We start from the raw sequence: 69,909 nt of genomic DNA, 5'->3' as shown, positions 1-69,909 counted from the left end.
ATATATGTAATATAAAATTTTACATTTTATATTATACAGTATATTACAATTATAAAATTGCTATTTTAACCATTTTTAAGTGTATAATTCAACAGCATTAAATATATTCCCAAGATTGTGCAACCATCACCACTATCTATTTCCAACACTTCTTCATCCCTCCAAACAGAAATTCTGTACCCATTAAGCAATAACTCCCAATGCCCCCTCCCACCAGCCCCTGGTAGCCTCTGTTCTACTTTCTATCCTTGTGAATTTACCTTTTCTGGACATTTCATATAAATGGAATCATACAATACGTGGCCTTTTGTGTCTGGCTGCTTTCACTCAGCACAATGTTTTCAAGGTTCATCCATGTTGTACCATGTGTCAGTGCTTCATTCCTTTTCATGGCTGAATAATATTCCATTGTATGGATCTACCACATTTTACTTATACATTCCTCTGCGATGGACACCCTCCTTCGTTTTTTTTTTTTTTTTTTTGATGAGGAAGATTGTCCCTGAGCTAACATCTGTGCCAATCTTCCTCTATTTTGTATGTGGGTTGCTGCCACAGCGTGGCTGCTGATGAGTGGTGTAGGTCTGCGCCCAGGATCCAAACCCACAAACCCTGGGCCACCAAAGCGGAGTACACAAACTTAACCAAGACCAGACACCAGGCCGGCCCCCGGACACCCTCCTTCTTGATTCTCTCACTTCTTATTATCGGGACACCCTCATAAAGTCAGGTTACAGCCTCTTGGGCCCAAATTGGCTCAACATAATTTTTCCCTTTTAAAATTATTTTTTTGAGGCCAGCCCGGTGACGTAGCAGTTAAGTTTGCATGTTCCACTTCGGCGCCCTGGGGTTTACCGGTTCGGATCCTGGGCGCGGACCTACACGCCGCTCATCAAGCCACACTGAGGTGGCGTCCCACACAGAAGAGCTACAACTCTACAACTATGATACACAGCTACGTACTGGGGCTTTGGGGAGAAAAAAGAAAAAATAAAAGAGGAAGATTGGCAACAGATGTTAGCACAGGGCCACTCTTCCTCAAAAAAAAAAAAAAAAGACAGCAGCTTTCCTGCTCCAGTGATTTAAAATTATTTGTTGTTATTTTCATTCAACCTCCACTTTTTGAGCAATGGCTACGTGTCAGGACCCAGCAAGGAAGATACATTCACTGTTCCCACTTTACAGATGAGGAAACCGAGGCTTCTTAAACTGCTCGTCCAAGGTCCCAAAGCTGATAAATTACAGAGCCAGGATTTGAACTTTGGATTCAAATTGAGCAGGACTGAGCCGCCGGCCCATGCGATGGGTGCTGTTATGGTCCACACTTCACAGACCGGGAAGCGGACTTTGCTGCCTCCGGGCATGACACTTGTGCTCCATGCTGGCAACCACTCTACAAAGAATGAGCCACCTTAAAAGACTCGCCCAGGGGTTCCCCTACGCAGCTGGCATTCCCCGCGCATCTGGGAACGTCCAAGCCCTGAAAGCCTCTGATTCCTCGGTTTTCCCTTTCAGCTGAAGCCCCGAAGCCCACCCCATTGTTTCAATAGAGGTAATGCCCTTTGATGAGCACCCCCTCCAAGGCTCTGCTTCCCCCACCAAGGGACAGAGGAGTAATGCCCAGTGTGCTGACTCGCCTCATCCACACAGCTGCCCAGGGGGTGGTGCCGTCATTGACCCATTTCATAGATGAAGAAACCGAGGCTGAGAAGTGAACCAACTTGCCCAAGATCACCCAGGAGAACTGAACTCCGATCGGGTCCACGGAGGCCTCGGTGGCTCGGGAAGTTGCAATGGGCAGAAAAAGTAAGGAGTCCCGATCCGCCCAGGCTGGTTCCACCCCTCACCTGAAGCACCACCTGCGATCCGGCGTGCCATCTGAGCTCTTGCCCACAGTCACCATTTCGCCGGAGCGGAAGGCCTTCCTCAGGAAGACTGGGAAGGAGCGCTCAATGTCCAGGATGGTGGTGGCCCACTGCGGGGAGGCGGGGGGGGCGGGCCATGAGTGAGGGGTCCCCAGCCAGCACCTACTGCCCTAACAGCAGAAACAGCGCGACAGGCCGGGGTGGGCAGAGAACTAGGCTCTCCACCTCCCACCGCCCCTGCAAACAGTCTTGTAAACTCACACACCCACAGGGGCCTGGCAGGAGAACAAACTAGTGAAGCAGAGTCAGATGCAGGGAGGCCGCAGCCCAGGCCCCCGATACATGCCCAGCAGTCCCCACTCGGTGCTGGGAGTCACCAGGGAGGGGTGGGGACTGGGGCAAACCTGGGAGCACCTGCCCTCTCATCCACCCGAGCGCTGCCAGGCAGGAATGTGGGCCCGCCTTGCCAGGCTTCCAACTTTTCAAGAAAGACCATAAATGTGGAATTTTACAAGAAATCTCTTAATTTTAAAATTTTGCATTAAATGTTTTAAAAATATGGTAAAGCAGAAAAAATAAATCTGCTGGTCAAATCCAGTCCACGGGCTGCCAGTTTGCCTCTTATGAGTTATGCCCAATGGGGAAACTGAGGCCCAGGGAAGTAAGCGGTATGGATCAAGGTTAAGAGCAGGTCCAGAGGTTTCCCTGAGACCCAGACCTGGGAGGACGACCTTGGGGTTTTTTCTCAGCGCACCATTCCCCTGAAACGTGGGTGCTGCGTTCCTGCGCCTTGTGACGGCACTGCTTATCGTGAACCATCAGGCTCGAGACCTGCACGTGGCCCAGGTGGGTGGTGAGCCCCAGGGCCTCCGCTTCCTAGGATTGCACAGAAACCTTTAGGAAGCAAAGGCAGCAGCTCCCCTGTGCCCCCAGGCCCACGTCCACATGGGCTTCTCCTCTACGACCGAGCACACTCAGGAAGCTACGCCTGGGCTGGTGAGAGCCCATCTGATGGGAATGCTGGGGTCGCCTGCACCCACACCAGCCTCGTCTCTGGGCCACGGTGGGGCAATGCTGACCCTCTCTGAGCATTTCCTGTGCCAACAGAGCCCACTCGGTGGGGCCGGGTGAAGCCGACTGTGTCCCGTGAGCCGGCCCACAGGTGAATCAGACCGCTGCTGGCGGTCAGGCAAGAAGCCACCTGGAAACGCACCAGGCAGCTCTGGGAAGTAGGCAGCAGCCTTCGATGCCCGTTTTACAGACAGGGAAGTGGAGGCAGAAAGAGCTGCAGTGGCTCGCACAGAGCGGAAGGCCGAGGGGGGCGGTGGGCCGGGTCTCCGCATCTTGGAAGGAGAAGGACGGCCAGCGGGGTGGGGATGGGGGTCCCGGTCCGCACCTGCAGCTTCCAGATGTGCTTGCTCTCCTTGGAGACCTGGCCCACCGTCTCTCCCATGAGGGCGATGAGCATGTTGAGGAGCAGCACGAAGGTCAGGATGATGTAGGTGACGAGCAGGATGATGAAGACCACGGGGTACTTGGTGCTGCTCAGCATCTCCAGGTCGCCCATGCCGATGGTCAGCTTGAAGAGGTCCAGGAGGAAGGTGCTGAAGGTGTCGCTGTCGCGGCACGAGGGGTAGGTGGGCACCGTGCAGTTGGTGTGGTCCTCGCTGCACACCTTCATGTTGGCGCAGGGGTTCAGGAGGGAGACCAGGGCTGTGGGAGGTGACACTCGCTGAGTGCGGGGACCCAGGCTGGGAGGTGGGGAGCATCATTCCCATTTGATGGAGGGGAAAGCCGAGGCTTGGCGAGGGGAGAGCAGCAGCCCACGGTTACCCAGCAGGTAAGCCAAGCCTGAGGTCGAACCCGGGTCCTGCTGAATCCAAAGCCTTTGCTCTGTCCACAGACTTGCTAACAGGAAGAGGTCCCCAGGATCTAGTCCAGCGGTCCTCAACCTGGCCAATTTTCCCCCCAGGGGACATTTGCCAACGTCTAGACATCTTTGGTTGTCACAACTGGAGGGGGTTGCTGCTGACACCTCGCGGGTGGAGGCCAGGGATGCTGCTTAACATCCCGCCACGCACAGGACAGCCCCCACCACAAAGAATTCTTTGGCCCCAAATATCAATTGCGCCAAAGCTGGGAAACCCTAACCCAGCCCATCATTCTTAGAGGTCGTGGGAACCTGGGACCCAGCGTTCCTGGGGCAGACTCTCTCTCATGCTCCTGTTTCCCTGCCCACAGCAGCTCAGAGAGGAAGGGTGGAAGCTGGAACCAGGTACCAGTCCTGACTGTCCTAGAAACTGTGCTCACTACGCCCTCGCCCCCTCCAGATATCTCAAACTGATCATGGCGCTCATCCCTTCCCGCTAAGCCCAGATGAAGCTTCAGAGTCCTTCTCAACACAGTTTAGCAGCAACAACCTGCCTCTGAACCAGCCAGGGCGGGGAGCATGAGGAGGCTGAGCCCCTTCAATAGTGGGGCATAGAAATGTCATAGTGCCTTCAACCCAAGATTACAGTGAGCAGGTTTCAACTCATATGCCAATGCTATTCAGTCGTGTACTGGCTGCTGGAACATGTGCTGAGAAGGATTCTGAGACCTTGTCTGGAATCATCAGAAAAATTGTTCTGCAATCCATTAGCAATGTCTGCTATGGGCACAAAAGTGGGGAACAGCAGCATGTGTGTCATGTTTGTGTTATGTCAGCCCCAGACGGGGGACCTAGTGGCCCCCAGCAAGAGAAGCCCTGGGACCAAGCCGACCACTGAGTTGCTACTTTAACCCCTAAGCTTCTGCCTCAGTTTCTATAATTAGGACTACAGTAGGGCTGGACCCCTGACCTGAATCCCAAACCACTGTGGAGCCCTTGACACTGTCCAGTTCTTCCCAGTCCTCTCCCTGTACCCTGTCCCTCTCTCCCCAGCCATGTCTATGGTTTCACTTCCCCATGCAGAGACTCAGCACCATCTGGGTTAAAATAGCACTGCCATCAGACGCCTGTGTCCATGCTGGTCCCCAGACCGACCTCCGCAGACGTGGGTGTGGCCTGGGGAAGCCCGAGTTAGCCACTCCCTTTTGGACACTGGGCACTGGATGGCAGATCACCCATCCCTTGGGGACCAGCCCAGTGGCTTGGTCAGTGTCCCCGTCCCTGGTCCTTCCCCCATGGCCTGTGCCACTGACATCCATGGCCTCACGACACCATGGAGAAAGCTTACTGGAGGGAGCCAGTCCTGAGCTTTAAAAAAGAGCTGGGCTAGTAGAGTCGTTACTAAAATTCACCCTTCCCTGTATCCATGCCCCACAACGTGGCCTTGCAGCACCCTCCATCAAAGGGCAGCGTCTATTTCCCCACCCTTTGAATTAGGCTGGCCTGGAGACTGGCTCTGGCCAATAGAGTGAGGCAGGAGTGATGCTGTGTCAGGCCGCGACCTTGAACACTTCCGCTCGCATCCTGGAAACGCTCAGGCCTCCATGTGAACAAGCCCAAGTGTGCCGACTGGAGGGTGAGTGATCAGGGGGTAAGAGGGCAAAATCACCCCACCGAGGCCATCCTAGCTAGACTAGCCAGCCGGCAGCTGCCCCCAGACACAGGAGCCCGGCGAGATCAGCCAATCTGGCCGGGTCAGCACAACTACCCGGCTGACCCGTAGGCCTTGAGCAATAACAAATGGTGGTGGTTTTAAGCCAATAAGTTTGGGTGGCTACTTCTGCACCAATAGCTAATATGCCAGTTGTACCATTTCCTAGCTTTTGAACTTGGGTAAATTATTTAACCTTTCTAAATCTCGGTTTCCTTGTCTGTAAAAGGGATCATAAAGGCACTTACCGTACAGATTGTTGGGAGGATTAAATGAGACGAGGACGGGAAAGGACTCAGCCCCAAGCCTGGCTCACAGTGACAACTCGACAAACGCTGGTCATTTTCCTCCACACACCAGGGCTGCTGGTCCAGTCCTTGCACCGCCCCCGCCAGCACCCCACCTGCCCCCCTCTCCCGGGCACCCCAAACTCACCTGAAGCGTAGCCGATCATGAAGAGCAAATAGACCAGCAGGAAGCGGAAAAGATCTTTGAAGAGGATCTAAAGACCCCGGCGGGATTATGGAGGCAAAGTTGACACAGGGTTTTTGCTTTCCCAACTCCTCCATCCCGAATCTTTCCAGCTCCACCCTGTCCCTCCCTGATGTCCAGGCCCTGCTGCGACCTCCACAGTGACCCCCGTCCTCAGGTCCGAGGGCACCATCTGCACACGTAAGATGTGCGTGTGGGGTGTGTGGCTTCCTGCAAGGACACAGTCCAGTGGGTCCCCTGCCCCATACCTTCTGGATCATGATGCTATAGGTCCCCGTCAGCTTCAGCCCGCGGGTAAAGTAAAGGGCGTTCATCCAGCCCAGGACCAAGGCAAAGACCATGACGGCCAGGTAGGCCTCAATCCCTGCCAGGTAGAGGGCTGCCGAGACGATCACCAGCACAGAGTAGATGAAGCTACAGGGCAGCAGAGACAGGAGAGGAGGCAGAGGGGACGATGAGGCCCTGGAGGGGGAGACATGCCCCCAAGCCCTCCAGGGTTCCAGGACATCCCAGTGCCTTCTAGACCCCCAGAAGGGAAACAAAGTGGATTCACTGGGTCCCCAGCATTCCGTGAACCAAAACTCTCAATTAATTGGCAATTACTGTGTGTGTCATGGCCCTGAGGCCCTACAAGATCCCAAAGTGATGCCCTTTGGAATTGCTGGAGAAAGATTCAGTGGTGTTTGGTGGAGATTTTGTGGCTAAGTGAATTTCATTGTTCTCCAACTCTAAGGGAAAGGAAAAAGATGTAGCACCCATGCAGTAACTCATCCTGTGCCCTAGGCAGACATCATTAATCAAGCACAGCACTCTTCCCCACTAAACACAGCCACAGCCTCAAGATTCTTCTCAACAGGGCACTCCAGGCAGACATTAGCAATCAATCACCAGCAGAAGCGGTTAAATTATTTCTATCTATGGTGTGTATGGTAACTTTCTAGCAACCAGAATCTTGCTTTAGCCAGAAGACTCTATTGTTTGACATTGGCCTTGTCCTGACTTCGGGCTATAGCTGTCCGGGGCTGGGTGAGTTCACTCCTCATAGAGTCATACCCCCGCCCCCTAATCTGGAGGATGTCCCAATGCAACCCCACCTTCCTCACCCAGACGCTGCCAGCCCGGGGACCTGTACTCACTAGAGTAGCTGGAAGGAGCCATCGATGAAGAGAGAATTCACTCCAGGGCATTTCTTCATGAACAAGTCTTTGATCTGGAAGCGGGGAGGAGGCACATGAGGGGGTGCACCAGGGGCGCAGAGGGGGAAAGAGGAAGGGAGAGAAGAGAGGGAGGCAGAGCGGTACAGAGAAAAGACGATGGACTCTTCTGTTGGGAGAGGAGGAAAAACAGAGACGGAGCTGAAGGAGGTGGAGGAAGGACGTGGAAGGGGGGACGTAAAAGAAGGAAGGAGAGGAGAAGGAAGAGAGGAGGAGAGGGGAGCTAAAGGAGGTGGAGGGAGAGGAGGAGGAGGCCGGGCAGGGTGGTGGGGTTGGGGGCCGAGCACTCACGTTGGTGAAAAAGAACAGGACCCCAGTGAAGAGCGTGATGATCTCGCCGGCCAGCCTCAGGTAGTCCACCGTGGTGCGGTAAGGGTATGGCGGCTGGGGCAGGGGGCACACAGGTCCTCACCCAGCCCCTCCGACATCTGGCCCCAGATCCAGATGTTCCCCACACCCCAAACATCTAGACCCTGTGGAGCCTCCTCCCCTACGCTCGTCCCCCTGGGTGTTGGGGGGGCACCTCCCGGTCCTGTTCCTAAGCTTCTCCAGTCCCTCGCACAGGAGGCCCAGGAGGACCCGGCTGTGCCCCAGTTCCTGCCCGGCTCCGGCCACTCACAGTGCCCTCCAGCGGCTGGTAGTAGGCAGTGAGCGTAAAGATGACCATGGCGCACAGGTAGGAGACCACGTTGATGTAGAAGGAGACGGCCCCGAACTTGCGCCACTTGTCTCGCAGGAGTTCATTGATGGGTTCCACGGCCAGCATCTCGTGGCGGTTCTGTGGGAGGCAGGGTGGTCGGGGGCCACCTTCCCAACGTGTGGCATCCGGACAGGCTGACTCCAATACGCCTTCCCTCTCCCTCTGCCCCTAGAGCGCTTTCTCCTCCTAATCCAGTCCTCAGCGACACACAAGGATTCACAGGGAACTGGACGGGGATTCAGAATCAGCCCCAAACTCTGGGTCAGCATTTGAGTCTGCCCGATTCTGCCCCAACTTACCTTTCCAGCCTATTCTAGAGTGGGAGACTCCTTAAAGAACATCTATTCTCATGGTCCCCAAACTCCAATCTGTGGATGGTACCGAGCTGCTGGCAGCAAAATCACCCATGCAGCTTGCTAAAAATATAAATCCCTACGCTCCAGCCTCAGAAATTCTGACTCAGGAAGTGGGATTGGGAAATTTAGCCCAAGGACGAAAAACACTTGACTCAGCACAATTTACCAATTCTGAACCCAGGGCAGACATCAATAATGGAGCCCTGCACAATAGTTCTCTACACAATTCCCTAGGCAGACACTACCAATCAATCAGAGTTTGCACCAGAAATGTGAAACCTCCAGCCACCCCTAATCTAAATCAAAGCAGTCACTAATTTCAAAGATGAGGAAAGTGAGCTCCAGCAAGGGAAGGCATCTGTCCAGGCTCACAGAGCTGGGCTGGAAGGGAGACCGCCTGCAGCCAGGCCCCAGCATCTTCTGCCCCATTTGTATAGCATCCTGTCCCTTTAATGACTTGAGTTTATCTTTATAACAGTGGATTTGTGCAATAATGTAGCCAGAAAGATGCTATTGCAGTGTTATTCCTGACAGTTAAATGCAGACACAAACCCAAATGACCAAAAATAGAGGAACGGTTAATTAGAATGTGGCACATTTACACGCAGCAATGATATTGCAGGAGAATATTCAACGGTGCAGAACCATGTTCGCAAAAACTGCTAAGTGAAGAAAAGAGCTTTCGAAACTTCATATAACGACTACTAACGATAATAGCTGACACGTAATGTTTACTCTGTGCCAGGCTGTTCTAAAATGAACTCATTTGCTCTTCCCAACAACCCTATGGGACATGCTCTATCCTTACCTCCATGTCACAAAAGATGGAGGGGAGACTCAGAGAGGTTGGGTGACTTGTCCTGAGTCACACAGCAGGTAAGTTACAGAGCCAGGATCCCGACCCGGTCCTGCCTGCCCCTGAAGCCTGACCCTTACAGTCCCCCAATTTCCCCCAGTGCCAGACGCCGTTCTGGGCGCTTAATACACACTCTCTTTTGCACTTAGCCCACAGATCCACCGCTTTGGGCCCCAGAGGCCTGGGCTCCCCCTCCTAGACCCAGGGCCCCTCCCTGCTCTCAGCTGCACCCCCCCCCGTTCCCTGGGTCCCCTCCCTGCCCTGGCACCCACCTCGATCTTGCTGTTGTACACCAGGATCTCCAGCACGGAGGCCTCTTCCCCGCACGTGTCCAGGGAGGAGAGGTCGTAGAGCGAGGAGTACACTGGCCCGTAGGCCCAGTCCTTGAATTTGCGGGACAGGTGCCTCGTGTCCTCATCTGTCACCTCCCGACGGATGATGTGCTGGAAGATCTGCACGGGAGGAGGGGCAGTCAGCGGCTCCCGGGGGGAGGCCCACTGCTCGGCCCCTCTCATTGGAGGGGCCCGGAGCAGGGTGCAGCCCCGCAAATGGTGCCTCCCCGGAGAGCGGGATGGAGAGGAGGGAAATATTGACTGCGTGCCGGACCCTTTCCTGTTTAACTGTTACTCTTACCGTCTTGGTTTACAGATGAGCAATGGAAGCTCAAGAAGGCTGTTCCCTGGGGCCACACAGCTGAGCCAGACTGAACCAGGCCAGCCTTGAAAATTTCAACTGTAATAAGTCTCTTCTTTATGTAATTAAACCAGCAATTAGTCAATCTTATTAATATGTTAATTCTAGTAATAATTATCATACTCGGTCCTGCCCATACCACTCCTACTGTCTTTGCTTAGACACTGAGGAACAGAGAAGGGGTGGGAATTGCCTGAGGCCACACAGGTTAGCAGGGCAAAGCCAGCATTGAAAGCCAGGCCTTTTCCACTGCCTCAGGACTCTGGTATAAACTGCAATTTTAGTAATTTTTGCTATATTTTCAATAGAGCAATAATAATCCCCACTGTTTCTTGAGGACTTACTACCCATCCCGGGTTCTTTGCTTGAAGTGGATCATCTCATTTAGTTGTCAGAACCACACGATACCATGGGGCGCTATTATTATCCCCATTTTACAGATGGGGAAACTGAGGCACAGACAGGCGAGGGGAGAGGCCTGAGGTGACAGGCTGGGAGATGGCAGACCAGGCCTTGGACTCACGTGCTCCCAACTCTAGAGCACTCCAGTTTTGGTTCTCAGCCAGGGCGATGTGCCCCCTAGGGGACGACTGGGCAATGTCTGGAGATATTTTTGGTGTCCCACGTGCTGGGGGGTCCCACTGGCATCTAGTGGGTGGAGGCCAGGATGCCGCTAAACATCCTACAACACACAGGACAGCCCCCACCCCAGAACCACCAGCCCCAAACATCAATAGTGGCCAGGCTGAGAAATCTTGTTCTAGACCCTGTGCTGTGAGGCCCAGACAGGGGAAGGAACTGCTGCAGGCCCACTCAGCAGGTTAGGGGCTGAGTCAGGACCCCATATAGTGGAGTATATGGCAGTAGGGCAGGGCTGGAACCTTGGGACTCAGTTTTATATCAGTGGCTTGTCCTGGCTGGTGGGAGTGGAGGGAGGTGAGCATCCAGTGGGGTGGGATGAGGAGAGAGGCTCTGGGATGAAGTTGAGTAGCTTGGCTGAACACTAGGGAGCCATAGCAGGTTCTTGAGCTGGGACATCTGCACCCTGGGGTTGGTATGATGGGAGGTGGGTGTGCATATTAATAATAACGAACGCCAGCAGTGGCCCCTCTGTGTGTGTGTGTGTGTGTGTGTGTGTGTGTGTGTGTGTGTGTGCAGAGGGAGGGCCGGCTGTGCCCCCGGCCTCGTGCTCACCCCAATCTTGCCCGTCTTGGCGGCCATCATGAGGGGCGAGAGGCCGTCGTTGTTGAGCACGGCCTCCAGGTTGCTGTCGGGGAAGAGGCGGGCACACTTGAGCAGCAGCAGGTCGTACATCTTGGTGACGAACTTGGTGTTCTCGCGGGTGTTGTCGGCGATGGCTACCAGCGCGTGCAGCACGGTGTTGCCGCGCGAGTCCTGCCGCCGCATGTCTGCCTTCTTGTGGGGGTTCTCCGTCAGGTAGTTGACGATGTGCGGCTGGTTGGTGCAGGCAGCCAGCGACAGGGGCAGCTCACCTGCAGGCCGGGGGAGGGGGCTCAGCACAGGGCCCGGGGGCTCTGCCTGCGGACGCCCGGGGGACAGACAGCGCGCCGTTGGACGCAGTGCCAGCGGTCACGTGAACGTGTCCCGTGGCGATCACACGTTTCTGTGGTGGTGCCGGGGAGATGGGTGTGGCTCTCGGGGCACAGCCATCGATCTGGAGGCTATGAGGGATCCTGTAAGGACTGTGTCCCTGAACCCCAAATCACAGGTGCCTTTAAGCAGGGGTGAAACTCAAAATCTTTCCCTGGTCCGACTGGGACACGGCAGTGCACCATTGGTCCCGGCAATCTGACCGCTCGTCCCAGTTTACGTCAGATTAAAGGATGCACTCGACCAGGTGTGGGGCTGACACCCCCTCACAGCCCTAGGGTGCTCACGATCCCCATTGTACAGATTGGGAAGCCGAGGCTCAGGGAAGTGGGGTCATGCTCCGTCCCTCAAGGGCAGGACCTCAGTGACTAAGATCAACGCGTGGCCTGGGTACAGGGCGCCGTCTGGGCCCGTGGCCAGCATGGCCCTGGGCGTTTGGGGAGGGGTCAGGGCTGTGGACAGCACCGTGCACCCCCCAGCCCCCAGCCCCTCCTCTGTGTGTCCCCAGCCCCACCAGGCGCCTCCTCACCAAAGTAGAAGTAGCCTCCCTCGTCCTTGGGCTGGAAGAAGCGCCCCCGGGCCTGGGCGTGGACGTCAGCTCCTTGGGCCACAAGGAGCTCCACGTAGTGTTTGCAGCGGCGCTCGATGGCGATGTGCAGGGCGGTCTGACCTGCGGAGGGGGTGAGGACAGTCACCCGGGGCTCCGGCAGGGCAGAGACCCAACCAGGCTTGAGGGGGCGGGTGCAGAATGTGGAAACCGAGTGGAGGCTGCAGCGGAGGCCAGAGCCGTGGCCGCCTCCACCCACGGGCAGCAGGTGGACCTGCAGACAGTCCCCAGACGGAGAATCTCGGAAGCCTGAAGTCCTGGATCTGCTGCATCATGGAAGCAGAATTTTAAGCTCAAAGGATATCCAACTTGTAGCATCCCCAATCTGGGAACTTTTCAGACTCACACGAGGCTTCAGTCGTGGAGGAAACATCAGCATCACGGTCTCACAGAACTTTGGACTCGGGATATAAGATCCACAGACTGAATCTGCATAGCCAGGAATCTGATCGGTCAAGTCTGGTTTGCAGATCTCAGAATTTAGACCCGCGGGCTGGGACTCGGGACCCCTCTGCCTCTCAGAGCTGTTGGCTCACAGAACTATTATCATCAAGCCTTAGAGCATCCAGGAGCACACCATCTGAGGTCCAGAATTCCAAGTTCACGGATCATTAGGCTCACTGCCTCCGGGGATCTTGGAACCTCTGATTCTGCAACTCAGAATATCCAAGTTGGAAGGGGTAGTTATCCTCCCTCATTGGTTCATTCGTTCATTCATCAGTTGGTTCCTGGGGACAGCTGGCACTTGGGGCCCAGACCGAAGCCCTCGAGGGCGAGATAGAGGATGGTGCCCCCCGCCCCCGCATCCCCTCCCCCGCCCCCGCCGGCCCAGGCCCACCTCGGTAGTAGATGTCCCGGAAGGGCGAGTTGATGAACTCGCGCATGTTGCCAGTGCGCTCGGCGATGTCCAGCAGGACGGGGATCGTGTCGTTGCGGCCGTTGCTCAGGTTCAGCAGAGCCTTGGGCAGGCAGGTCTTCCCTGTGGACGGCTCTGCGGGCACAGACGTGCAGGATGAGGGGCGCTCGGCCCGTGGCCCAAGCTGCTGGGCGGCGGGCGACAGGGCACTGGGCAGGGAGCCAGAGGGCCTGGCTGTGTCCCGCCTCCTCTCTGAGCCCATTCTCTGTCTGCCTCCATGGTACTGAGAGGGTCACATGAACTCAGACGGGCAGTTCTTTAAAATGTGGGAAGCTGCAGTCTACAGAGAGATTGGTATCTACCAAAGCATATTTGGAGAGAATTTAAAAAATCAAATATGGGTTAACAAAGCCAACCATGTTTACGGCAAGATTTCTCAGAGCCTTTAATAGGCTAACAGAGACTATGAACTTCTAAAAGCCAGACACAGCAGACAGCCTTTGCCCACCTGTTTGAACATCGATCCTTTTCCCATGAAGCAATTAAACTAGTGCCCCTAGAGGGGAGCAGAGGGGGTACAGTGTTCCCCAAAGCATGGACTCCCTGCCACGGTGGACGTGAATTACCTTAGGAGGGGCGGGGGAGGACTTGGGGGTTCCGTGGATGCAGCAATAATAACACTGAAGGCCTGCCGTGAGCAAGGGTTCATCCCTTCATCAAATCTCTCTCATGAAGTCCATCTCCGTTTGGTACTAATGGGTCCCTGACGCTGCCCGCTAACACTTGCTAATGTTCCTTTGCAATTTTCTTTCCCTTGTATTAATGTTTATGGTTCCATGAGTTGATTTATATCTTAAAAGAGAAAGTCAGTGAAAGGAGAACTCCCCTGTGAATTAGGGACAGGGCAAAATCGTGCTGTGGCACCGGGAATGGCCCGATGCAGGTGTGGGACTGAGAGTGAGAGATGCAGGGTAGAATTGGGGGTGGGAGGTGCAGGAGTGGGGTCAGGGGTGGGAGATGCAGGAGTGGGGTGGGGAGTGAGGGATGCAGGAGTCGAGTCGGGGCAGGAGATGCAGCTGTGGGCTGAGGTGCCAGCTCTGGAACCAGGCACCTTGGGGCTCTAATCCTGTCTTTGCCCCCAATTTCTGTGCAATCTTTTCTCTGCTTCACTTTCCTTTCTAGCTAAATTGAGCCCACAAAGGGAAATCGATGAGCCCATAGATGTTAGTGATGAGCCCCGCGCCAGGCGGACAGGAGCCCGCAAGAGATAACACCGTCACAGTTACAATTCCAAGGGAGCTGCTTTAGGATCCTCTCTCTGGATGCCAGGAATCAGTGGCAAGAACTTGAAAGATTCGGGGAGACCGGAATTCCAGCCCCAGCCCCCCGAGAGTGAGGTGACTTGGACAAGCCTCGTCCTAGGCTGCCTCCCGCTGCACCCCTGTCGCCCAGCCCAGAGTAGACACCAGGTAACTATTTCTTGAACGAATAACGGACTCCAGTTCCCCATCTGCATAAGGGGGAGGGGAGCTGCCCCAATGCCGGCCAAGGCCCCTGGGGATTCTGTCCACTCTCAGCTCTCCCAGCCTGCATATGTCCTCTTCTCAGAGGATGGTGTCCCCAGCCAGCTAAAAACCTTTGTGTCACCTTTGTGCTTGTCTTCCTTTCTCCCCTACATCCACCCTCCAGCAGGTCCTATGGATTTTACCTATTTCTCCAATCTCTCCACCACTCTCCATCTCTGCTGTCACCACCCTGGCCTAGCCACCATCTCTCTTGCATGCCCGAGACACCTGCCTGGTTTTCCCAGCCTCTCTGATTTCCTTCAATCCACTTTCCACCTCGCAGCTGGAGTAGTCACCTCAGAGCACAACCCTGATCATGGTGAGCCACAGGGCCTTTGCACATGCTGTCCCTACACCCCTTCCCTGGTCCTTCCTCCTCTTTTCACCTGGTTAACTGCAATCCATTCAGACCCAGCTCAAGTGTCAACTCCTCCAGGAAGCTCTCCCAGACTTTCCTGACGAGGTCAACTCTTCCGATACAGTCTCTTGTTGACACACATTACAGTTTGCAACTGTGCATTTATTTCTGTGATTGCTTGATCAATGTCGGTCTCACCAGGAGACTGTGAGAAACCTGAGGACAGGGTCACGGCTGCTTCGCTCACCATCGTTTGCCCCACGCCGAGCACAGCTCCTGACACTTGGTAGGTACCCAATAACCATTTGTTGGGTTAATAAACATTCCGTAAAGGGATGAGCTGGGCACCACAGGAAATTCCAAACCACAGGTGGTTTGTGTGGGCCGTGGTACTAGACCCTGAATTTGGGGTTCGGCACCCCTAGACCCAGGCTATAGCAGGGTGGGGCTGCTGCCAGCCTGGGTCCTGGGATGAGATGCCAAGAACACAGTCCTCCCAGAAGTGGGGAGGGACACGCCGTTCCAGGACTCGACCACCAGGTGGCGAAGTGGCTCTACCCATGGGGGCTGCTGGAGCTGGGGGCCCTAAGCTAATGCCAAAGTGGAGGCTGTCAGAGGTGGGGTGGGGATCGCGTGGGGGGCGGGGGGGCGGTGGTCACAGACTCCCCTGAGAATCAGGTGAGCTCATGAGCCTCTGGCTAGAAAAACATGCAGGGGTGGATCCAGGTTTTGTGGGACCCGAGACTTACACAATTTGGGGGTCCTGTTTATGAAACAACAATTATGAATTCAAAATTAGGACCAGGGCCTTAGAGGGGCCAGAGCAAGCGAGGGGCCCGGAAGCTTAAAGAATGGGTCTCCCAGTAAATCTCTCTCTACACATGCGCTGTTCTCTACAACTTCAGGGAGCCCCCAAGCCTATCTTAGCCTCCCTCACCCGCGCTCATGCACAGAGACCTACTCTCCTGGGGGTTCTCAGCCTAGGCTAAGAACCCCCCATTTTTCGGTCCTGACCTCAGGAGAAGCTGGAATCCTTGGCAAGTCCAGCCTGGCGCCGCTCTGCTCCGCTAAAGACACAGGCACCAGTCCCCCACTTCACAGGAGTTCGCTCCACTCCAAGGCTCCCCACTTATGAACAGGGGGCCAGGCTTAAATGTGGGTTACCTCCAAGCAAGATTATTCTCACCGTCACGGAGCCCCTCCGAGGGCAGAGAGGAGCCCCACCCTCCCACAACTCTAAACCTGTACCCCAAACGAGGCCACATCGTCTGGCCGTGCACCGTGAGTGGATATTTTTTCTAAATCCAGTAATTCTCTTCTGACACACACAATGGTACTGCATTGTATCGTTCTAGTGTTCAAAGAATCTGACTGATAAAGGTATAAGGTCTACGTGAAAAATATACTGCAGGCTCGGCCACCCTACTGTGGCATTTAATTTACTCGAAGTACCTGAAGTCAAAAAAAGGCGCCCCTGGCCTCCGAGAAGCTTCGTCAGCCCTGAGCTGTAGACGCAGTTGGGCTTCCCGAGACAGGCCCTCCTCTGTAGCAGGTGCCACAATTCTTCACATTTTATACTCATTCGTGGGGCCATTTGGCCAGTTAATTATGGCTCAGCTGGACCCTGGCACCCAGCAGGTGGCTGACTTGCATCAAGGAGCTCACAAGCCAACTTGCCCGATTTACAGGGAAGCCTGGGGCAGCACAGAGGGGAGTGTTTTGAGCCTGGACAAGGCTGGAGGGCGAGCTCTCTGGGCTGAGGGCAGTCCCGGGGACAGTGGTGACTGGGACTTCAGCCTAGGGAAGGAAGCTGGAAAGCTGAGTGGGGGTGGGGCAGAGCCCGGGATGCAGAAGCAGGAATGCCCTGCTCCGTGCACCCAGGACCCCATCTGCCTGGTGCTCGGCACAGTGGAATTGTCTCTCCGCAGAGGCCAGGACTATGCTATTATTACTCCCCAGTTTATAGATGAGGAAATTGAAGCTCAGAGAGGCCACACATCCCTTACGTGGTGGAGGTGGGATTTGAACCCATGTGGGTAGACTTTGCTTACCTATGATGCTAACCTTTTCATAAATAAAGGCTGAATGAATGAAGGTAGTGAAGGCTCAGAGAAGTTAAGTAATGTGGTGAAGGACACACAGGATCAGACTCCTTGTGCAGTGCTCCTGCCGGCCAGTGCAGCCCACTGACCCAAGGGAAGATGCTGAGGGGGAAGGGGGCCCCCAATGCCAGCCCTCCCCCCACCCTTGACTGGCCCGCCCGCTACCCCTGCCTGGGTGGCTCACCCCGGAACTCCTCGTCAGTCAGGCGCTTCTTGTGGGTCAGCAAGAAGGGGAGCAGCCCGTCCAGGTCGGCAGTGGAGCCCCGGGACACGATGTCAAAGAGGATGGGCCGGTTGAAGACTTTGAGGATCGGGGGCGGCTGGGGCGCGGGAGCTTTGGGGCTCTGAGGCTGCTTCCTGAAGGGAGTCGGGAGGCAGTGTGATGGGAGGGCTTGTCCCCTGGCCACCCCACCATCCCTGGGCCCCTAAGGCTCCCTAGGAGCCCTAGGGACGGACCAAACTGAGAGGGAGGGGACAGCTGGAGACACAAAGGAATGTTTTATCCAACAAACTCTACCTAGTACCCATTATGTGTTGGGTAGAGACAGATGGACAGAAAGAAACACACAAGCCCGCCTATCCATCCATCCGTCTACCCACCCACCCACCCACCCAACCATCCACCCACCCAGCCAGCCACCCACTCATCCATACATCCACCCACCCACCTACCCATCTATCCATCCACCCACCCCTCCATCCATTCATCCATCCATCCATCTATCTATCCATCCATCCACCCCTCCATCCATCTACCCATCCTTCAATTTATCACTTATAGGAGGGCAGGGCCTCCTGGGGGGGGCGCCAGGAAGGCGAAAGAGGTGCCCTTCTGCTGATGGTGCAGAGACTGGTGCAGCTCCTGAGGAGGGCACCTGGGCAGCCCCCATTATACCTGCTCCTGAACTCTGACCTTGGAGTCAAAAAACAAAATGAGAAGAACACCCTCCCCCCAGACCTCACCGATGCAGCCTTCGGGGTCTCTGAAGACCTCAGGCACTCAGCCACACCCCAGTTCCTCCACGGCCCCTCCAAAGCCATTAGCCCTGACTGTCTGGGGAAGGGCTGGGGATGAGGGCTTGAAGGAGGGGTCTGAGGGAGGGGAAAGGGAGACACGGAGTGACCAGCTTCCGATAGGACCTCGAAGGGATGGGGACACTGGGCCACTTTACTGCCCTGGGCCTGCTTCCATCTCTGAGCAGAGGATATGTGGATTGTCCAGTAGCAGGCGGACAACATGGGTGGACGACTGCGAGGCCCCGTTCCTTGGACACGTGGAGCCTCTCCAGCCTCGGGCCCTTGTACATGCACTTCCCTTCACCAGGAACACCCCCCCTCCAACCCTCCACCCCACCTTCATCCTGTGTGGCTGCTCCTTCTCATCCCTTAGCTTCAGGCTTAAATGTCAGCTCCTCCAAGAAGCCCTCCTGGACTACCTTTCCTGTATGAGCTCCTCTCTCCCACCTCAGCACCTCCCCCAACTGGAATTGTAGATTCACGTCCTTATTTACTTGCTTATTACCTCTCTCAGCCTCCAAACTGAAGGTGCCAGTGAAGGCCTCTCAGTGCCTAAACTGACCAGGGGCAGAATCTGGTCTGGCTCACCCCCGGAGCCCCACGGCCAACCTCACTGCCTGGCACGTGGTGGGTGCTTGAGAAACATTCACTGAACGAATCAGTGACTTAGTGAATAAATAAAGGGGACAGCTCCCGACCAGGCAAGGGCTGAGATGGTGAATGGGCTTCATTCAAGGGCCTAAATGAGTCCGTGATCAGCAAGGGGGACAGAGGAGGACCAGGTGACCAGAGGACATCTCCAGACTTCAAGACTGTCCTCCAGATACACACAGAGGCCTGAGAGGGGTTCTTAGGGGTTTCCATGGGCAGATGCCTAGACAGACAGATGACAGATGGACAGATGGGTGGATAGATATTTGAATGAGTGAAGATGGACGGATGGGCTGGACAAGCGGATGGACGGGTGGAAGGTGGGTAGCTGGATGAACGGATGAGTAGCTGATGAAGGAAAGGGGCTGGTTTCCAAGTCTGGGTCAACTCAAGGCACATTAGGAACGGCAGGGCCTGGACCGAGAAAGGATCATAAACTGCACTAGTTCCACGGGAGCAGAGGATGGGAGCGGAGGTGACTGTGAGACTGTAAGCACCACGCCCTCCCCTAAACTACCAAAAGCTTCGGGAAGTCCCCAGACTCCCTGAAGGACCAGGAGGGAGAACTCGACCTTATAAGGCAGGGAGTCCACAGGTGACAGCCACCAGGGTCAAGCTGGACACAGAACTCTAGGGGCCTGGGTTTGCAGAATGCCTCACAAACCACATGAAGATGCCAGACAAATGCCCACTGGCGGGAGGATGGGGTCCAGACAAGGTGATCTGGGGGTTGGAGGCGCCCTGTCCGCAGCTAGGCCAGGCATAGCACACATCACTGAGACGGCCACCCCCCCAGGGGCCTCTCTCCACTCTCCTCTCTTTCAGCCAGGCCTCGCTCATGGGAAAGAAAGGGTGAATGCCTCGGCTGGAGCTTTACCTCTTCCCAGGTCCCTGGAAAGCCACTGGAGGCTCAGAAATGAAGGTGATGCTTGGAGAAGACCCAGGAGGGGCAGCTGGGGGGTGCCAGCAGAAGAAGGTAGATGGATAGATGGATGAGTGGACAGGCAAACGGATAAAGATGAGGGACTGAGCAAATGAATGAGTGAATGAACAAATGGATGGAAAGACAGCCGGGTGAATGAACTGGTGATAAGAAGGAAGGAAGGAAGGAGCGGGGGCGGAGAGAGAGACAGAGAGAGAGAGAGAAAGGAAGGAAAAAAGAGAGAAGACATTAGAAATGAAAGGAATGAATAAAGTATAAATAGTTTGACAGACAGCTGACTGGCTGGATGAATAGAAACACTGGGTAGATGGGAGGATGGACGGATGTTTGGATGAGTCACGGTGGATAAATAGAAGGTTGGTTGTATGGTGGAGGGATGGACAGATAGATGACAGATGGATAGGCGGGTAGATAGCTATTTGAATGAGTGGATGGTGGATGGATGGATTGGACAAGTGAATGGACAGGTGGAAAGATAGGTAGCTGGATGAATAATGAGTAGATGATGGATGGATGGATGCCTGGATGGATGGGTAGATGGGTGAACGAGTGAATGGATGGATGGGTGAATGAGTGAATGGATGGATGAATGTGTGGATGGATGGCTGGGTGGATGGGTGGATGGGTGGACGGGTGGATGGATGGATGGATGGATGGATGGACGGATGGACGGACGGGTGGACGGGTGGATGGGTGGATGGATGGATGGATGGGTGGATGGCTGGATGGGTGGATGGGTGAATGGGTGGATGGGTAGACGGTGGATGAATGGATGGATGGATGGATGGATGGATAGATGGATGGATGGACGGGTGGACGGGTGGACGGGTGGATGGATGGATGGATGGACGGGTGGATGGATGGAAAGAAGGATGGATGAATGAGTAGATGGATGGATGGATGGAGGCAGGGATGGATGGATGGATGGATGGACGGACGGACGGATGGACAGGTGGATGGATTCAATACAGAGGAGGAGACCATTGGCCAGGCAGCCAGCAATACTCACTCTATGACCTTCTTCCTCCACCGCTTGTTGTCACTGGGGTGGTGACGATAGGTGCCATAGTCAAAGAGCGAGTCCATGGGTGCCTTCTTGGGCCCAGGCACCACCGAGGACTCATACAGGGTGGACTCTAGCAGGTCAATGGGGTTGGGCACCCCCTTGCGGAAGGCGCCCTGGAACTTCATGCGCAGGTTCGGTCGCCCATCGCCTGGGCCAGCAGGGCGACCCGCATCATTCGGTGTGGGCGAGGGGGAGCCGTCTTCCCCCTCAAACAGGTTGGCCAGCGAAGAGAGGGGGAAGGCCTCTCCACCAGGGAGGCCACTCTCATCGCTGGGGGGCTCCACCACCTCCCCGGGCCCTGTGCAGGGGCCTTCGCTGGGTTCCGCCATGCTGACCCCGGACCCGTCTGCACTGCTGGGCCTACGAGGGAACGGGAGGGGAGTCAGGCGGAGTCCAGCCGGTGGTGGGGGCTCCAGGAAGCCCCCTCCCATGTAGGCAAACAGCACTGCTGCCAGCCGCTTCAAAGCCACCGTTGTAATGACAGGGGTGGGGGGGCCACTCCCAGATGTGGTTGGCTGCCAGCCCCAGGCAGGAGCTACAACAGGAGCCTCTTTCAGGGACCTGGACAGGCAAGTCGGCCTCGGGTCCAGCTACCCGGGGCGTCAGCTGGAGGAGGACGGGCCTCAGAGGCACACTGGGGCTTACGCCCGACCAACCCAACCAGCTTCAGAGCCCCACAGAGCAGCGTTCAAATCCAGGCTCCACACGTAGCAACTGCGTGACGCTGGGCGAGTCAACGCCTCACAGCCTCGGTTTTCTCACCTGTGAAATGGGGATGTCGAGCCGGAGAGCGTGCATTCCAGAGGTCAGTGCAGTGCCTGACATACAGGAAGCACCCACTAAAACATAACCAATGGATGCATGCTGCAGGCACAGGAGGTGCTCAGAAAGTACGTGTGAGCCAGTAGCCTGCACTGTCACGATCCCCATTTTACAGAACAGGAAACCAAGGTTCCAAGACTGCAGCTGACCTCCCCTCAGTGCCGAGGGCTGATCCCTTCCCTCCCCTCTTCGCTCGGTTAACTCCCATCCCTGTGTTCCCGGCTCAATCATCCCTTCCTCTGGGAAGCCCCCCAAACCATGTGTCCACGGATTAGTTAATCCCCGGGCTGTGAGCACCGGGAGGCAGGGAACGCAGCTGTCTTGTTCACTCCTGCGTCCCCAGCACCTAGAAGGGCGCCACACGGACAAACGACCTCGTGACAAAGGTGTCCTCTGTTCCCATCTCTCAGATGAGGAAACAGGGGCTATGAGAGGGGCAGTCACACAGCTTGCAGGGAGAAGAGCTGGACTGGAGCCCAGGTCTCTCTGGCTCTGGGCCCAGACTCTGACTCTCTGTAGCTGGAGCAAGGGTGCAGAGGGGCCAGGCCGCGCTGGCCGGCTGTCACCCTCTGCCCTCTGCAGCGCAGTGCTGGCCAGGCGGAGCTGGGCACCGAGGGCCAGTTTCCTGGATCTCCCGCCATCCCGCCCTGGCTGCAGGGAGATGTCTGAAAAGCCCTCTTTTCTGTGTCTCCCCGTCCCTGCCCGACACATTAGCAGAGGAACAAATAAAGACCGGTCCCACCTTGTTTGTTCTGGGGCTGCCAGGAGGGAAGGCTTGGACCAGAGAGGTTGAGCGCACGGCAAGAGGCCTCTCTTGGCGGGCACAGCGGGGCACACAGATGTCAGAGTTCCCGCCGGGGACTGGCCCCCTCTGTGTACCGTGGGGAGGGCGAGCCTGGACTTTAGAGTCACTCAGGCGTGGCTTCTAACCCCAGCCCTGCTATTTACATGCAATGTGACCTTGGGAAAGTCACTTTAGCCACCTGAGCCTCCGTTTCCTCGTCTGTAAAATGGGCACAATTGTAGTAGCTTTTTCACAGGTTTGCAGAAAGAATGAAACAAGACCGGGCATGTCCAGTGCCGACCCCGGGATTTAATGGGGGGCTGTTGATGATTATAGTCAAAGGGGGAAGGACAGGCTAGGAGCATGGTTCTAGCTTGGCCCTGGTTAGTTAGCAGCTATGTAATCTTGAGCCAGTCACTTCCTCTCTCTGGGCCGCAGTTTCCCCACGCCCCCTCCTTGAGTTCCTGGGAGATGTCAGTGGCCTCGGGAATTTGAAGTGCCCACTCAGTGCCAGCACCCAGTAGGACCTCAGGAGACATTAGTTCCCGTCCAGCTGCCAGGTGGGAGAGGGAGACCTGGACCCTCAGCCCCTGGAGGCGGCCACGTGAGTGTGGGCCTTGTTCTGCAGGGACGGGGGGCATGTTGAGGCAGGAGGGGCGTCCACTAGGGTGCAGGCATTGAGGGGGAAGATCAGGCTTTCCCGGGCACACTGGGGACCCCAGCGTCAGAGGGAGACGAGGCGTTGGGCAGATGCCTCTGCTATCAGCACACTCCTAATTAATGTGCCCCTTCCCAAGGCACCCCTCACCCCGCTGGAGTGGGGCCTAGTGGACACCCCCCTCAGGGAGCTCCCAAGGCCAGAAGAAGCAGCCACGAGGGCCCCTCCAACCCTCCGCCATGCCTGCACCCCTCCAAGGAACCTCAACCCGACGGCATCCTGGGTTTCAGGGGCTCCACAACAGGGGCTCTAAAGTCATCACCCCAGCTTCAGGTCTCCTCTCAGCCACTCACTCACTGCTGTTAGCCTCGGGCGAGGCACACAGGGATCACGATTAGCAATTTAATCATGATGAAATGATAATTACGAAATAACCCCATCACCATCGTGATCCTGTCGCCTCACTCTGCCAGGCACCAGCCTCAGAGCCTCGCACATGTACCCTCCCCAGGTCCTCACTGCAGCCCCAGGCCGGAGGTTCCCAGCTGGGGGCCATTCTGCTCCCCAGGGACACTTGGCCATGTCTGGGGACATGTTTGGTTGTCACACTGTGCAGAGGAAAGAGGGCTACTGGCCTCTAGTGGGTCAAGGCCAGGGAGGCTGCTAAACATCCTACAGTGCGCAGGGCAGTCCCCGCCACAAGGAACGATCCAGCCCAAACGTCCATAGTGCCGAGGTTGAGAGACTCTGCCCTGGAGGTAGGTACTGTGATCATTCCCACTTTACAGATGAGGAAACTGAGGCCCCGAGAGGTTAAGTGAGTTGCCTGAGGCCACACAGCAGGTTAGCGACAGAGCCAGGATTCAAATTCAGGCAGTTGGCTGTAGAGCCTGGATCACCCTAACCCCTCGGTTGACTGGGCCTGGACTGAGTGCCACGCAGAGCCCTGACAATATCTTGTTCAAGCAGCATGATGGCCTTGGGAGGTGAGGATTATTACTAAACTACCAGCCCATGCTCATCATTCTAAGCCTCAGTTTCCCTCCTGGATAAGGAGGGTTGCAATAACAGCAGGGCTGTTCCTGTAGGGCTGCATGACACAAGGCAGGTCAAGTGTCTCTCGGGCACCTAATCAGCACTGGATAAATGCTGTCATCGTCCTCATCACCATCATGGTACAGACGCCTTCCCTGCCCTCCTCACCCCTCCCATGCACACCCGTGTCGCAGTCCTCCAGCCTGGCAGTCACGGCCCGGGTTCAGATTCCCCCACCCCTCCCAGCCTCTCCCTCGGTTAACCCCCCCAGAGCCAGGTGAGCAAAGCTGGGCTCCTGCTCCCATTCTATAACTGAGGAAACTGAGGCTGCGACAGGCCACTCAGGGAGCGAATGGCCATGAAGAAGGCCTCTGGATCCTAACCCTGGACTCCTTCACACCACGCCACCCAAGCATGCGTGCACACCAGTGGGCATGTACACACACACACGTATACACACACACACTCACACTCACAGCCTGCTCTGCTGCTCTGTGGCAATTCTCTCCCCAAACGCTGCCCTGTTCTCTGTGGTCGGGGCCAGAGTTCCCTCCCAGTTCTAATTTGCCCTGTAGGCTGTTATTACACATTCCAAACCCCTGCCAGGCGTGGGAGGGAAGGAGGAGTGCAGGCAGAGAGAGGCTGAGGCCCCGTGCATCTCCTCTGCCTGTGAATGTCGTGTGTGCTCATTTGCGTCCTTCCCCGTGTGCATGCACGTGTGTGTGCCCGCTGCGAGCAGGCCATCCCGGGCCCTTCACCTCACACTGCGAATGCCTTTGCAGCAGGCAGCACCCAGCAGGCACCAGGCTCGCCTTAGGGGCCCCACCCAGGACGTCTGTGCGTGCACGTGAACATCCCCACACTCTGTGCCCCCATGGAGTTCATTGAAAGCAGCGGTTTTCAAACGTTTTGTTTTAAGCATCCAAACCCTTTTTTGGAGTATCTATACCAGATTATAGTCTGCGCACAGAGGGTAGTTGTGACAGGATGGACGGAGAGGGGATCTGAATCTCAGGGCCCAAGGGGCAGGATTAGAAACCATTCACCTATTCATTTATTCAACAAGTATTTATTGAGCACCTACTGTGTGCCAGGCACTGGGGATACGGAGGTGAGCAAGACAGAAAAATCCCTGAAACAGAGTAAACTGCTAGACAAAGCAAGAAGCAGAGTCGTGTCTGGTGGTGTGAAGAGCTGTGTAGACCAGAAGGACTCGGGAGTGGCTGAGTTAAGGGGTGCAGGCGTCCCGAGCAGGGTGAGGAGATACAGGGCTGAGCCAGGGTCCCCGAGCCTTCGTCTCTGCCTGAAGGTCATCACTGTGACGTTAGACAGATCAGGGGGTCGGCTCCCAGACCCCCCACTCATTGGCTGGGTGACCTTGAGCAAGGTACTTAGCCTCTCTGGGCCTCCTTCCCTTACCTGTCCCCATGGGGATCTTAACTGGGTCATTGTGAGAAAGGAGTTGCGTCAGGCACCTGGCAGAGAGGAAGCCCTCAATGAACGGCAAATTGCATGACTAAGTGAAGGACAGGTGCCTTCTCTCCGAGAACCCCGGATCCAACGAGGGCGGAGGTCTCCTGCTCCCTCGCCCTGCCCCCACGCAGGGCGAGGAGGAAGGGGCCCAGCCTCACCGCGATCCCGTTAACCCCGGGCTTTGCCTGAGCTCGTGGAAACCCTGGCACATATTTGCCAAATCCCATCCTCCTGATTAAGTGACCCAGGAAAGCCGCTTAACCTGGGGGCAAGTTTGGGCGTGCAGGGTGCTCCACGCCACGGAGAAGGATTCCAGGAAGCTGGTTCCTAGCAGTTCCCTCCCTCCCTCCCTTGATTCACTCCAACAGGCATCTGTTGAGTGCCACATGTTTGCAGGGCACCCGGGGAAGCATGAAAGAGTGGAACCTCAGGGAGCTCACAGTCTAGGAGGGAAGACAGATGGCATTTCCCTCCTCCAGGCCTTTGCCCGGGCTGTCTCCTCTGCCTGGAACTCCTCCTTCACCGGCTGGCTCCCAGTCTTCAGGTCTCGTCTTAACCACCACTTCTGAAAAGCCATCCTAGCTCCGCAGTCTAAACCAGCTCCCTTGTTCATCACTCTTAGAGCAATGCATGCCTCTAAGGGGGCATTGAGGAATGGCGAGGCCTGAGGCACTGGGAGAAGAAAGGTGGGAGGGAAGAAGAGATGGGTGATTGGATGGGTGGATGCGTGGGTGGGTAGAAGGTGGGCAGACCAGGGGGAAAGTTTTGGGCTCTTAGACAGACCCAGTGCACTTTCTTCTCCCCCCATCTTGGGGCTCCTTGCCCAATCTGTGGGGTCCCCAATTCCTGTGGTGCCCTGGAATAAACACAACTCCGAGCGCCTGTCAGTCCAGATCAGTCTTGGAGGGGTGGTGTGGTTGAGAAAGGGACTAGGAGGACAGAGAGCCCGAGGTTTGCTGGTGCTGGAGAGGAAAGACTAGCTCCGTCCAACCCTCCACCTTCCAGGTGAGGAAACCGAGGCTCAGAGCGGTGGAGTCTCTTGTCCAGTGTTGCTCAGCTCCTGAGACGGGGAAGCAGGATTAGAAACTGTGTGGCCCCAGGACCTGTGCCTTCAATGGGTACTTTACAAGGACCAGGGGACTTGAGAAGGCTGAGTTGGAAGGAGGGGGCAGGGTGGCCGACTCAGCAGCTGACTCAGCAGCTGTGTGACCCTGGGCAAGTCACCTGGCCTTCCTGTGCCTCGGTTTCCTCACCTGTAAATGGTGGTGATCACAGCACCTACCCCAGGAGACTGGTGTGGGGGTTAAGTGAGATAGTGTGTAAAACACTGACCCAGTGCCTGGCAGAGAGCAGGCACTCAGTAAAGGACGGCCGGTGTGAGCATCATCGGCATCATTCTATTATTATTATTAGAGATGGATGAACAAACAGACGGAGGGCCAAGGAAGGTATAACTACCAGGGGGGCGGAGTGGCTGGGCCCAGAGCCTGGGACCCTGGCAGCCACCTCGGAGCAGCCGCTTGGCCTGGTGAAACCCGCTGCCTGCCAGGCTGCCTGAGGCTCCGTGGCCCCTGGTGGGCGGCAGCAGTGGGGAGGCATCATGCCATGGCGGGCACCTTCGCTAGCAAGCCTGTGTTTACCTAGCAGGTCTCAGCCCAGCCCGCTTCCTGTTTGCTGCACAGTGGCTGCCTGTCCAGGGCAGACAGAGCCCCAGTGTCCCATCAGGTCCCCCCTACCGGGGAGGGCACCCCCCTCAAGTGCGCACCACCCAGGCGGGGCAGGCCTAGGGTGACTCACCGGGACCCACAGAGGGCAAGGCCAGCGTGGCCACAGCAGTCACTTGGTCATTCCGCAAGCCCTTGGCTGGAGGGGTCCTGACAGTGCACACAGCTACCCGTCCGAGCTCTCACGGGCACCCATTCCCATCCAAGGGTCCCCAGCCCTGGCAGGGGCCACCGGGAGGCAGTATGGTTGAACAGTTTAAGGGCATGCGCCGTGCAGCACGAAAGGCCACGTATTGTGTGATTCCATTTACATGCAATGTCCAGGATAGGCAAATCCATAGAGACAGAAAGCAGATTAGTGGTTGCCAGGGGCTGGGGGGGTTGGAGGGGCCATGATTGTTAACGGGTATGGGGTTCCTTTTTAGGGTGATGAAAATGTCCTGGAACTAGATAGTGGTAAAGTCTGTACAGCTCTGAATACACTAAAAAACCACTCAATTGTACACTTTGAAAGGGTAGTTGTATGGTATGTGAATGACATCTCAATCACTCTTCCTGGTTCAACGACCTTGGGCAAGCAGCTCTCCCGCCTCGATCCTCAGTTTCCTCAGTGCAATGTAGGAACGTCATGAGGATTAAACGTGCGGAAAGGGTCTGGCGCAGAGCAGCGAGCGGCTCAAGGACATGATGTCCCTGTCCCAGGAGGCTCCGGGCCCTCTTCCCTCTCCTCACCCCATCCTGGCAGAGTGCAGCCCCAGGATTCCACCCCCTCAGACTCAGCCCCGCTTGGATCACGATGCTCCAGTCCAGGAGGAGGGAGGCCTCAGAACCTTAGGACCCCCTTCTCCCTGGCCCAGCCCTTCTCCTGGAGGACGGTCACAGCACAGAGACCCCCAGAGAAGATTCTGTAGCCTCAGGAACTGCCCAGCCTATATTCTGTTCCCCACCTGCCACTCACTGGCTGGGTGGCAGTGAGCAAGTCACTTCTTCTCTCTGGGCCTCAGTTTCCTCTTCTATAAAATGGGGGAAATCATTACAGCCACCTGGGAGGGGTGAACCCATATTCGCTGTATAATTACTAGTTGTACTGTACATTCATGCTTTCCATTAAAAAATTAAATGAGAGCCCTATACCAAAGGGCTGGGGTGAGGATTGAATGGGGCAATCCAAGAGTTTAGCACAGCGCCTGGTGCACAGTAAGTGCTCAGCAAAGACGAGGCCCCAGGAGGGCAGGGCGAACGGGTGCTGAGATCCAGACTTCCTGGCTCCAACACCAGGGCTCGTGACTCTGCTCGGAGACCTTGCCTTCCTAAAGGGTTTTCTCACCTCCTCCTCGATTCCGTCTCTGGGAGGCTGTCAGACACTGCCCTGTTTCCCAGCAGAGAGGCTGAGGCCCAGAGAGGACAGGACACTGACCCGCCCATACATACATCCCTCCACCGCATTCCCACGTGCAAATGTCCTGAGGTTACCAAGTCAGAGGAGAGCAGAGACCCGAGGAATGAATGAATTGGGCAGGAGCCAGGAAAGGGAGCCCGAGGCAGTAAACCAGTTTGAGATCCTCTCTCTGCCCCAGCCCATCCCCCCAGCCTGTGTCAACAGTGGGCTGCTGTCTCTGGTTAACTGCTTAGCATCACAGCTGAGGCTACTGCCTGAGATCCCACCATCAGCAGTGCCTGCCTTCACTAGTACATTCCATACAGCATCTTCTGTGTAATCTAACTAATAACTCTAGAAGTTATTATTATTGTCTCCACTCCCAGATGAATAAATTAAGTCCCGGGAGAATGGAGGGGGGCTGACATTCACCTACCACCTACCATGCGCTGAGTACTTTCACATCTATCTCCCATCTGACATAGGCACTGTTGCTATCCCCATTTCACAGATGAGCAAACTGAGGCTCAGAGAGACCCAGCCAAGGTCACAACTCAGCAGGAAGGGAATGTGGCTAGGATTCCAACCATTGGCTTTTAAACCCACCTGAGTCCATGCCTTTGGGGTCTGAGATGCCCTCTCCCTGGGGCCGCCTTTCTAAATGTCCAGGGAACTCACCAGGGCAGGCGGGCACAGGGGTGAGGAGCTGGGATGCCACAGGCAGAGAGTTTGAACTTGGCGTTGCCACTTGGAAGCTGTGTGACCCCAGGAGGATCTGTTCACTTCTCTGAGCTTCAGTTTCCTCGTTTCTAAAAAGGAGCAGATCGCAACCCCCGCCACTGGGTGCTTGGTCATTGTGGGTGTCTGAACCTCGTAAAGTGCAGCCCCAAAGGACTGAGTGTGGAGTGATGGGCACTCAGACACAAGCTCCAGATACGCTTGCTGAACGAATGGACTCAACGAAGCAATGCACAAACTCATGGACACAGATGCGAGGACTAAACGACAAGCCCAGTCATCCATTGTCCACACGGCAGACGGATCGCCAAAGCTGAAACTCTACCCAACTCACGAGCTGGCTCACTAACGCCCTCCCTCCCATCCTTGAACAGATCATTACAGAGCACCTCACACGTGCCGGGCTCTCTGACCTGAGACCCAACACCCCGCAGTGAGGTAACAGCTACCGTGAGTCCATTGTGCAGGTGAGGACACTGAGGCTCAGCGAGGACAGGACACTTGCCCAAGCCCACTCGGTCTCAGAGCCACAGCCTGAATCTGAGCAGGTCTCTTCCGACGCCCCTGCCTTGTTGATCGGTCTGTTCAATCATTCCTTCCTTCCTTCATTCATTCATCCACTCTCCGCAGGTATTCCTGAGCCCCTCCTCTGTGCTAAGGGGACACAGGCATGAACCAGGCCAACAGGTCCCCAGCTGAGGTCAGTCAGCCCCTTGCCCGCTGGGGTCTCCCCTGAGCCCATGGGGCCCGCCCAGGGTATGTGTAAGAAGCGGGCCCCCCTTACACGCACACACACACACACACACACACACACACAAGGAGCTGTCCTAGAGGGTGGTCAGCCCTCCTGGTCAGCCGGGTAGAAGCCAGGCCACTCCACCCTTGGGGAAAAACAGACGCCCGGTGAGACTGAGAAGCCCTTTGTACAGGGGGCTGGCAGGGCGTGTGGGCGGGAGGGGTGGCCGTTACTCACCACCCCAGGATAAATAAGAGTATTCCCATTTTGTCAATGGCCCGCCTGTCTGTGCCCGAGCCCCCACCTCCTTCTGTGGTCTTTCCCACCCTCTGACCTCATCTGGAGCAGACCCACGAGCGTTGATGGAGGGCTCCCTAGGCCCCTGGCATGGTCTCTGTGACCCTCCCTCACGATGATGAAATCTGCTCACAGAGGTGGAGTAACCTCCCTGGGGTCACACAGCCAGCAGCAGCCAGGACTCAGGGCAGAAAGGGGAGGATAATGACCAGGAAGGGGCTCAGAGGCAAGAAGGATGTCAGAGTCACAGTGAAAGTGAGGGCCTGGCCTCCCTTCCTCATTCCAGGGTGCCAGCTCACGGGACACAAGGACACCTAAGGCAGGGGGCGTCCAGGTCAGGGCAGGAGTGGCAGCCAGAATAACCTGAATCCCCCTGGAGATGGCAGAGCTCTGACTTCCAGCAAACCCCGGGTGGCAGCCCCAGGAACAGAGAGGTTAGGCCACTTCCTGAGGTCACACAGCAGGGAGCGGCAGAGCTGGGATGTGAACAGAGGTGGGTCAGACTCCAACAGAGGTGAGTCCAAGGTGGCTTTCCAGGAAGGAAGCTGAGCTGGCCACTGGGATTTCAGGGACCCTAGGGGACCAGAGTCACTTGGATCTGGCTTCCAGGTCCAGCTCTGCCACGGGCCCTGGGTAAACCGCTTCTCTCTCTGAGCCTCGCTTTCCTCAGCTGCCAAATGGGACTCCTGCCCCCATCCACCTCCAGTGAGAGTGAAGCTGTGACACCATCGAAGTGAACATTGGGTGGCAGACGTTGGTTATTAAGCTAAACAGTCCATGTTGCGCTGGAGACAGTCCACACCCACTCCACGAAGCAGGAGCTATCATATCACATTTTACAGATGAGGAAACTGAGGCCCAAAGAGTGAGGAACCAGGTAGCCAGGCTCCGGCTCTAGTTTTTAAGCATTAAATCAGCAAAGTAGGAAACACTGACGGCTCCTGGCGCTCAGTCGATGCCTGTAAACATTTCATGGCTGAAAAGGCACCGTCCTCGGTCCAAACGCAAGTCTGGATCTGCCCCTGCCCCATTCTGCCTGCCTGCCTGGCACAGAGGGGCTCTCAGAGCATGCCCCAGGGATGTGCGGGAGGAAAACATGCCCTGGAACAGGCCGGGGAACAGAGTGAGGAAGAAGATGGTGCTTCAGAGCCCCACCTGTGTGCCCTGGATAGTCCCTGCAGTGGGAACTGAGAGCCCCATTTGACAGATGAGGAAACTGAGGCTCAGAGAGGCCAGGTGACTTGCCCGAGCTCCCTGGTGAGGGAGCAACAGGGCTAGGTTAAGCCCAGGTCTGTCTGAGCAATTCAGCTTATCTTTACACTGCAGAGTGTCTTCCCCATGACTCGGGGTCCAGACAATGGGGACAGGCCACCTTGGAAGTTATAGGCATGGATCTGGGAATCAGACAAACGGAGTCCAGATCCCAGCTCTGCCCTTTCCCAGCTAAGAGACCCTGGGCAGGCGACTTCACTACCCAGACCTCAGTTCCTCCCTCTCAAAAATGGGTGGAATCGTAGTTTTGCATCCAAATGTACTAAGAGCGTTTGGCTCAGGGCCCAGCACACAGTAAGTGCTCCGTAAATGCTCACTACCATCATAATGACTACTAATGCAGCCAGGCTTGGCTAAAGCCAGACAGAATCTTGCACCTGGCATTCAGAGCAGCAGCTGCGGGGCCCAGGACCACAAGTATCTCAAGAGATCTGAATTAATCTTTAACAGGTAAATTCCACTCCAAACCGGCAATGTGGAGCATTCCAGAGGGCCTGCTGGCATAAAGTGTTCTCTTGGCTCCCCGGATCCTGAGTGTCACAAGAAGAGGAGCTGTTCCCTGGGTCCCCATGATTTGGAACGGGGCCTGGAGCATCTTTCCCACAGTCAAATGGGGTAAACTGAGGCAGAGAGCAGGTTGGGGGCATGTGGGGGGGTAGGGACTCCCACTCCATGTGGATCCCCCCTCCCAGGAACAGAAGAGGAGCTCAAAGGGCTAGGCCCTCTCAAGTGATGCGTTCAGTCACTCGATTGTGCAATGGAGATTTACTGAGTGGCAGGCAGCGAGGCCAAGTCTTATGTGTTTCTCTCCCTCCTCCCTCTGCCTCCAGGGCCCCCCTCCACTGCCCACCCCGGGCCTTACATCTCTCTCACGGACGACTTTCTCAGCCAGGGGACCGGCCTCCCTGCCTGGCTCCCACTCTGCAGCCAGAGGGACCTTTCCAGACCACACAGCCAGCCTGGACTTTTAGGGCTTCTGGGTCTGACCTAGCCTCTGCCTGTCTGACCCCTGCTCTGCCTGTTTATGTCACATACTCCAGACAAATGGAACAACTCTCGGCTCCACAAACACCAGGTTTACCCACCTGGTAACAGGGAAAAGTCAGGTCTTTACCTGCACGCCCTTTCCCCTACCCCTGCATTTCTTCTTCGAGGTGCGGCTCAAACACCACCTTGATCAAGCCCTCCCTGATCCCTTCCCTGTCTGCTCTCCCACCCTACAGCATTCTCTTCTGGCCCCCATTCATTCCACAGCATACATTTGTCAAGTATCTGCCATACGTGCTCACCTTGCTGGGTGCCCACAGGTCAGGCGGGGTGCTGCCTGCTTGGAGGCCACAGGTGGCACAAGGGGCAATCCCAGTGTCAGGGAGCGGCAGTGGGGTGGCAGCCCTTCCTCCCATCCTACTGTCTCTCTTGGACCACCCAGTTCCGGCCCCTCAGGCTGGAGCTAAGCTGGGGCCAAGGTGCGTCAGTGCCCAGCTCAGGGCTGGCACAGGTGGGCTTTCCAGGGGGTCTGCTGGGCAAAGGAGTAAATGGCTGAGGCCCAGCTCGCACCACATGAGGCGGGAGGAGCGTCCACAGCCCCTGACCCGGATACAAGGCGGCTGGTCTGGATTTCGCTTGGGGAATCCGGGCGTCTTCCCAGCTCTCACTATTTTCTTTTCCTTTTTCCCTAAACCTGGGAAGACTCCATTTCAAAATGACCCACCCTGGTTTTACAAATGTGAACCTGACTGGCCCACAACGACCACTTGCCATTCGTTTGGGGATCCCCTCCCGGCTCCAATTTACCAATAAAGGTGGGAATGAGGGGTCCCCAGCCTTTCTGGAAGGAAGAGTCCCCAGCCTTTCTGGTTCCCGCCGTTATGCAAACAGAATGAACTAGAGAAACGTGGAAATGGCCAATGACCTTTCTTCACCCCTTCCACTAAGAAGGTGTTTGGGGCAACCACCACCAGCTCCAGCAGGGTAACAGCCGGCGCCGCCTGAGCTCTGAGTGTGCCCCAGGCCCGCCGGACTCCCCACCACAGCCCCGGGGTCGCCTCCGTATACCCCATTTTACACAGGAGCTCCCCCACACAGCCCCAGACAGCCCCCGCTTCTAACCTGGCAGACGACCTGGCCCTGCCCCTTCCTCCCGACCTCTCTCAAGAGGCCACCTCTTCACCTTCCTCCAGGGCAGTCCCCAAGTTACCCCCCTGTCCTCGCCCCGGAGATACAGTGGCAAAGCTGAAATCCTCCGGTGGTTCTTAACGGCCCAGAACAAAGCTCGCACACGCCATCACGCCCCCACCCCCAGCAGAGACCCTTGGTTTAGACGCTGAGCCAGAGCAGCCAGGGGCCCACCCCCTCCCCAGCAGCTTTCAGGGCACCCCCTGGTCCCCAGGCCAGGGAGGCTTTGGAGCCAGACAGCTCTGGGTTTAAATTCCTCTGGGCTACATCCCAGACCTCAGCCTCAGTTTCCTCATCTGCAAAACGGGGAGGACGCTGGAGGGACCAGATGGGACTGGGCCATTTGGGGATGGTAGGTGGCTCAATCCACGCGTCTGTGGTTGGTATCTCCAGGCAAGTGGGGACTGTGGGAGGCCTCTCCCTGGCCTCAGGGACCTCCCAGGAGTCTCCACCGCCTAGCAGAGACCGAGGTTAAAGATTTTCCTGCCTCTTGGGGAAAAGCCATCTCTGGACTCAGTAACAAATCAGCCGCCTTTGGAAGTTCCAGACTCCCCTCAGGTTTTGCTTAGATGTGGAGGGTAAACCGCAGGCCCCCAACTCCGGCTTCCAAGCCCCGCAAATGGGGATGCCCCCACGGTGGGCTGCAGGGCCTCCTACTCTTTGATTCCGGGCTTGGGTCTCGGGGATCCGGGGACATCTCTCCCCAAGACCTGCAACCCTAGGGCCCAGGTTGGCGCCCATTTCACAGGCGATCAAACTGAAGCCCAGAGGGGTGGTCCCGGCCCCAGGGCACCCAGAGGGGCCCCGCGCCTCCCGCGCCCCGGGCCGGGACTTCGGCGCCTCCGAGACGTCCCCAGGGGCGCGAGGGGACCTCGGCTGCGCCGTCCCTCCCGGGGTCCCCGTCCTGAGGGCCCAGGCCCCACTCACCTCCGGACAGCGCGGCGCCGGCGGCCGGAGCGCGGCGCTTCCTGAATCCCGGCCGGCCCGCCCGCGCGCCCCTCCTCCCCGGCTCAAGTTCCAGCCGCCGCGCCGCCCCCGGCTGCTCCCCGCCCCGCGGCCGCCCCCCACCCCGGCATCGCCGCCTCTGCGGGGCAGGGGAGGGCCTCAGTTTCCTCACCCGGAAAATGGGCGTCACGCTCCCTGGATAGAGGGGCAGATGCTGCTTGGAGAGGGCACTGGTTGGAATCCTGCGATTTCGGGCTCCTGCCTTCCCCGCCCTGGGACCGAGGCCTCATCTGTGAATGTGTGTCTGGCTGGTTCCTCCATGCGTTCGCCCATTCATTCATTCATTCATTCGGCAGACAATTCAGAGCCTGGTCTGCCGTGGGTCCCGCCCTCAGGTAGCTCCGCGTCCAAAAGGGGAGGCACCTGGGATACAGACAGCGCCCGTCCGGCACTAAATAAATGTGAGCTCCGTTTCTTCCCCTCTTTACCCAGCGCTGAGCACGGGGCCCGCCGCTGAGTAGGCGATCCCACCTCGCGGTCTTATCTTCCACCCCAGGCACTTGGATACCCCTGCAGGACGGGCAGCTCACCTCTGCTGGGACTGGTTGGAAGTCTAGGAGGCCTGAGCTCCAGAGCGAGACTCCCGGAGCCCCAGCCGCGGCTCTGTGACTCACCAGCGGAGCAGCCAGCTCCGTCACATCTGTGCCTCAGTGTCCCCACTGCAGAGAAGGGTGTAAATAGGTCCCCACCTCACAGTCACGGTGAAGATGCCGGAAGCACCAGGTCTGTGCAGAGCCCAAGGAACGTTTTTAGCCATTTTTATCACTGTCTGTACTAAATGGAGGTGACTCTCCGTTGGTAAGACAGTGGAGTAGGTCCTTCCCCTTCAGCTTGCAATAGAAATAGCTGCCATGAGGTGTTGGCTCAGCAGCTAGAGGGTGGAATTTTAGAATTGTTGGAAAGAGAGAGAACCTTAGCAGAAGCGATGTGTTCAAACCACCAGTGTGAGACATTTATGAAAAAATAAACCTTAATAATAAACTCACTGAGCACGGGTGGGGGGAGGGCGTGTCAAGTAAACTTTCCTCCCAACCAGGCTGTGAGGTAGGGATCACTGTGCCCACTTTACAGATGGGAAACTGAGGCCTGGAGAGGAGTGTGGACACTCCAAAAGCTGCCCCCTCCATGAGGGGGTGGGGAAGAGAACCTTGTCCCTCTGGGTTTCCAGAATCTTAAACAGAGCCAACAGGCAGCTATCTGGCTGTGGTGAGGAATGTAAACAGAGGGCCCTCACCCCTCCCTGACTGAAAGCCTGTCTGCTGGAGGTCTTCCTGGGCCGGAGCTGGGGCTGAGCCAGGTGGGGAAGTAGGGGAGAAATGGGCATAAGTAGTCTAGGGCCCATTTCTGCAGAAAGGCCCTTCTCAAATGAAAAGAAGATGGTGAGGATGACCCAGGCTAGCAGGAGGCTGATGGAGGGGACTGCAGGAGATGGGCCCGGATGGTGCTTGCTCTTCTCCAAGGCCAGGGGGACGGGGCATGAGCCCTCAGCGTCAGCGTAGCTAACCCAACTCCCTCCTGACCCCATTTCACAGACGGGGCAACTGAGGCCCCCACGCAAGGAATCAGCTCACCTTGGACCAGGAGGCTGGATCTTGGCCTCTGTGTCAGATGCCTGGGTTCAAACTCTGCCCTGCTGCCGATAAGGTGAGAGCCGTGAGCAAGAGCGTCTTCTCAGCATCTCAATGTCCTCATTCAAAAAATGGGTATTAGTCCACGAAGCCAGGACCATGTCTGTCTTGTTTGCAGCTGTAGGATCAGCTCCCGGCACTTAGTAGGTGCTTTAAAAATACTGCTTGATTGAGCTGGAAGGAGGGGGGAATAGAGTCATTGTTTAATGGGTGCAGAGTTCCAGTTTTACAAGATGAAAAGAGTTCTGGGGATAGATGGGGGTGATGGCTGCACAGCAATGTGAATTACTGAATGCCCCTGAACTGTACACTTAAAAACAGTTTAAGACAGCAAATTTTGTTACGTGTGTTTTACTGCAATAAAAAAAAAAAATTGGGGGGGCCGGCCCGGTGGCGCAAGCGGTTAGGTGCGCGCGCTCCGCTGCGGCGGCCCGGGGTTCGCTGGTTCGGATCCCGGGCGCGCACCGACGCACTGCTTGGTAAGTCATGCTGTGGCGGCGTCCCATATAAAGTGGAGGAGGATGGGCGCCGATGTTAGCCCAGGGCCGTCTTCCTCAGCAAAAAAAAAAAAAGAGGAGGATTGGCGGATGTTAGCTCAGGGCTGATCTCCTCACAAAAAAAAAAAAAAAATTGGGGAAAAGTACCGGTTGATTGAAAGCATGAAGGTCTGCCTTGCATGGAAGGGGTGAGAAGGAGAGAAAGTTAGGCACGCAGCCCAGGGCACCCAGCAAACACTTGCTTGTTTTACTAAATATGAACAAGGGCCACTGCTAGCATGTAAATGCCATTATTTTACTGTTTTTCTTGCTGGTGAAACTCTCCAGCCTCTGCCCTGGAAGGACAAGAGACTCTTGACAGACAGAACTTTTCCTCTTAGGGAAGGGAAAAATGTCAAGGCTCTTAGCACAGCCTGGGATTCCTGTGGAGGCTACAGGTGGGCCCAGCCCTTCGCCGCAGGGGAACTCGGCCACTTCCTCAAAGGGAGGTTCCTGGGCAGCAGCGAGGGTCTGCACTTAGCAAGCGCCTACTGTATGCCAGGCTCAGTGCCAGGCGCTGGGGAGAGATGGGTAAACCAGATGGGTCAGCAGCTGAGGGACTTTATACCTGGTGCACCTGCCCCCACCCCCGAGGCACCCAGTTATGAAAACAAGACGTGTGCACTTCACTTTACAGTTGGTATAGCCCTGACGCTGCCACAAACCCAGCTCATCCCCTGACAGCCTGGAAGGGAGAGATTCTGACGCCATTTTCTATAAAAGGACACAGAGAGGCCGCTGGCCTGAGATCCCACAGCTGGCAGGATTTGAACCCACGCCCGGCAGACTCTACAGTGTAGCGTAGCCAGTAAGAATACGGTCTCAAAAAGTCAGACCATTGCAAGTGTTAGCGAGGATGTGGAGAATCCTGTTGTCATGCACTGCCGGTGGGAATGTAAAACAGTGTAGGGCTTTGGAAAACAATTTGGCAGTTCCTCATAATGTTAAATATAGAGTTACCATATGACCCGGCAAGTCCACGACTAAGGGTAAAGCCAAGAGGAATGAAAACACACAAAAGCTTGTACTCGAATGTTCGTAGCAGGATTAGTCACAATAGCGAAAAAGTAGAAACAACTCAATGATGAATTATAAATAAAACGGGGTATGTTTATGCAGTGGAATATTATTCAACAATAAAAAGAATGAAGTATGGGCACCTGCTACAAAATGGATGAAGCTTTGAAAACATTACTCTGTGAGAAAAGCCAGACATCAAAAGGGCACATATTGTCTGATTCTATTTATAAGAAATGTCCAGGAGAGGCAAATCTATAGCGACAGAAAGGCAATGAATAGCTGCCCAGGGCTGGAGAGCTGGGGCTTGGAGGGTTGATACTTAAAGGGTCTGGGGTTTCTTTTTAGGGATGAAAATGTTCTCAAATTGTCTGTGCTAACGGTTGCACATATCTGTGAATAAACTAAAAACCATTGAATAGTATACTTTAAATGGGTGAAATGTATGGTATGTGAATTATAGTCCATGAAAGCTCTTACAAAAGATTTAAGAAAAGAACGTGGTCTCTGGAGTCAAAAGGATCTGGGTGTGGCTCTGCCACATTTCTAAGCTGTGTGACCTCAGGCAGGTAACGCTGCTTCTCTGAGCCTCACTTCTTCATCTAGAAAACGGAGATGGTAACTGCCCCTCTGTCGCATGGTTGGGAGGATTAAATACGATAGTGCTGGTGAGGGCCGGCAGGGCCGGAACACAGTAACTGCTCAGGCAATAGTCCCCACCAGGCTTCCCCCACCGAGACTCATTTCACACCCCTCCTGAACGCGCTCGCGTTTACCAACGCTCTCCCTTACACTACTCAACGTCTCCCTTCCCGGTAATCTCGCGAGGTTGGCATTAGTGTCCCCGTTTTTTTGTCTCCACTTTACAGATGGGAACACTGAGTCCAGAAGACTGCAGGCACCCCCGCACGGCTCTCCCCCACACCCCCCGGCAGGAACTTCTTTCGTCTCCATCTCCACACCCCATGCTGTTCTCTTCCCTCTGTCTCTTCGTGGGCACCCCCTTAGCCCAGCTGGCGGCCTCACAGCCCCAGAGCTTGGCTGAGGCTGGTGTCCAGGTATTTGGGGGCCTGGAGCGGTTTTCAGAGTTACAGATGCGGCTGAAACCGTCATGTGGGGCTGGGTTCCTGCAGACCCCGGCGTGCAGCCCCTCACATACCAGCCTCTCGACCCCTCCGCCCTGCAGCCCGCAAAGGGGTGTGTCTGCTCCAGCCTTTTTCGCAGACGGACAGACCGAGGCTGTGCCCAGTGAAAGCCCTTTGCCCGAGGTACCTGCTGGTGATGCAGTCAGGATTCAAATCCAGGACTCTCTGAATTCAAATCGCACCCTCCAGCCCCTGTAGCAGCCACTGACACTGCCCCCTGTGCCTCAGTCCCCTCACCCCTGACGAGGGAGGCCCTGCCAGCACCCGCCTGGATGAGATCGGGGGTGTGCGGCTGTGGGGGTGAGAAATTCTGGGAGGCCTTTCTGCTCTTTCCCCAGTGAGTGCCACGAATGGGCTCAAATCATGATGAGAAGAAAAGGGGGAAGTACAGGACTAGCATGTACGCATTTATGCAGCACTTGCTGTATGCCAGGTGCTGCGTAGGGCTGTACCCTCAAGGATTCCTCCCAGCTACAGGAGAGGAAGCACACCCAGAGAGGTGAAGGAACCTGCCTAAGGGCACACAGCCAGGAGGGTGGGGGTGTCTGACTGTCTTCCTCCAGGAGCCCACCCCAAGGGACAGCAGGCCCCCCCATGAAACCTCATCCCCCCACATTTACTGAGAAGCCATGGAGATGGGACACAGAGGCTGGAGACAATCAGCTGGTTTGTCCACCTCGGTCCTGCAAACAGCTGGCCATCATCCCGGAGACTGGAGGCCCCGCCCTGTCAGGGCCCTTCAGTGAAGCTCTTCTGGAATTCTCCCTGGGGCAAAAACCTGAGGCCAGGTGGGGAGGAAGCCCCACCCCTCATCTGACCGTTGCCATGGGCACAGCCACTCTCAGCTGCCCTGCCACTGGCTGTGACTCCGTCCCTCTGGGCAGCAGGCCTGGTGGCCTGTGGGTGTGGCCGTCATCTGAAGTTGTAGCAGAGAGAGGGAGGGGGGCATCTAGGCCTTTGTGCCAGCAGGGTCTGAATAATTCAGGGCTTCCCAGCTGGGGTCCCTGGGTGGGCTACTGGGGGTCCGTGGAGGCCCCTGGAGTGGTGAGTGAAATTGTGAGATGGGTGAACGAGCGCTTTCTGGAGAGAAGCCCATGACTGTCACAGAGACCTAGACCGCCCCCTTCACCTCACACATAGGTGACAAGGCTCAATTTTCACAGCCAGGAAGAGGCAGAGGTTGGGGGTGGGGAGACAGCTCCTTTTCTGAGTCCAGGGAAGGGACCTGTTGAGATCCTACCTAACAGCTTTTTAATCTGTGATTGGCTTTGTCTCACTCTGCCCACGGGGCTTTACAACATCCTCTGCTCTTAGAACAAAAATCAAGCTCACACTGGCCTCAGCATCTCTAGGTTTCGTCCCTCCCTGTCCTCCCCCTTTGATTTCCAGGCTCCGGCCACTTTGGCCTCTCTCTGTCCTAGAACGTGCTGCTTTCTGTCCTGCCTCAGGGCCTTTGCACTTGCTGTAGCCAGCCTCTTTTCAGGGCCTGTTCTTTCTCCCCCTTCAGATCTCAGCTCAATGTCACCTCCTCAGAGAGGCCCTCTGGCCTTCCCTCACCTAAATCTCTTCTGGTGGACCGTGGGCCCCTTGGAGGGTGAGGCCTTATCTGTGTTGTCCCTGCAGGACCCCCTGGGCCTAGCCTCGGGCCTCGTACAGAGTAGGTGCTCAGCAAACAGGAGTTGAATGGCTCGCCTTCCAGACACTTCTCTCTGGGCTGGATGGAGGGCCGATTAAGGGTTAATGGTCATCAGAGCTGCCCTTTCTCAAGCATGCTGTGGGTGCCCGGCCTGTGCTAAGTGCTTTGCACACATGGTCCTGTTAGATGTCACAGAGAGACCGACATCCCCGCTTGTGGATGGAGTGTTGATTTCACTGGAATGATGAATACAAGCCAGGGGCTGGTTACAGTGACAAGAGGTGTCCATTGTAGAGTGTCAGAGCTGGGAGGGAGCTCTGAACTGTCTAACACCCTGATTTTACAGATGAGGAAACTGAGGCCCAGAGGGGAGAAGGGACTTGCCCAGAGCCACACAGCAGATCAGGGCAGAGCGAGGAATAGCGGCCAGATTGCACAACGTGTCCTGGGGTGTTCCTGTGGACACGGGCACTGCCATCTCCTTAAGAACAAGGAGTAAGTGAGCATGCTGCGATTTAACTGCATTCGAGGCTGGGCTGCCCCCTTAGGAGCCCCTGGCAGGCTGCAGCATCATAACAGTTAAATGTGTTAATAAAAGCCGTTTGCTGAACTCTTGTATGTGTCAGGCATTTTACAAACATTGTTTTATGTAATCTATTTTATCCTGCAAAGTAGAGGTGTTCCTGTCCCATTTTACAGATGCAGAAACTGAGGCTCAGAGTGGTGCACTGACTGGACCTGGCTCACAGAGCTACAAAGTTACAGACCTGGGACTTGAACCAGAAAATTGTTAGGTGGTGGCGGTGGTGGTGGCGCCGGCGTTCACAGTGGTAGTGTTAGCAGCAGAGGTAGTAATGGCAAAAGCAGCAGGACGCCCTTTGACAGAACCCCAAAGCATTTGCTTGAAAGACGTTAGGGGGCAAGTCTCCCCCCACCCCCATCCCCTCATACACACTTAAGGCGCGGGCTGGAGCCTGGGGGTGCGCGGAGGCGCCCACAGGTGGGGACTCCCAGCTCTTCGGCGGCGGTGCAGTGCCGGCAGCGCCACCTGCCTGGCCCCGCGGGAACTGCAGGCGGTCAGTGCGCAGGCGCGGGGCCCGTAGGGACGCGCAGCCCCAAGCCGGGCCGGCATGAATCAGGGCAACCCAGCCGCCCAGCTAACTTCAAGGTCGATGTTCCTCCTCCATTCCCCCATAACCCTCTGTAAATGATGATCATTGGGTCAACACTGGACGATTACACAGCTAGGCGCCTGCCCAGGCAATTTCATTGACTCTCAGAGAGCTAGGAACCATTAGTAAGTATCCCCATTGTAAGGATGAGGAAACTGAGGCTCAGAGAGGTGAAGTGATTTGTCCAAGGCCGCTCGGCTAATAAATAGCAGAGCTAGGACTGCAATACTCCATCACGTCACCGTACACCCCACCTCACATGAATATATCTGTGTCGTTTTATTTAACACTTCCTAAGATAGCTTGCTATGCTTCAAACGCTTCTCTGCTTTACAAATAGTAACATCTAAGCCTCACAACCTGTGAGGTAGGTTTTAGCAAGACCCCGGTGGTACAGAAAAGGAAACAGGCTTTCTTACGGACAAATGAGCTTCAGTTCCTTGTCTGTCATAGAGATGAATTATAACGGATTTGAACTATTGCTCAATGAGGTTTAACTGAATGAATCAACAAGGGAATGAGTCCACCCTTGTGAAACTTTTGGGCTCATCCATGTGCACGGTCAGGTTAACCTGGGTCAGAGACAGCAACTTCCACAGTGGGACTGTCCTGGCAGGAAGGTGGCTGCACGGCAGGCTCACTCTGTCCGCTGGCACAGAAGTGGACATGGCTGAGGGGGTATGAAGTCTGATGCGGAACCCCGTGCCCCCACTCCTGGCTGGGTCCCCCTGGCCGGGTCCTCTCGCCCCACCCCAAGAGGGTTCAGTTTCCTCCTCTGATAAAACGGTGTCCTGATGCCCGCATCTCAGAGTGGCTGTGAAATGATGTGCGTGGAGCACTTGTGCAAGGGCCTGGTATACAGCCGGTGCTCGACGTGTGTTCCTTCCTCCCTGCCCTGGGCAGGACTCAGTCCCATTTTGACAAGGATGAAATGGGAAGGCATAGGTGCGTTGCTGGATTTGTCTCTGGGGTCAAAAATCCAATGTGCTCCCAGGGGCCCAGCAGGTACCAGGAGTGAAGGAGGCTGACTTGGGAAAACCCCGATCTTCCACAGAGAAATTGCCTTCCCAGTTTCATTGTGTTATGTTAGAGACACGAGGAAAAGCTCTTTTTTAAAGGAAGATACAGAATTCTTGGGGGCCGGCTCAGTGGTGTAGTGGTTAAGTTCGCAGGTTCCGCTTCGGCGGCCTGGGGTTCGTGGGTTCGGATCCCAGGCGTGGACCTGCACACGGCTTATCAAGTCATGCTGTGGTGGCATCCCACATACAAAATAGAGGAAGATGGACACAGATGTTAGATTGTGAAACTTTTGGGCTCATCCGGGTTTTGGTGCACGGTCACCTTCCTCAAGAAAAATCTTCAACAATCTTCCTCAAGCAAAAAGAGGAAGATTGGCAAGAGATGTTAGCTCAGGACCAATCTTCCTCACCAAAAAAAAAGAAAAAAAGTACAGAATTCTTTTAATTTGTTGGCAGAGTTTTATATTTCTAGGAAACCCAAAGGGAAAAAACTTAAAAAGCAGGGAGAGCTTAGATCAGTGGCATTCCTACTGTCAGCGATATTAGAAAAATATAATGAAATCAGAGACAGCAAAAAACTTAGTTCAAGTGTCCATCCTTGGCCATGCCAGACAGAGCCTTCCTAACTGGGTATCTGATCGATTGTGTGCAAGACCCTTGAATGTGCTGCGTGATTTTCAGGGTCAGGTTCAAAACCCTTGGTCGTGTGATGGTTCACACACACAGCCTGCTCTGGGTCAAGCCACCAGCCCTTTACCTATGCCTTGGAGTGTCGCCTGCCCCTCTTCAGCCAGGCTCCCCCCGACCCCACCCCTTCCCTTGAGGTTCAGGGTACACCGAGGATGTGGCCCCTCATCTGTGGCCCTAGGCTGCCTCTGGGCACTGGGCACTCTATATTGTCACTGTTGATTACTGATTCATCTTGCCCACTAGACTGTCAGCTCTGAAGCAGCAGGAGGAAGTAAAATAAATATTCCCTCTACATTTGAGCCTTAGTATCAGAAAAAGCATCAGCCCATGATAAAGTGCAAATAACCACCAGTCACAGGGTTTTGTGAGGCAAAACCTCACAACAGGGAGGCAACAGGGATTTGTGGGGACTGAGGCAAAGTGGAGAATACATCCGCTGACTTGCCCTCTCCAGCCCAGGGGACAGTCCTCTCCCAGCTCCTGCCAGGCAGTCTGATTTTTCAAAAGAAGCTCGGAATGAAGATTTTTTATGTGGAATTTCCCCAGTTTCTCAATGTGGCAACTAGTTCTATTTTTTTAAAACCACAGAAGCCAGAAAACAGGTGCTTGGCTGGTCCCCAGGTGTGACCTCTGATCCAGGGAAAAAAAGAGAATCAAGAACCAAAACAGCACACGGATGTGATTCCAAAATAGAGATTTATTTATTAAGGATTATTTAGTTTCTCCATAAAAATCACCAATTGTTCCTCATTGGGTTTTTAACACACATCAATTCTTTTGGGGTTGCCTTGTTTGCCCCAACACTTTAAAAAATACAGCTCTTTTTAGCGCCAGGAAGGACGGTTAAGGCAGCGAAGAGGCATTTTCTTGGGTCTCAGCAGCTGAAGAGTTCATCCCCTCCCCCTTGAGAGAATACACGTGGTAGGTAGTTTCCTAGGTTGGAAAAGCTGTCCCTGAAGAAAATAATTATGCAGAAGAATGCAAACACAGTCATCTACAGTCAATTATTTGTGCCTGATATCTTTAAAATACCCCCCCCCATCAAAGGCTTGCTGGTTGGTTTCAGCTATAAAAAGACTGTCTGGAAACGACAGCAGGAAAGAACAGGCTCTGTAATGACAGTGCTCTGAGGCGGGGCTGTGCAAACCGCATGAGAACACACACCAGTTTGCTTAAAAAAAAAAAAATCCCACCACGGGGGTCCTGTATAATTTTAAATCAAACCCTTCATAGTCCTTAAAATTCCCAAAACATCATTCCGCCAGATCCTCATAAGGACGGGCGCGGATTTTGAAAGTGAGGTGTAGGACACTGTCCCCCCAGAGTCACGCTCTGTGTGGGGAAAACCCCAAAAACCCTAGGACGTGATTTATTAGAAGCATTAATCGATTTTGACCACACTGGAATGAAGGGTGAAGTCAGTCTGTGCTGTGAAATTCCAAGGAGGTTCGGAAGGAGGATGGTTATTTATTGCTTCATTAGGATAGACCCCAAAAATGACTTTTAAAAAACCAGGGCTGTCCCCTGCGGCCCCCAGCTGCTTCGGGGATGCGTGGGCAAGGGCGCCCCGGAGATTCACAGTGACTCAGGTGGCCTGTTCCCGCGAGCGGCCGCATGTCCCTCGGGGTGCCTACACCTTGTAGCTGAGCTCGGCGTTCATCTTGGTGTACATCTCATAGATGACGTCGATGGTGGCCGTGAAGTTGACCAGGAAGAGGCGGGTCTTCTCCAGGCACTCCTCCTCCGTCACGGGCTGCCCCTTGGAGAGTGCCTTCAGGAAGTCAGACTTGTAGGGGGCCGCATACAGCGCTGCCTTGGGGCGGGCAGAGAGGAGGCGGCAGTGTCAGTGGAGTGGGCACCATGGGGTTCAGGGAGGGGACTCCCCCGAGGTCTGTGCTGGGCGGGGGTCGTGCTGTTCATGGCGTTGGAAGGGAAAGGAGAAGGCAAAGGGCAATGTGTGTTCCCTACCCCCTGAGGGATGGCAGACAGGACACCAGCTTTGGGGACAGACAGACCTGGCTTCCAATTCCAGCTTTGCCGCCGACTAGCTGGGAGCCTTGAGCAAGTTACTTAGCCTCTCTGAGCCTCAGTTTCCTCATCTGTAAAAGGGGGTGATAATGGCACCCATCTAATTGGGTTGCTTTTGTAAGGATTAAGGAGGTTGTGCAAAGTGCTCAGCACAGAACCGGACACACAGTAGGTGCTCAGCACAGAACTGGGCACACAGTAGGTGCTCAGCCTGGTAGCAGGCACACAGTAGGTGCTCAGCACAGAACCGGGCACACAGTAGGTGCTCACTATGGATGAGCCTCTTCCCTCTGGGGTCCCTGCTCTGGAGAAGATGAACTGCTGCTTCGGAAAACCCACGTTCTGAGCAGGGGAGATGACGCCGGGAGCACTAATCTGTGCTGTGGCCTCCTTTGTCCTTCAGGGGGCAACACTTCCCCAAACTTCAGGGCTTCCCGACACTTGAAAAGTCCAGAGAATCAAAAATTCACAGCATTTCAGAGCCAGAAGGGAAAGGATACAATCAGATAAACGGCTTAGGCTACGAGTTGGATAGGGTGAGGAAATTACAAATAATAGTATCATTAATAAAAATAGTAAGGCTTTGATTTACTGAGTGTAAACCGTGCGCCAAGGACTTTATACAGATTAACTCACTCAGTCTGCACCAGGACGCTGTGAGGTAGGGCCTATTTCATGCCCATTTGAAAGATGAGGATTCTGAGCTCAGGGAGGTAGAATCCCAGCCGCTCGTTTTCTTACTGTGTGACCTTGAGCAAGACACTTAGCATCTGGATCAGTTTCCCCATCTGTGAAATGGGGTAAGGACAGTACCCACCTCCTGGTACATTTGTGAAGATTACAACCCACGGGCAGCCGGCCCTGGGCCGGGCACACAGGACACGCTGTTATTACTGAGGTGGTGGTCGTGAGGCCTTTGGAGGGAGCAATGCTCTGCGGGGGGACGGGGGTGCTTTCAAGGCCCACCAGGATGGGCCTGTTCCCAGCCCTGCCAGGGCAGATGGCCCAGGGGTCGCCCTGTTTCCCGCCTGGTGACTGGCGGACCCGTCTGGACCCGGACTGGCTCCCACCCCAGCCTGCCCACGACCTATGCCGCGTGGGAAAGAGACTGGCGCATCGGACCCTGGTTCTCGTGGGAGTGAGGATGGGCAGGCAGTGCGAGAAAGGGTGGCCACAACTGGCTGGGTGAGACGAGGGGGCAGCGGGAGGCAGAGGGGCCAACGACAGTGTGTAGGGCACCCGGGGGCCTCTCGACGTCTCCCGAGTGAGCCTTCAGCCTGGCGACCCTGGGGGCCTCTCAGGTAAGAAGGCTGGTGCTGAAGCTCCCGTTTCCAGGAGCCCCGGCCATCGTCACCCCAACACAAGCCACCAAGAGCCCCGCGGGCCAGTGTCCCTTCTTCCCCTCCCTGTGCAGGGTGAGGATCAAATCCCAGGGGCCAGTTAGGCCAGCCCACCATCCACCCGAGGTCCTCAGAGTCTCTGCCGTGGTTTCTCCCACGCCTTCTAATTGGGCCTGAGGACGAGGCACCTCAACAGAAAGCACGGAACACCCACAAGATCTCCCGCCATGGCCACAAATGGCGCTGGCACGTGAGAGAGGGGCCCTCAGGGCACCAGCCTCACCTCAAATAGACAGGGGAGCCCTCCCTGAGCCCAGCTGGGCAGACACAGGCTCCGAGGGGCCACGGCTAAGGAGGGGGAGCAGGGAGGGACCCCCTCAAGCCGGTGGTCCTCCTGGGCCTGGGGGCGGCTCACCTGGAAGATCTTCTGCACGACCCAGCCGTGGTACTTCTTGAGGGCCATCTCGTAGGCCTTGGTGGCGTTGACGCGGATGTGGTTGGGGTGGTTCTCGTCACGCTCCCCGTCACAGATGCTCTGGAGGAAGACCTGGATGAAGCGGAGGCCCCTGCGGCCCAGAAAGGAGACGGCTCTTTAGGACGCCACAGGGTCCTGCAGGTGGGGGACCCTGATGCACTCTGAACTAAGCGCCCACCGTGAGCCAGGAGTGTGTACACATGGAAGGCGGTGGTCATTCCTCAGCTGTTATCTCTACACTCGCTTCTGTGTAGTGTGACCGCCCGGCTCAATGCAGCCTCTCCCAAGCCCCTCGTCTACACTAGGCCTGGGGCCGGCCCCTGACCATGGTCCCTGCTGGGCTGTAAGGTCTACAAGGGCCTTGCCCACAACCGTAGCCACGTGGCCTCCATGGGCCAGCACGTGGCGGCGGCCATCAGTGCTTGAGGACTGAAGCCACAGCGCTGGCCCTCAGAGGGCTCACAGGCCACAGACACGGACACACTGACGAGCCGGGCCCCGTGCCCGGGCTCCCCGCCTTTACCACTGCCCCGAGCCACGGTCTGGATCCTCCAGTGGCCACCTGAGCCCTTCCTCCAGGGGTGGGACGATGATTCAAGCACCAGGAGGAGGGTGTGGGGTATGGCAGGGCCACCAAATCGAAAATCAGATCAGTGCCAGCCCTTTATCCACATCGTCTATCTCCTGCCCCCCACAGCCCGTGAGGCTGAGCTCAGCACCATCGCCCATTTCACAGAGAAGAACCCCGAGGCACCCCCGAAAGTCTCAAAGGCCAGGATGTGACCCCAGCCTGCCCCACCCCGTGGCTGGGCTCCTTCCTTCACTGTCCCCTCGAGGTCCCCGGAGGAGAGGCTCTGCTCCCTCCCTGCAGGGGGTGGGGATCAGGTTGGGGGCTCTTAGGGGCAAGAGCACGGGGCCCAAAGATTGAAGGGTCTCTTAACTTGATCACCTACGAGGTGAAGGGAATTCCTCCACACTTGGATCAGAACCCTCAACCATCAGGAGCAGCCTGGAGTGTGGAACCGAGCACAGGGTACAGTCCCAGCCCTGCCCTGGCCAGCCACCCCCCAGGCCCTGCCTCTCCCCAGCCCCAAGGGCCCCTCCTCTACCCAGCAGCCGGGGCGATTCCTCCTCGAGCCCCACTGACCCTGCTGCTGCCCAGCTTCGCGCTCCTCGATGGCTCCCAGGAGCCCTGATCAGGCTGGAGCTCACCCCTGTCCAGTCCTGCCTCGTCTCCCCCTGCTCCCGCCTCACATCCAGAGCCCTGGCTGGACCAGAGCCTCTCAGAGCTGCAGACACACCACGGCCCTCCTGCCCTCCCACTTCTGCCAGGCCTTGTCCTCCCAGGACCCTCCTGCTCAGTCTTGGAGACTCTGCTTGGCGTCCCTCCTCCAGGAAGCCCTCTCTGACCTCTCTGGGCTCCAGGCTCTGACATCCTGCTGTCAGGATCTGCCCACCCGCCCAACACCCTGCCCAGATTGTGATGCCCTACGAGGGGCCATGCCTTGTTCAGTACGGCCTCCCACACGCCCAGCACCACACACAGCACACAGCAGGTGCTCGTCACGTGGTCCCAGTCACCCGGCTCTGCCCACGTCCGATCTGGACTCCAACAATCTAACTGATCTGAACGTCACCGTCTGCCTTGCTCCTCCTGAGAAACCCCCAGAACCTGCCGATGGATGGACCCAGGGGCAGTCCTCATTCTGGGCCTGTGAGTGTCGTGCTGACAGACAAAGATGGGCAGCTCGGTGGGGGTGATTCCTAAAACACGCTGTAAGGGTGTTAATTACAGCCTACCTGCCGCCTAAGGCCCACTCGGCTGCACTCTCCAGGGAGCAGACTCTCCCTGTTCCATTTCACCAAAGTAGCGTGTGGCAGGGGTCGGGGGCTTGCTTCAGGGGATGGGGAGAGAGTCAGGGGGGAGCACCCCTCCTGGCTCCAAGCCCCAGAGGGCCACACTGGGAACATCCATGGGGCTGAGAAGGGGTCCCCAGTTTCATCACGGCTGCTGGGGGATATGGTGTCCACATGGCTACAGGAGAATTCTGTAGCTGGTGGAGCAGCATGAGCTCAGCAAACAAGCTGCCTGGCCTCTCTGAGCCTCAGTGGCCCCATCTGCCAGAAGGAACAATCGTATGTCGCTTCCCAAGTTTGTTACAAGGACAGTATGTATAGTGGTTACAGGGTGTCAACTCTGGGCTAAGACCGTCTGGGTTCAGATCTTTTCTCAGGGTACCCTGCCCCCAGCCCACAGGACTCTGTGCAAATTAGACAGAGCTCCTTCTCAAGATGCTGTATTTCTGTAAAGAAGCTGTCATGATATACAAATCTACCATGTGCATGATGTGAGCAGCCCTAGATAGGACATCTCTGTGCAGTGCAGAACCTGAACAACCGTGCTGGGCCACTCAGTACCAGCTCTGTCCCTGTGACCTGGGCACATGATTTGGCCTCTAGAAGCCCCAATGGCCTCCTCTATGAGACGGGGATAATCACCACCCCTAACTCGCAGCGTATGAAACACAATCAGGCATATAAAGAGCCTAGCACAGCACCCAGAGTATGCGCTCACTTGCTCTGCCTCTGATGGGACTGAACAAGGGCGCGTCTCCATCAGGCAGGCCTTGGCCACAGGGAGCCACTAACTTAGCCTTACACAAGAAGACAGCCTCTGTGCAAGAAACGGAAGCGACCTTCCTTCCCCGTCACCGTGGGGCCGTGACAGGGTTGATGTCCCCGCAGGCCCAACAGCCGCACGCACCCTGCCACCCGAGCCCATTACCTTTTCAGCCACATCAGCGCCAGCGTGGCCCCCACTTTGGGCCACTGTGCTCCGTACATCTCCTTCTCCACCTCCAGGATGTTCTGCAGCGTCCGGAACTTCACCGGGTTGGTGTCATAAACGGCTTTGATTTTCTGAAATGGAGCACACGGGGTTCCCCTGGAAAGGCTGTCCCCACAGCCATCCGGCCCGCGCACGGCGGAGGAGCGCCCCACCGGGGCCTCCCTCTCCGCCCCCAGCACCAGGCACGGCAGTGGGGCAGGTAGGAACCGTGCCATGACTTTTATTTATGTGGGGACGTGCAAACTGCTCCGCGGGCACTGCTGTATTTGATGCTCACGGCAACCTTCATGTTGCTCTGTGATTATCTCAATTCACAGATGAGGAAACTGAGGCTCAGAGGGGGGAAGGGACATGCTCAAAGTCACACAGCTAGTCTCGGAGGGAGCAGGTTCCAGCACAGGCCAGCTCCAGAGTCCATGTTCTCCAACCACTACTGATAGTGCCTTGGACACCAAGGATCTGAAGTTTCGCTTTCTGAAGTGGACAGGTAGAAATAGGCTTTGAGGATTCAAAGATGTCCAGGGACCAGGCTCCTGAGTTGGGGCCAGGCACTTGGAGTCTGAATCCCACCTCTGCCATTTCCCTGCTGTGTGACCTTAGGTGAGTCCTTCAACCCCTCTGGGTCTCAGCTTCCTTGTCTGTAAAATGGGGATAATGACAGAACCAGCCTCCAAGGGCTGCTGGGGTGAAGCAATGAGATAATGCAGGGCGCCCAAGCCCAGGCCAGGCCCTAAGTGGATCCTCGTGGGGAGAGGGGCAGTGGCTGGGGGGCAGCATCGGGAACTGATGGGGCTCGGGGAAGAAGGGAAGGGCTGGGCCAATGCACTCATAGACTGTGGAGGTTACTGCTTTGGTGGGGTGCATACAAGAACCAGCAGGCTCCTTCTCAGGTCGACCCTTCAGACTGTATCCCAGGCAGGCTGTGACTGCAAAGGAGGACCGAGAAGCTCAAGCCCCGCGTCAGGCGAGCCAGGGGTCAAGCCCGTTTCCCACCTCTCCTTCCTACTCCTCAGCCTGGTGAGCTTGCAGCGGGGGGCAGGGCACCGTGACCGCGGCTGGTGTAGATTCCTGGCGCGGGTACCGGGGCTGCGGCTGCCGGGCCAAGTACGTACCGTGATGTTGCCACTTATGTCTGCCTTGATGGGAGTAAACACCGGGGAGCCGAGGCAGTCTGGGGACAAGACGAGAAGAGGGATTTAGATTCCCAACAAGGGTGATACTCAGGACCTCCACGGGCCACGGAGGCCTAGGGAGGGGGGGGGGTCACTTGGTGTGTTGAGGGAAAAGGAGAGTTGTTTACAGGTGTTAAAAAGGTTCGTGGGCAAGTAAATTTGAAGTGCTGGCTCCAGATGAGACCAGTTTCTTACTGCAGGACTTGTCAGAGCCTTTAAAATGCAACTGGAATATCTAGGGGGCAAGCTCTTTTGTCCACAGCATCCTTTCTCCGTCAGTGTGCAACTGCCCGCACAGGAGTGGGGGACTGGGGGAGGGACAGGTGTGGGCTTAATTCCACTCAAGGTGACCCAGCACACCTGGCCGGCCATCTGGACCATCCTAATCGCAGCTGTTAAAAGATGTGCACGGGGGAAACAGCATTAGACCCTACAACTGAAATACCTTGTAACCCAATGGAAAGAAGCCGGGTTAGGGATCCAGACTGACTGGGTTTCAATCCTGGCCCAACCACTCCCCAGTTGAGCAAGTCTCCTCACTTCCGTGTGCCTCAGTTTCCTCACATGTAAATGGGGCAGTAATAGTACTTATTTCATAGAGTTGTCGCAGGAATTAGAAATCATGCATTCAACACACTCAGCAGAGGGCCCAGTGCACAAACACTCAATAAATGGACTTTGATCATTTTCATGACTTTGTATTATTACCAGGGTCAAGCTCCATGGTCCAGCAATGGTCATCCAGGTGTTACCAGGCAGTCTGGGAAGCCCAGGTCCCCCGGAGCCTCTGCGGAGTGGGAACACACTCGGCCTGTGCCCCCTAGCCCCTCCACCCTGCTCCTTCCTAGTGAGGCTCCTCGGCGAGCCCAGGGCAGCCGTCTTGCCCTGCTGCAGGCTCCCTGTACGGAACCCTCAGGCTGAGCAGTGAGCCCTCCCCTCTCAGCCCCTGGGCCTCTCCCAAGCGTGTGGGGGCAAATCCGCCTCCAGGGGCCATGATGGAGCCTCCCTAAGGCAGCCACGACAAGCTGCTCAGAGGTGCTGGGCTGCGGGTGAGACGGCTTGTCCCACCCACTCCTGGGCGCTCTGGCCTCCCAGACAGGACTGCCAAGGGCATTAATGAGGAACTACTCCAGCCCCCCCTTCAATCTTGCCTGACATATCACTGACCTCATCCTGCAGAAGCAAACGTGGGGAGGTCCTGCGATCTGCCAGTCCTGGAATGTGTCCTCTCTCGGGACATTCATCTCTGGCTCCCCCCAAAGGACAACGCATTCTAGACTTAAATGATAACGCCAGAGAGCCACAGTTTTCCTCCACTAGTGACTACTCCCCCCTGACAGTGCAGCCCGGGGTCACCAATTCCGACCCTCCCAGTGGCCAGGCAGGTGCCGTGGATGGGCTGCGCGGGGACAGTCAAAACCCTCCAAAGGGGTGGCCGCTCCTCAGCTCCAGCCGATGGCTTTACATCCTCATCTTTCAAAATGTATGATGTCCTTAGATAGAATAAGGTGGACTGATGGACGGCGAGAGGGATGGCTAGGTACAGTAAGATATTAACGGTAGAATCCAGGAGGCAGGTGTACGAATATTCACTGTAAAATTCTTTCAGCTTTGCTCATGTTTGAAAATTTTCATAGAAAATGTCGGAAAAAAATATCAGTTTTTTTCCTGCTCATAAAATATTTCTTCCTTCTCCTTTTTCTCCGTTTCACAGTCACAGTGATTGTAGTTACCCGTGTAACCATTTGTTCTCCGCCTGTCTCGCCACACACGCGAGCTCTGAGGGCAGGGACCAGGTTGCCTCGGGGCCCGCTGTGGCCCTGGTCCCTGGCATGCAGCTGGGCTCCACTGGGTGCTCGGATGACTTCAGTGGTGTGATGAGTGAACGGACTGTGGGAAACATAAGTCTTGAGGCATATTTCCTGCCAGGCACTTTTTCTATCTACCTGGTCATAGTTCAGGTTGACCCAAAGCCCTGGTGCTAAGTCCCCTACAACCAAGATGGCAGAGAACACGGGAAGGGGCTTGGGCCTCAGTTTCCCTGACTGTAAAATGAGAACGCTCGGATCTCCCCGGAGGGCTGCTGTGAGGAACAGAGGCATCATATGTGCAGAGCGAGTGTCCAGCACACTGACTGTGGCTGTTCTGACTGCTACAGGTTGATTTTCCAGGAAAGCCTCTGATGGAGGACATGTGAAAGCAGGGCTTGGTAGCAGATCGCCATCAACCATGCACAGTGGTTTATTAGCTTTTCCCAACGATGCAGGCCATTCAACCTGCATTTTAGAGATGCGGAAAAACATTACTCGGCTTCCTGGGCTCTGAAAACAGCTCTTGTGCGGCTCTGACCGGCCCCCCTGTGGACGGGGAGAAAGGCTTGTTGTTTTCTCTGTTCTCCTGACAGTGTGCTGGGCGGGTCACGAGGCCGCCGTGGTCAGCAGGTCAGCAGCTGTTAGTGCGTGTCGTGGCCACCACACAGGGACACAGCTTCTGCTCAACTGTGGAGGGGGTATGTGGGGCCTGAAGGGCACTTCCAGAGCTGGGAGCAGAGCAGGAGCAGGGAGGGGCAGCGAGGCGGGGAGACAGACCCCAGAAAAGAGGGGCGGCGTGGCGGGGAGATGGAGTCCAGAACCCACTTCCACGCTGTAGCCAGAGGAGTCACCAGCAGGAAAGGCATCTCTGTGTGCTCATAAAATGCGCAGCGTAGTCCGTTTGGGAGCACCTGTGAGCGGGGCCTCTTGTGAGGAGGGAGAAGTACTGTAGCGCTCTGGGTTCAAATCTCGGCTCCGGCCTGACTTTGGACAAGGGACTTAACCGCTCTGGGTTCAGGCCCCTCACTTTCCACAGCTGAAGCCTGCTCCCACGCAACCCAGTGAAGGCTCTGGACTTCTGTTTGTCTTTGGTGCAGTTCAAGGGCCACCAGGCCCAGAAAAGCCAAGTGACTTGCCCAGGGTCACACAGTGAGAGCCAGGCACTCAGACAGAACTGCAGAGGCAAGGCTGGTTCCACTACTCCCTCCCTTCCTTTCTACAATGTTTCCATTGGTGTGAACTCAACCAAAGCAAGAGGACTCTTGCAGGAAAACCAGAAGATGATTTTAACTTCCAACACGTGGTGGCCTTTCTAATAATTTAAACTCAAGCTGGCCCTTGCTCTGGAAGGAGCTTGACGCGTTTCTAGCAGGTTATCCAGCCTCATTTATCCTACAGAATGCAGCACTGCCCCAAAATTACCTTTCCTGTTTTACCAGTTTTGTGGTTACCCCAAACTTGTTCTTTTATTGTTGTCAGCAAACAGGCTCTTTAAAATGCCACACAGAACCTGCCAGGGGGGAGGCAGGGAGCTTGGATGGTTTTCTAGTTCATTGTCTTACCCCCAGGGAGAAAGGAAGGGGTCTCAAAAAAACCAAAAAACAAAAGAAACATCAGATACAATCCTAGCACCTTACTTAACAGGACCAGCTCTAATGGGCACAGATTCTACATACCGTCAAGCCTTGGAATTATTTGGAATACGTGGCAAATGGCCCTTTCTGTGCAGTGTAGATTTTTCTAAGTATGTTACTCAATCCAGAAGGCATAAGGAAAAGACAAATCTGATTACACAACCCAGAAACCTTCTATATGGGGCAGGGGAAATTTCATCACCAATCGAAACCAAACAACACGGGGCCGGCCCGGTGGCTTAGCAGTTAAGTGCTCACGCTCCGCTACTGGTGGCCCAGGTTCGGATCCCGGGCGCGCACCGACGCACCGCTTGTCCGGCCATGCTGAGGCCGCATCCCACATACAGCAACCAGAAGGATGTGCAACTATGACATACAACTATCCACTGGGGCTTTGGGGAAGGAAAAAAAAGGAGGAGGATTGGCAATAGATGTTAGCTCAGAGCCAGTCTTCCTCAGCAAAAAGAGGAGGATTAGCACGGATGTTAGCTCGGGGCTGATCTCCCTCACAAAAAAAATAAATAAATAAATAAATAAAAATAAAAAAAAAATAAAACCAAAAAACAAACTGATGGGGGCAAAGGGTTGATCTGTATAACAAACATCACAGATAAGACTATTATCCCCAATATGTAAAGAGCTCTTACAAACCAATAAGAATAAACAACAACCCCATAGAAAAATGGGCAACTCACAGAAGAAATGAAAAGATGCTTAATCTCAATAATAAAAAGAAAATAAAATTAAAACAGTGAAATATTTTCCATCTACCAAATTTTATGAATGCACCAGTTTTCTCTAGTTCAACCATTCTGGATGGAACTCATCAAAATGTAACACAAACGTCCCTGCTTTCATACAGCAAGCCATTCACAGTTCTCTAAACAGGGCCATCATCGAAAGTATGATTATGATAAAGGTGTGACCCAGCGGCATCACAGGCCTCCTCAACCCTTCACTAAATGGCTCTCCATGGGTGTTTTCGGGGTTTTTAGGACAGCTTTGAGGAAGTTTTTGAAAACTCCCCTTGACGGTTGATGGTCACTTCCTCTTGTTTTCTTTGCAGTGCTTTGATTCTGCTAGATACTTGGAGAACAAATAGCCAACTGTGTCAGCATCACCTGCAAAATCAGAGGGGATAGGCCTCAAGCAAGCATTTTGTGCATGGCCTCTGTGACACTTCTGGCTGGACAAGGGGCATTTAGGGCGCCCTGCCCAGTCTTAGCCATAGTTCAGTTGGATGACATTGCCCCGAGGGCAGAATTCCCCGTGAGCCAGCAGTCACCGTGTGCCACGCAGGCTCAGACTCCTTTCCTCTTTTGCGGGCCTCATCACGGTTGGAGAGCACCAGCTGTTATGCTCTGAGCAACCGCTGCACATTTCTGGAAATTTCCACCCAAGCTCTGCCTCTTCACACAACCATCTCTGACAATAGGTGATGTCCCCGACCTTGGGCAACAAGGTGACCGAATCGCCCTCCCTGGCCCCCCCTCTCATTTCGTCTCAGGTGTAATTTTCACTCAAGGACAAAAGGCATTCCGTGTTTAAGACGCACAGTTTCGCTTTCAGCCTATGCGATTCAGGATGGGAACGCCTAACCCAGCCGTAAATACTAAAGGAGGAACAGGGCGCTGGGTCGGGGTGCTGGGAGCCTGGTTTGGGAGGTTCTATTTCAAATTCTTTTTTTTTTTTTTTTTCCAACAGCTGGATAATAAGGTTCGGTTGCTAAACACATGGGGCAGATTAACTTTACAGGTCCTGGGTTACAAGGATCATAATGGGAGGCACTCGAATTACAGTTGATGGAGATGAATCATTTATTAATCCACTGGGGTGCGTGCGTGTGTGTGTGTGTGTGTGTGCATGTGCTCAGTTTGCAATAAGGCCTATTTTTCAGGATAAGTGCTCTGAGAATGCCCACCTTCCGAAAACTAATTCCCCTCTAAATTCTCCTATCTAAAGAGGAAAGAAAGAATGTTTACAAAACAATCCCAAACGTGGCTTTTAAAAATCACCCCCATGACACACCAACTCTCTTTGTCCACAATTGCCCCCTCTGGCAAAAATCAGCCTTGAATTGGGAATGCAGTTTGGGAAAATGATTTCTCTAACTTGTCGTGTGACCTGGAGAAATTAGTTAACCTCTCTGAGCCCCAGTTTCCTCATTTGTAAAATGTGGCTAATAACACCTCCTAGGGGTGTTGTGAGCTTAAATGAGGCGGTATAAAGAAAGGGCTTAGCACAGTCTCTGGCACCCAGTAAGTGCTCAATAAAAAAGAACGTATTCTTTATGTTTATTATTATTATTATAAAATATATCATCATTTTCATCTTTTCCAACAGGCAAAGCTTTTCTTTAGAGGAAATCCAGAAAATAATGATTCCAATGATTAAGAAATCTGAGAAGAAAGGGAGGCAGGAAAGTTGCAGGGTACAAAATCAATCTACAAAAATCAGTTGCATTTCTATATGCTAATAATGAACTAACAGAAAGAGAGCTCAAAAAGATAATACCATTTACAATTGCATCAAAAAGAATAAAATACCTAGGAATAAATCTTACCAAGGAGGTGAAGGACCTATACAATGAGAACTACAAGACATTATTGAGGGAAATCTACGATGACATAAAGAAATGGAAAGATATCCCATGCACGTGGATTGGAAGAATAAACATAGTTAAAATGTCTATATTACCTAAAGCAATCTACAGATTCAATGCAATCCCAATCAGAATCCCAATGACATTCTTCACAGAAATAGAAAAAAGAATACTAAAATTTATATGGGGCAACAAAAGACCCCGAATAGCTAAAGAAATCCTAAAGAAAAAGAACAAAGCAGGAGGCATCACAATTCCTGACTTCAAAACATACTACAAAGCAATAGTAATCAAAACAGCATGGTACTGGTACAAAAACAGACACACAGATCAATGGAACAGAATTGAAAGCCCAGAAATAAAACCACACATATACGGACAGCTAATTTTCGACAAAGGTGCTAAGGACATGCAATGGAGAAAGGAAAGTCTCTTCAATAAATGGTGTTGGGAAAACTGGACATCCACATGCAAAAGAATGAAAGTGGACCATGTGCTATCGCCATTCACAAAAATTAACTCAAAATGGATCAAAGACCTGAAGGTGAGACCTGAAACTATAAAACTCATAGAAGAAAATATAGGCAACACACTATTTGACATTGGGTTTAAAGGAATCTTTTCGGATGACATGCCTACCCAGACTAGGGAAACTAAAGAAAAAATAAACAAGTGGGACTTTATCAGACTAAAGAGCTTTTATAAGACAAATGAAATCAGAATCAAGATGAACAAACAACCAACCAGCTGGGAGAGAATATTTGCAAAACATACATCTGACAAGGGGTTGATCTCCATAATATATAAAGAACTCACACAATTGAACAACAAAAAAACAAACAACCCGATCAAAAAATGGGCAGAGGAAATGAACAGACACTTCTCCAAGGAAGATATACAGATGGCCAATAGGCACATGAAAAGATGCTCAACATCACTAATCATCAGGGAAATGCAAATCAAAACAACACTAAGATACCACCTCACGCCCGTTAGAATGGCTATAATCACCAAGACAAAAAACAACAAATGTTGGAGAGGATGTGGAGAAACAGGAACCCTCATACACAGCTGGTGGGAATGCAAATTGGTGCAGCCTCTATGGAAAACGGTATGGAGATTCCTCAAAGAATTAAAAATAGAGATGCCCTATGACCCAGCCATCCCACTACTGGGAATCTATCCAACGCACCTGAAATCAACAATCCAAAGAGGCTTATGCACCCCTATGTTCATTGCAGCATTATTCACCATAGCCAAGAAGTGGAAGCAACCTAAGTGTCCCTCGACTGACGATTGGATTAAGAAAATGTGGTATATATATACAATGGAATACTACTCAGCCATAAAAAAAGACAAAATCGTCCCATTTGCAACAACATGGATGGGCCTGGAGCGTATTATGTTAAGTGAAATAAGCCAGAAAGAGAAAGACAAACACTGTATGATCTCACTCATATGTGGAATATAAACCAACACATGGACAGAGAAAACTGGACTGTGGTTACCCGGGAAGTGGGGGTGGGGGGTGGGCACAAGGGGTGAAGGGAGTCATATATGGGGTGATGGACAAACAAAAATGTACAACCCAAAATTTCACAATGTTAGAAACCATTAAAATATCAATAAAAAAAAAAAAAGAAAGAAAGGGAGGCAGGGAGGCAGGAGAGAGAGGTAGGGAGAGAAAGTGATATCGATTGATTTTTCTTTTTTTTTTAAAGATTTTATTTATTTATTTTTCCCCCCAAAGCCCCAGTAGATAGTTGTATGTCATAGCTGCACATCCTTCTAGTTGCTGTATGTGGGACTCGGCCTCAGGATGGACGGAGAAGTGGTGCCTCGGTGCGCGCCCGGGATCCGAACCCGGGCCACCAGCATCGGAGCGCGCGCACTTAACCACCAAGCCACGGGGCCGGCCTCGATTGATTGATATGGGAAAAATTAGCAGGAATCCTCCAGTCATAAAATAATGACTTCAAATATATTCCAGACCATTAAAAAAGAGATCTCAGAAGACAGGGGAGAAAGGAACCCGGGGGAACAGCAATGCAGAAAATGAATCATTTCTGAGCATGGGGAAGTATGAGCTCGCTGCCTAACCACAGGGTGGAAAGCAGAGGTTTTTATAGGACCCTGGGGAGGGCTGATCCGTTGTAATGACTTTTAAAAGCTCAGATACAGTTAACACTATAACAATAAAAAAAAAAGGCCCTGATACAAGTAACACTGTAAGAATGTAACAAAAGGAGTTAACATCCACCCAGGTCATCTTAAAACTGAAACAATGAAACCTAAGACTAGAACCCAGCATTTCCACTCGAACAAGCTCATTGAAATAAGCACATTGTCATGGCAGATGGGAACTTCCTATCCTCCCTCACTCTCACCCCTAAACAGCAGGAAGGGGCCCTTTTTGCCCTGGAAGGGACTTTGAGCATGCTGGCCTCTCTTGTCGCAGGGCCAGCCCAGTTCAAAGCCCCATGGGCCACTTTCTAGCTGCATGACCTGACCTCAAATCCCTTCACCTCTCTGAACCTCAGTTTCTTCTTCAGTAAAATGATGCCAATTCCTGGGCCGGATCCGTGACTTAGCGGTTAAGTGCGAGTGCTCCGCTGCTGGCGGGCCGGGTTCGGATCCCGGGGGCGCACCGACGCACCGCTTCTCCGGCCATGCTGAGGCCGCGTCCCACATACAGCAACTAGAAGGACGTGCAGCTCTGACATACAACTATCTACTGGGGCTTTCGGGGAAAAAATAAATAAGTAAATAAAATTATAAAAAAAAAAAGAATTTGAAAATGATGCCAATTCCTCCTAATTCATAAGGTCATTAGGAGGATTGAAAATGAGATATGGCCTAGTTCAATGCTTGGCACACGCTAGCCACTTAAACAGGGGCTATGCTAGCTATGATCGGGGTCATGTGTCCTATTTTACAAAGCCCTTTGTCATGCATTCTTTCCATTCCCTTTCAGTTTAACACTGGCTGGGCGCCTACGCTTTGCCAGGCGCATTGTTGGGCCCTGGGAGGGCCCAGCTTCTGCCTCTAAGGGATTCACAGTGGGGCATTGTTCCTTCAAGCAGCCCTGTGCACCGGACACCACACAGATGAGGAATGGAGGCAAGAAGGAGCTAGATGGGCTAGCAAGTGACCAAGTGGACGCCTGGGTATTTTCCCTCCTGCTTCTCCATCCTGTTCCCTCCAGGAGCAGAGGCCAGACCTCAGCCCTGACCTCAGGGCCAGACTTTTCTGCACACTGAGGATGAAGAGGATCTAATCACCATCACGGGGGACAGAGCAGGCAGGCGCCATCGGTCTGTGCTCTGTGTTGGCCTTTGGATGTTATGAGGGTGCTGGGGCAATTCTCAGACTTAAGCAGCCAGGCAGCTCAGCTAGCAGCTGGTCACCAAGACCCAGAGACAGCTTCTTTTTGGAAATTCCTTGTTTCCCAAGAACTGTGTGGTGAAAGGTGCTGTTTCTAAAGGTCTAAGCCTAGCTGTCCTACCTGTGCAAAGATTTTGGGCATTCGACTCCAAAATCATTTTGGGAGATCACCTCCTTCGACCCTCCTGGGAGGCCCCGCTTCCCAGCTTTACAGTTGGCGCTGTATGCTCAGAGAGGGGAAGAATTCGCACGTGGACACAGAGCTCTGACACCCCAGAACCAGGACTCAAGCTCAGGGTGGTTCGGCTTGATGCCAGTGCCCGCGTTTCTTTCCATTCTTCTGTCTATGGTGTTCAGAACATGGACTTCAGCGGATGACAGACCCAGGTTCCAGGCAACTTCTCCCTGCGGAGCCTCAAGACAGCCAACTCACGGGCTATCACAGAGACAGGATAACACAACTGGGCCAGCGGCAGCCCTCTCACCGGGAGTTTCTCGGCTCTTACTCAGGCCAGATGAGATCCCAAGCGTGATGCATCAGAACGACATCGGGCACACAGTAGGTGCCCCTAAAGGCTACTGAATCCTCACTTCCTACTTGCAAATGCACCTCCAACTGACGACAAGAGTCTGCAGGAGTTTCAAAATTGCAAAAACCCACTGCAGAAAGTGTGTGTATGGCTTCTTCCCCCTATAGGACATTGTTTCTTCCTCCTAGAAGTGTCCCTCCCGGACTCACAGTCTGTGTCTCGTCCCTACAGAATCCAGCTGTCAACAGACACTCAACCAAAATGATAACTAGCCTGCTATAGTAAGAGGGTGATGCAGTTTATCTTTCTTGGCATAGTCTATACAAAACCAAAAATAAACATATATTTGTATAAACTTTAAAGAAAGCAAACCCATTGGAGAGATGTGGTAGGTGGTCCCAAGTCCCAGAAGGTACAATGGGGGACTACTTCCCTTGAAGATGGGGAACTTCTTACTCACAGACCCGGGGTGCTGATGGGGCTGGCTCCCAGGTGGCTAGTGTGATGTCCCAGTTAAAGGAAAACTGACCTGTTGGGGCGCCTCCACTGATGACTTCCACATCCCAGTCATTCAAATTTGCATTCCAATAAGCAAGAGACATGGGCCCAGCTGGGCAGGCCAATTACGAGGCACACGCCTCAGAGGAAACCTGTACATCTGGTCTGTGGTTCCCAGCATCTTGGAAAAGTCACTGCGGTGCCAGCAGAGCCACTGGACTTCTTCAGCTAGGCAGGCTGGCTCCACTGGGGGTGGAGTAGGCAGGCTCAATAGCAAAAGCACTGCATAAGGAGTCCAGAGGCCTGAGTTCTAGTCTGGCTCGACTGGTCACTCAATGGCTGTGTGACTCTGAGCAAGTCACCTAATCTCTCTGGTCTCAGTTCCTTTGGCTGTAAAACAAAAAGATAATTCTGTGCTTCTGGGCTGCCACTGGCCCCCCAAAATAGAGCAAGCACTGAACCAAAGTGATGGAAAACCACTCTTTTGGGAGTTACTCTAGGTCTAATTAATGAGTGTCAGATACCTGTGAGGCCCCATTCAATGGACATCCATTTAATTAAGCTAAGAAGTCTGCATGAAGAAAAATCACCCCCCGATTTTGGATCTCAAGAACTGAGAGGTAGAAATCATTACCTTCAGCTCCTGCATCTTTGGTTTTCTCTCTCAACAGTGAGAGCAAACAGGTGTCATCTCATGCATCAACTCTAATTGACCCAGAGTAGCTGTGTTAAGAAAGATGCTGAGGCTGTGTCTAGATTCAAAGGGGAAAACATGACTGATTAATAATTTCTGCCATGGGTACAGGATATGAGTTATATATTTTAATTTGGTTGTGTATTTTAATTTAGAAAGAGAGAGAACAGCAAAACACTTTCAAGGAGAGCCCAGAAAAAATGAGAATGGAACCAAAAGCATTCACTTGGCAAATATCACTAGTTTACCAAGTGCTAGGCACTGAAATAACTCAAAGTGTCAGAATGTGATAGGTTCTATAGGAGTCAGGAAAGACTTTCCGGGTGAGTGACCCTTGAGCTGATTCCTTAAGGATAAGTGGAACCCAGCCAAGCAAAGGAAGGTGCTGGGCTGCACAGGAATGGTGCACCAGGCAGAGACTGACAGGGGTAAAACTCCAGACACAAGTGATGGCATGGTGCCATTTGTGGGGCTGTAAGCCATTCAGAAAGGCTACAGCACAGATTTTAAGGTGGGGTAATAGGAAGCCACGGAGGCTTCTGGGCAGGAAGTGACAAAACTAAGTGATATCTAAGTCTCTCTCTCCGTCTCTCCCCTTCCCTCTGCCCTCCATTGTTAATGCTCTAGAACCGCTATAAAACTGACCTAAAATACGAGCAAGCAGGCCACACAGAAGTCAGCTGCAAACTGATCAGTCAGAGGTGGGATCTGATTACTGGGTCAAGCTGGAGAAAGAAGATGGACAAAGGGCTGGCTTCAAGGTGGACATAGTAAAATCGTAGAACTGGAGAGATTCAAGCTGGAGATGCAGAGGAAGGGCTAGCCCAAGATGTGGATGCTCTAAGCCACATCTGACCTGCAGCCCAAAGAATCAGCATTCATCAAGCCCAGACCAACTCATCTGTCACAAACCATATGGGATGACAGTTGAAGAAATGTAGTTGCTCTAATGGGTTAAAAGCCTTCACACCCTTTGACCCAGCAATTTCACTTCTAAAAATTAGAAATAACCAAAGTATGCAAATAAATATATACAGGATGTTCACTGTAGTGTTGTTTACTAGAGCAAAAAAAATGAGAAGCCATGCAAATGTCCAACAGTGGGGGACTGATTAAATCAATTACAGCCACATTCAAACAATGGAATTGACATGGAAAGATGGCCATGCTGCATTGTTAAGTGGATTTTCCCTTAAAGTTACATTTTCCCATAAAGATAGATATAAATGAGTATGGAAGGAAAATACTCAGAAATGTCAGCAGAGATTTACTCTTTAAAAAACCCTACCTTGAAAGGTGGTGAGAGGATTAAGTGAACTAATCTACAAAGAATTCTTAGCACATAGTAAGTGCTCAATAAATGACAAGGAGGTTCTTATCATTTCTTCTTGCTCAATTTTCTTTTGAGAAAGAAATCTTCCTTGCAGAATTAAATACTTTTTAAAAACACAGCTTTCAGCCCATTGCCATATTTATGTCCAGAGCAGTGGTTCTCAATCAGGAGCAATTTTGTCTCCCTGCAGATATTTTTGGTTGTCACAACCTGGGGAGAGGGGGTGCTACTGGCATCTAGCAGATAGAGGCTGGGGATGCCACTAAACATCTTACAATGTGCAGGACAGCTGCCACCACAAAAGATGATCCAGCACCAGATGGCAGCAGGGCCAACCACTGGGCTCCCTGATTTGGAGGGAACTGCCACTAAAATGCCTTTCAGATTTCCTGTGTCCCTTATCCCAGACCTGCTCCATTCAAGAGACACAGACACCACCCAGATCATCCAGGTGACCGGACACTCCCAAGATCTAGACAAAGCCCCCGTGTTAGAGCTGACAGTGGATCTCAATCGACCCCTGAGTCCAAGAGAAAAGCCCCTGGTGGGAGCATCTCCTAAAACTTAAACTCTCAGGAGAAACTCTCCCCTCGGAAGAGCATAGTGGTTCAAAGTGGTTTGTCACATTTTTTGAGAGTGCTGAGAATTATCCTCTGTGGGCCGGCCCACTGAGGTTTCTGTATAAATGGCACTTCTGTCAACAGATGTGACAGCCCACAGCACCCAGCTCGCAGCAAAGACAAGGGTCCTTTGAGACCAGGGAAAGGGAGGAGGGGATGTTCTCAGTCCTGGCACTAGATCCCTGCTGGCCCCAGCTGCCACCATCCCCTTTCCTCTAAAACCAGCAGGATAATCGTATCAAATGAAGGTGCCCCCAAATGCAGAACTGATGGGCAACATTGCTGAAGATTAGAGAGGAAAAGGCCACAGAGCTTAACTCGGAGTTTCTCCACCTCAGCACTGCTAACATTCGGGGCTGGGTCAATTCTTTGTGTTGGGGGCTGTCCTGTGCACCGTGCGACGTTTCTGCAGCATCCCCGGCCTGCACCCACTAGATGCCAGTAGCTTCTCCCCGCCACCCCCCCACCACAGTGTGACAACCAAAAATGTCTCTAGACATTGCCAGATGTCCCCTGAGGGGCAAAACAGCCCTCCATTGAGAACCACTAGCTCAAACAGATTCTGAATCCTTGTCCAGGGGAAGCTGGCTCTGTCTTGCAAATGTTCATGGCACCAAAGAGGAGAAAAAAAGACAGAAAAAACTGTCACAAAAATAAACAACTCTCAGTGCTAAAGCCAGTTAGCTTCCAAGCCCCCTACCTGGAGATTCAGGGTTATCGATAATAATGGTGATATCGATAATAAGATGTTCTGTACATTCAACAATTACTGACTGGGCACCAACCACGTGCCAGGCACTCTTCTGGGTACTGGGGATGCAGCAGTGGACATAAAGGACCAACTCCCCACTCTGGGGTTGTTTACCCAGGTCTGAGAATCATACAAACCAGGCAATTGCACTCTCTCATGGTGATTAATCATCTACTAATATGAAGGAAGCAAAATTGGATCCAGGGACTTACACCATAAGCATTCCCCCAACAGCTAAGATCTTTCCGGCACTTAAGGCCTCAGAGCTTTACACACACCACCCCACTTACTCCTTGCAGCTGGCCTAGGAGATCAGCATCCCCATTTCACAGATGGGGATACTGAGGCTCAAGAGGTGGAGGAGGAGAGCTGGGATGCGACTCCACAGAACCACAACCACCCCAGAGCTCCCAGCACCACAGGAACTACTGCCCACAACAAGCCCTGATCACCCACCCACTTGCCCTGGGTGCCCAATCTCTTCGGTCCAAGTCAGTATTAAGGTTCCATCAGTTTGTAGGTTTCAGCTGGACTCTGCCCTAGGGACTGGTATCTTCCTGCAAGATCGCCAAGGGAACCAGCAGGGCAGGGCACTGGGCAAGCCCCCACGGAAGAGGAGAAAGCACAGGCTCAGGTTGCATCCTTCACCCAGGACCCAAAAGGCAAAGGGCAGGGGCAGAAAGTATTGTCTTCTCTTTCCCATTTTCCATCCACAGCCTGGGCTGCGCTGAGGGAGGGGAGGAAGGAGGGTCTGAAACCAGCTTAGGGACCACCTTCCCAGTGTTCCTGTGACCTTCCTTGACATGACATATAGGGGAGGGGTCTTCTTATTTTAGAGCCCAAACTGAGGGAGGAATTCATGCTCTATGTCTGATGTCACCCCACAAAGCAGATCCCCTGGTCCTGACCCCTGTTCTAAATGGAGGAAAATCTTCAGGTGGTTCCCCCTAGAAAGGGGTCCTAGAGTTTTGTGACTCCATCTTCAAAACTCCCCTCCTCACCCTGCCAGGCTTCCTGCCCTGGGAGAGTGTGTGTGTGTGTGGGGGGGGTGTCTTTGGTCTGGAATGGGGGGATTCTGAGGGAAGAAGGTTCACAAGGTCCCACAAGGGAGAGGCTGGCAGAATTTAAGGAAAAAAGAGGGTTTGTGAAATGGGAGGATCCATTTTAAGGGGAGAGAGTTAAGAGCCATTCTGAAAGGGAAAAGGGGAATGATGAAGGACTGGGATGAAGGACTACGGGGGAGAGAAGGGGTGGGATGCTTTGAGGGAGACCGAGGATTGGACAATTGCGGATTTGGAAGAGTAAGAGGCGTTTGGGGGAGATGGACGATTGGGGAGCCCAAGGGAGTGGAGGATTGGGGGGCATGTGAAGGATGTGGTGGAATGTGAGGTGTCTGGAGATGAAGGACTGGAGTGTCCAGGGGAGATGGAGGATTTGGAAATGTCTGGGAAGATATGGAGGATGTGACGTGTTCGGGGGAGAGAGGATTTGGGGGCGGCCCGAGGTGGGGAGAATTTGGGGTGCTTGGCGGGAAAGGGGATCCTGGGTGCCTGGGGAAGTAGGATTTGGGGTGTCTAGGGGAGGGATGTTTGGGGATGCTCAGGAGGAGGAGGATTCGGGTGCGTCCGGGAGCGCTCTGGGGCCGGGCTGAGCGCCTGCTCCCCCCTTCACCCCGGCTCACCGAAGAAGGGCGGCAGGTGGGACACCGCCTCCAGGAAGGGCCCGGTCTCGATCTGCTTGTCCGCGGGCAGCGGCTTCAGCAGGTGCTCGGCCAGCAGCGCCATTTCGGGGTCGAGGCCCGCGGTGATGCCCCAGCCGGCGCCGCGGGCGTCCACGCCGCCCCCCGGGCCGCCGCCGTCACCGCCGGGGCCGTCACTGCTGCCCGCCGCAGGCCCAAGGGACGCCAGCGTCGCCACTTCCGGCCGCGCCGCGCCCGGCGTAGCGAGCGCTCAGCGCCGCCCGCCGGCCGAGCGCCTAAGCGACCCGCCGCGCCGCCCCGCCCCCGCCCTCCCCGGACCAATCCGCGCCCGCCGCCGCGCCCGCCCGCCCAATCCGCGCCCGCCGCCGCCGACCTCCGCGCCGCTATTGGCCGGGGGGCGGGGCCGGCCAGCCCCGGCTCGGAAGCGCGCGGAATCGTGGGTCCAGGTCAGCGCAGGAGAGCCGCTCCCAGGTGAGCCTTCCCCAGGTGTATTTCCTGCCGCCCGCGGCGGGGCACCCTCCACGCAGGCGGCCCGACTCGGGCCGGGTCCTCGCCTGATGGGGGCGTGGAGCTGCCCAGGTCACAGCTCACAACCCACCCAACAGCCCAGGTTACAGCCCAACCCAGCCAGAGCCCCTCAGCACACCAGTTTCCCCCCAAACAGAGCCTATTCTCCAACAGCCCCAAGTGATCTTTTGGACACTGCTTACTCGGGTCCCAATTCTCTTTAGCCACAACCAGCGGGGACGCTTGATTCTTCTCTTTTAATGATCTTATACCTGTCGGACACTGCTCAAGTCACAAGTTAACTCAGCCATGCTTAACTAGGACTTTCATTCCCGAAATCTGGGGACCGGTCTGACCTCAACAGTCTGATGGTACCTGATGGACCTAGCCCAGTTTACAATCCAACTCAGTCACCACCTGATGGGGCGCTTGTTTCCCCAAACCTAACCTCAGCCCGACAGCCCAGGGCACATGCTTGTCACATCCTGGAGCACAATTCACCGCAGCCACAACCCACGTAGATGCCGTATCCTAAAACCCAGAGCTCAGTTCATCCGAAAACCTAACGCACAGTTTTTGAGAACTTCTCATTCATTCCAGAATAAATATTCACTATGTGCCATGCACTGTGCTGGGCACCGAGGATAAAGGGACAAAGAATACAGTGAAATCCCTGCTCTCATGGAGCTGACATTCTAGTTGGGGAGACAACACAATACAATACAACACAATACAATACACAAATAAGAATTTCAGACACTGATAAGTACAAACGAAAAAAATAAAACAGAGTGGAGTGATGGGGATGATTGAGGGCATGGCTGAGATGGGATGTACGGGGTTGGGGCAGTAAGTACCTATGAAGAGGTGACATTTGAGCTGAGATCTGAAGAAGTAGGAGACAGCCAGAGTGGCTGGAACATGTGCAGAAGTCTTAAGGTGGCAAAGAGCTTGGCGTGTGCAAGCAACCAGGGGGACCAGGGGAGGCAACGGGAGAGAAGCAAGCGAGGGGAGGAGATGAATGGAGTGCTAGGAGTTGAGCTCAGGGAGGTCATAGGGGCTGGAGTATGTTGAGTTAGGTAGGGGGTGGTATCGAGTCTGGATTTTATCCTAAGAGCAATGAGAAATCACTGGTGCCAGAAAAATAATTGCCAAACCTGATTAAATAAATCTTCTATTTCATCTTTCAGGGGGCGGATGGGAGAAGAAGTTGTTCCAAACCAAGGGCGTGACCCAAGTACAGTCAGGAAGTGAGAGGGTCTGGGAGAGACGAAGCTATCATCACTTCTTGCTCATAACCCAAACCCTGACGTGCCCCATCAAGTCAGATCTCTCGCTGATAGGAGCCCAAGCCATCAATTTTGGCTTGTTCTCACCCCACCCGACCTCACCACCGAGGCATCCTAAGATACTATCTCCTTGAAGCCTCACCAACCCGCCCAGCACCCTGACCCAGTGCCAGAACCTCACCCACGTTTCAGACACCTCCATCAATTCCACAGAGAGATCTCAACCCACGTGGGGACCTCCAGAATAAGATGACACCCTAATTTCTCAACCTGCTCCATCCCAGCCAAACCACCCAGAGATTATGGCTGACACAAGAAATTCAAGTCTACAAGAATTGGCTTGCCATGGAACATGGGTTTGATGTGCTGAGAAAGGTCATTGTTCTGGGTTAATGGAGTATCTTGAAAGTTTGTCCATCCATCCGTCTACCCACCCATCCATCCAACAAATGTTTTTGTGTGTGAAGAAGATCAGCCCTGAGCTAACATCCATGCCAATCCTCCTCTTTTTGCTGAGGAAGACCAGCCCTGAGCTAACATCTATTGCCAATCCTCCTCCTTTTCTTTTTATCCCATTTTTCTCCCCAAAGCCCCAGTAGATAGTTGTATGTCATAGTTGCACATCCTTCTAGTTGCTGTATGTGGGACGCCACCTCAGCATGGCCGGACAAGCGGTGCATTGGTGCGTGCCCAGGATCCGAACCCAGGCCTCCAGTAGGGAGCGCGCGCACTTAACTGCTAAGCCACGGGGACGGCCCCCCAACAAATGTTTTAAGTGCCTGCTCTGGGGCAGATTCCCATAACTTATGATAGGGGTTGGGCTTGTCCCAGGGGCCAGGCTGGTAGCATAATGGATGCTATGGGCTGAGTGTTACACAATAAGGAGTGGTGGGGACTTTGGAGAACTGGGGATCACATGGCCCCTATAAAGGGTACTATGGCTATTCACCCGGCCACTCATTGCTTAGGGTTGTTACTTTTTCAGATTTTTCAAGAGAAGTCAGAAACCTAGATTTGAGGGTAAAATCTCTTGATTTTTAGATGTTGGCAACTAATTCAAAAATTTTAAAAAACACTATGTAAGCCACAGAAAACATTTCTTTCTTTTTCTTTTAACACAATCTCAAACTTACAGGGAAGTTATGAGTACAATTCAAATAACGTTTTATTCCTGAACCATTTGAGCATAAGTTGGTGACACAATGTTCCATCAACCTAAAT

General features: G+C 54.1%; 2 protein-coding genes across 3 annotated transcripts in view; both read right to left on the bottom strand.

Annotated features, from left to right (window-relative positions):
• TRPV4 (transient receptor potential cation channel subfamily V member 4) overlaps window positions 1-34,892 on the bottom strand; it is a 35,965-nt gene extending 1,073 nt beyond the window's left edge. Inside the window, exons 1-14 of one of the 2 annotated variants that reach the window (XM_058531613.1) lie at window positions 34,743-34,892; window positions 20,477-20,893; window positions 17,041-17,213; window positions 12,814-12,966; window positions 11,898-12,038; window positions 10,952-11,250; window positions 9,337-9,516; window positions 7,772-7,930; window positions 7,444-7,536; window positions 7,075-7,148; window positions 6,187-6,352; window positions 5,882-5,948; window positions 3,262-3,578; window positions 1,848-1,975 (exon numbers count right to left, since the gene is read on the bottom strand). In XM_058531613.1, the coding sequence (XP_058387596.1) occupies window positions 1,848-1,975; window positions 3,262-3,578; window positions 5,882-5,948; window positions 6,187-6,352; window positions 7,075-7,148; window positions 7,444-7,536; window positions 7,772-7,930; window positions 9,337-9,516; window positions 10,952-11,250; window positions 11,898-12,038; window positions 12,814-12,966; window positions 17,041-17,213; window positions 20,477-20,862 (2,336 nt within the window). In that variant the 5' untranslated portion in view covers window positions 20,863-20,893; window positions 34,743-34,892. Of the gene's footprint in view, window positions 1-1,847; window positions 1,976-3,261; window positions 3,579-5,881; window positions 5,949-6,186; window positions 6,353-7,074; window positions 7,149-7,443; window positions 7,537-7,771; window positions 7,931-9,336; window positions 9,517-10,951; window positions 11,251-11,897; window positions 12,039-12,813; window positions 12,967-17,040; window positions 17,214-20,476; window positions 20,894-34,552; window positions 34,580-34,742 lie in introns of those variants that run through there. The other variant, XM_058531614.1, reaches the window with a different exon arrangement.
• A 9,258-nt stretch (window positions 34,893-44,150) lies between these two features.
• Window positions 44,151-67,072, bottom strand: GLTP (glycolipid transfer protein). The gene is made up of 5 exons (XM_058531612.1): window positions 66,875-67,072; window positions 51,277-51,335; window positions 50,102-50,235; window positions 47,257-47,407; window positions 44,151-45,286 (listed from the first exon to the last, which is right to left on the bottom strand). Exons 1-5 carry the CDS (start codon window positions 66,975-66,977, stop codon window positions 45,104-45,106), a joined length of 630 nt encoding a protein of 209 aa, XP_058387595.1. The 5' UTR covers window positions 66,978-67,072; the 3' UTR covers window positions 44,151-45,103.
• Between the last annotated feature and the right edge of the window lie 2,837 nt (window positions 67,073-69,909).

Source organism: Diceros bicornis, chromosome 35, assembly GCF_020826845.1.
Source record: "Diceros bicornis minor isolate mBicDic1 chromosome 35, mDicBic1.mat.cur, whole genome shotgun sequence".
Lineage (NCBI taxonomy): Eukaryota > Metazoa > Chordata > Mammalia > Perissodactyla > Rhinocerotidae > Diceros > Diceros bicornis.
The sequence above is the reverse complement of the archived record's forward strand: the minus strand, read 5'-3'. Positions and strand labels throughout refer to the sequence as shown.

Coding starts and splice junctions, on each gene's coding strand:
- GLTP (XM_058531612.1), bottom strand. CDS start 66,977: ATGGCGCTGCTGGCCGAGCACCTGCTGAAGCCGCTGCCCGCGGACAAG. Junction 50,236..51,276: donor ACATAAGTGGCAACATCACG/GTACGTACTTGG, acceptor GCTCCATTTCAG/AAAATCAAAGCCGTTTATGA. Junction 45,287..47,256: donor TCGTGCAGAAGATCTTCCAG/GTGAGCCGCCCC, acceptor GCCCGCCCCAAG/GCAGCGCTGTATGCGGCCCC.